At 42.0% G+C, this 70,951-nt stretch overlaps 3 protein-coding genes across 10 annotated transcripts; 1 reads left to right on the top strand and 2 right to left on the bottom strand.

Annotated features, from left to right (window-relative positions):
• Positions 1 to 15,879: 15,879 nt before the first annotated feature.
• CRYGS (crystallin gamma S) lies at positions 15,880 to 23,038 on the bottom strand. Its single transcript, XM_015064331.3, has 3 exons — positions 21,811 to 23,038; positions 16,797 to 17,039; positions 15,880 to 16,369 (listed from the first exon to the last, which is right to left on the bottom strand). The coding sequence occupies exons 1-3, from the start codon at positions 21,940 to 21,942 to the stop codon at positions 16,097 to 16,099; spliced, it is 648 nt and encodes a 215-aa protein (XP_014919817.3). The 5' UTR covers positions 21,943 to 23,038; the 3' UTR covers positions 15,880 to 16,096.
• A 138-nt stretch (positions 23,039 to 23,176) lies between these two features.
• TBCCD1 (TBCC domain containing 1) lies at positions 23,177 to 44,301 on the bottom strand. Of its 8 annotated transcripts, none has more exons than XM_053221090.1 (9): positions 43,969 to 44,301; positions 42,329 to 42,466; positions 38,911 to 39,289; positions 35,190 to 35,345; positions 30,911 to 31,277; positions 28,871 to 29,057; positions 28,216 to 28,713; positions 26,993 to 27,143; positions 23,177 to 24,583 (listed from the first exon to the last, which is right to left on the bottom strand). In XM_053221090.1, the coding sequence occupies exons 2-8, from the start codon at positions 42,394 to 42,396 to the stop codon at positions 27,014 to 27,016; spliced, it is 1,785 nt and encodes a 594-aa protein (XP_053077065.1). In that variant the 5' UTR covers positions 42,397 to 42,466; positions 43,969 to 44,301; the 3' UTR covers positions 23,177 to 24,583; positions 26,993 to 27,013. The 8 variants fall into 8 exon arrangements, with proteins under 8 accessions (XP_053077065.1, XP_026917036.1, XP_014919818.1 ...); XM_027061235.2 differs by lacking the exon at positions 42,329 to 42,466 and adding an exon at positions 39,793 to 39,950; XM_015064332.3 differs by lacking the exon at positions 43,969 to 44,301 and adding an exon at positions 39,793 to 39,950 and having other exon boundaries at positions 42,207 to 42,463.
• A 249-nt stretch (positions 44,302 to 44,550) lies between these two features.
• Positions 44,551 to 67,154, top strand: DNAJB11 (DnaJ heat shock protein family (Hsp40) member B11). The gene is made up of 10 exons (XM_015064333.3): positions 44,551 to 44,848; positions 47,510 to 47,666; positions 52,104 to 52,201; positions 53,893 to 54,025; positions 57,508 to 57,650; positions 58,433 to 58,515; positions 59,408 to 59,465; positions 65,462 to 65,573; positions 65,819 to 65,978; positions 66,689 to 67,154. Exons 1-10 carry the CDS (start codon positions 44,781 to 44,783, stop codon positions 66,751 to 66,753), a joined length of 1,077 nt encoding a protein of 358 aa, XP_014919819.1. The 5' UTR covers positions 44,551 to 44,780; the 3' UTR covers positions 66,754 to 67,154.
• Positions 67,155 to 70,951: the final 3,797 nt, after the last annotated feature.

Here is a 70,951-nt window from a genome sequence, read left to right as displayed (position 1 = left end):
ACCTTACCTCTCTAGGACTCTGCCTATGCCTCTCCCCGCTGAAGTCTTCTCCTCCCACAGCACTTTTGCACACAGTTCTGCACACGACCCATGTGTGGTGTGGCACCAAGGAGCCATTTGCCCATTTCCTCTTTCTACCCCTTTGAGGCAGGGACTGGGTCCCTTTCCAGGCCACAAACCAGGTGTCCTTGATTCAGCAAGGTGTCTCCAGAAGCCCAGAACAGTGCATGACATGTGGTAAGTACTTAATAACGTTGGATAATGAAAGAATAAATTGTTAAGGCAGCAAATGCAAGCAAGTATGTAAAGCTTTCTGAAATAGCTCTGAAGATTTTCGTTCTGACTTAAGAGATACCTGAGAGATAACAGATCCTCTTTCTTGTTTAAGCCAGTTTGAGTTGGGCTTCTGATACTGAGAGTATAAAGAACCCCGATGAATTCCACATTAAACCACCTGCAGGAGTCTGGACTTGGTTACCAAATCTATCCCAAAAGACAGCTTTGGAAAGCTAGCCCTTGCTTCTCCCCTCTGTCTGGTCAGGATTCATTTGTGTACTCTACCTTCCTCTGGCCGAGGCTGTGTCTGGGGCCCAGGTGATTCAAACAAAACAGCCTCTGGGCTAGGTTTAAATGTAGCCTCTATTAACCTCCTAGGTGCGGTATTAAGAGAAAAAAGCAAGGCACGGAGAAGTGTGAATAATAAATAGTGATTGACACAGCAGAGCAGAGGTAGACAAGCTTGAGAATATACGAAAGGTAAAAACGGAAGTACCATTTGAATGATAGCTCTTTGAGGGCAGGAATTTTCTTTGTTATCACGGCTCTATTCCTAAAGCCTAGAATAGGCAGGCACTCAATAAGTATTTTTTTTTAAGTTATTTATTTATTTTGAGCGAGACAGCACGAGTTGGGGAGGGGCAGAGAGAGAGAGGGAGACCGAGAATTGCAAGCAGGCTCCCCACTGTCAGTGCAGAGCCTGACAAGAGGCTCAAACCCATGAAACTATGAGATCACGACCTGAGCTAAAACCAAGTGCTGGAAGCTTAACTGACTGAGTCACCTAGGCGCCCCTCAATAAGTATTTATTAAGTGAGTAAGTGAACAGAAGGAAAAGAATATCCCTGAAGATACACGGGAGTGTGACATCGCTGGCTGCCTGCTGGTGGGGCCGGGGAGGGCATCAAGGTTGGAGAGGGACAAAGAGACCGAAACCCACTCCACTGTGTGCAGGTTTTGCACAGGTGTACTACCTTTCTTATTTTTTTATTTTTTTGAATGTTTATTTTTGAGAGAGGGCAAGACAGAGCACGAGTGGGGGAGGGGCAGAGAGAGAGGGGAGAGACAGAATCCGAAGGGCGCCAGGCTCCGAGCCATCAGCACAGAGCCCGATGCGGGGCTCGAACTCACGAACCATGAGATCACGACCTAAGCCGAAGTTGGACACTCGGCCGACTGAGCCACAGTACAGGTTTACCTGTACCACCTTTAAAAAGAAACGAGAAAGGCATAAGAATAGGAAAGCAGGACACCTTGGGTCTAAAAACAGGTGGAAAAAATGTAAGATCTGGTCAAGAGTCTCCCACTGATACGGTACTCCGTTGTAGTGGAGGAGAAAAGGGTGAAGAGGGGGATTAGCAGTCCCTGCTCCCCCTTTGCATGGCATCCCTGTGGGGCCAGTCCTTCCTGGTGGTAAACATGGCCAAGTGTGAGTGTTTCCTCACATAAGCAAATAAGGCTCCCATAAATAGCACAGCCCACTTGCATTGAACACTGAAGCCACAGGCTGTCATTCTGCCAGCCAGCCCGTGACATTTTGTCAACCTCATGGGAAGTCATTTCTGCCTGTTCTCCACTAAGCTATTTTCAGTGACACCCTGGGAAATGGTAGGCACCCTTAGAAACCCTATGTGTTTGATCTGAACCAATTCCTCTTACAACAAACATTCTTCCAGTTCTGGCAATATTTCCAAATGTCCAGTTTCAGCGTTCCCTTCAAAAGGTGGCCAGCGGGGCGCCTGGGTGGCTCAGTCGGTTGAGCGTCCAACTTCAGCTCAGGTCATGATCTCGTGGTTCGTGGGTTCGAGCCCCGCGTCGGGCTGTGGGCTGACAGCTCGGAGCCTGGAGCCCGCTTCGGATTCTGTGTTTCCCTCTCTCTCCGACCCTCCCCCGTTCGTGCTCTGTCTCTCTCTGTCTCAAAAACAAATAAACGTTAAAAAAAAAATTAAAAAAAAAAAAGGTGGCCAGCATAGGAAAGACAGAGAATTTAGTGTTTAGTATTTTGACAGAGAATCAGAATTTTACATAAAAAAATGGTTAGAGAGGGAGGGAACCAAAACATGAGACTCCTAAAAACTGAGAACAAACTGAGGGTTTATGGGGGGTGGGAGGGGTGGGTGGGTGATGGGTATTGAGGGTCCCTGTTGGGATGAGCACTGGGTGTTGTATGGAAACCAATTTGACAATAAATTTCATAATAAAAAAAAATCTCATGTAAGTTCCATAATAACTTTATTTTTTAATGTTTATTTTTGAGAGAGAGACTGCATGCAAGTGGGATATGGGCAGAGAGAGGGAGACAGGATCCAAAGCGGCCCTGTGGGGCTCAAACCCATGAACCTGCAGGTCATGACCTGAGCTGAAGTCCGACGCTCAACCGACTGAGCCATCCAGGCGCCCCTCCATAATAACTTTAGGCAGGAGATGGGATCACCCTGATAGGGAAATAAAGGCAAGAGGAATGTAGCTTGAATTAAATCTCCTTACAGCTTGCAGCCCCCTGATAGACGCCTGAAACATGCCGGGTGTGACCTTCCTCAAGCAACTCATGGCTGCCTTACTTCCTTCCTATTTTTGTCATATTTTGTCTTTTGTCATATTGGGTCTTTAATAGACCAAAAGTAACCTTAACAATAGCCCCTCAAGGTCCTGAAGGCCTTGCTTCTGAATTCCTTAGAAACTTTATCTCTATCCCTCTCCCTCCACAAACCTAAAAATATGTAATCAGTCACTCTTCACAACCCCAGCGCGGCTCTTTCTGCCCATGGGTCCTGTCCCTGTGCTTTAATAAAATCGCCTTTTTGCACCAAAGCCATCTCAAGAATTCTTTCTTAGCCATTTGCTCAAAAGCTCCATCAATCCCATTTTGTAGAGATCTAGGGGCTTAGATAAGCAGGTGGCAGCAAGGACTCCCCCCAAGCTTATCTCTAAAACACATGCTCTTTCCACCCTACTGTGCTGCCTTCCCTGAAGCTTGCAAAGCAACTCACATGAACTCCCCGCTTCCGTCCTCACCACCCTGAAATCTAGGAATCCTTTTTCATTCCCATTCACAGTAGACTGAATGTTTATGTTCCCTCCCCGCCCCCTCCTCCCCCCAAATTCATATGTTGAAGCCTAATCTTCAGTGTGATGGCATTGTGGTGGGGGGGACTTTGGGAATTGACTGGGTCCTGAGGGTGGAGCCCTCCTGGGTAGGATTAGAGACTTCCTCTCCTCTGTTCCCTGCAGCAAACGAGAGGTGGGTTCTCACCAGAAACCTGGATCTTGAACTTCCAACCCTCAGAACAGAAATAAATGCTGTTCAAGTCACCCAGCCTGTAATCATTTGTTAGAGCTGCCTGCGTGGCTAAGACACAATTTTAGGGAGAGGAAACTGAGGCTCGAAGATGGGCACACAGAGGCAGCATGGTATGAGAGAGCGAGCACCAGTCTGGGAGCAGAAAGACCCGGCTCCTATCCTGGCTTGGCCCCGATGACCTTTGTGGCCTTGGGCAAGTCACGTATCCTTTCTGGCCAATAGTTTTCCCATCTGAGATGGGGCGGTGGACTACTAGATCGTCCCACGTCCCCAGGAGCTCAAATAGTCTGTGATCCTAGGAAACTTCTAGGTGTTCCTGGTAATGAGATTAGAACTTCAGTTGCAAAGGGCGGCGAACAGAAACTTGGGTACACAGCTAGCTCTGGCGAGATATTTGCATTCGTTCCTGTGTTGAAGTTCACGTGTTTAAGTTCCTACAGTTACAATGTCTTAATCATAATAACACTGCTTCTAGAGTGCCATTAACGTTCCCATCGGAAATGGAAATGCCAAGTTGCTAATAACACCCTGGGGACATTGCACCTCCTGCTGCCATCGCCTTAGATGACTTTTTTAAAATACTATTTAAGTTTATTAACCTATCAGCATTTTTGTTTAGAAACAGAGAAGTCTATGCCAGTGTTTCTACAGGAGGAAAACAAACCGGCATCCACCAGAAATAAGCCCACACGTGTCCCAACTCCACGAGCTGATGGAAACATTTGAGGAGACCCGCTCGGCCTGGCTGCCCTTGGGGACCTCCCTTGGGTGGCGAGGACTTTGCCGGAGTGGTGGTGGGTTAGTGCCCAGTCAAAGCAGCAGCAGGAACAGTGGAGGGTGGAGGTCCAGGGTCCCAGGCTGTGGCGGCACAGAACTGGAGAGGGGAGTCTGGATGTCTTGCGTGTGAAGGAAGCGAGTGAAGCTGAAAGAGACCAGGCAGGCCAGGTTTGAATCTGGGCTCTGTCGCTTGTGGCCCTGTGACTGTGGGCCAGTTACCTCGCCTCTCTCAGCTTCATTTTCCTCACCCATAACTTCCCAGTATGTCTGGCTGAGGATTGTTTCGAGGATGGGATGAGCTTGCGGTGTGGAGAAAATGGCACTGGATGGGTAAGCAGTTTCACTGCTCCCGTTTAGCAAATGAGCAAATCGAGGCACAGAAAGATGAAGTCCATTGCCAGAATTTGAACCTGTGTCCTCTAGCCCCAGAGCCTGCATTGGTCATCCAGCCCAGAAGCCTGCCTGTCTTTAAATAAATAAATAATAAATAAATTTAAATCTCATTAGTAGCTACATAGTTACAGTGACATGTCCTCTCCTGGGGCTGCTGACTGTGACCCCAGATTTTCACAGAGTATCTTTCCTTGCTTTGGTAAGGTTGTCCCCACACAGTGAAGACGGGCCCGTCCAGGTCAGTAACTGACAGTGCTGACCCCAGAAACCACACCCTTGAGCCATCATGGCCAATGGCAGTCACGTTATTTGGAAGCCAAGTCAGAATCAGAAGTTTATCTGGGGCACCCGGGTGACTCAGTCGGTTAAGCGTCTGACTTCTGCTCAGCTCACGATCTCACGGTTTGTGGGTTTGAGCCCCGCGTGGGGCTCTGTGCTGACAGCTCAGAGCCTGGAACCTACTTCGGATTCTGTATCTCCCTCTCTCTCTGTTCCTCCCCACTTCTCTGTGCAAGCTCTGTCTCTCTCTCTCAAAAATAAACTTTTTAAAAAATGTTTATTTATCTGAAAAACCTGGACTCAGTCTGCCGGCTGAGGAATCCACCCACCTACCTGCTTCTTTCACCTTGAGATGGTGACATCTGAACATACTGTCCACGCTTCCTGTTCTGGGGACAGCGTTTGGGCATATTTACCTTCTCACCCAACATTTGTCCCTGGGACTTGACTCTTCTTGGATTCCGTGGTTGAGCAATCCACTCCTGTTTATTAACTCATTTCTTAACATAAGAGCCTTTTTGCGTTCGATCAAGGTACAGCAAAACTTAGGATGGGAGACTGAGGTGACTTTGAAGATCTTTGCTGTGATTCTTAAGTTATACTCCAACTTAGATCTTCAAGAGAACTCTTTCTCACATGTCCTAGCCCACCAATACTGGCAACAGACTCAAAGCCCCCACACATAGTTGGTGCGTGATAAATGCCCATATAACCACAGACACCTACCCTAGGGACATATGGACAAGATACAGTCCTTGACCTTGAGGATTCAGTCTAGAGAGGAAGGCAAACGTGGGTAGGTAACTATGACCCAGGATGCTAGGGCTGAGGGGCAAGAGGGTGGAGGGTTACAGGAACATGGAAGAGTGCCATGTCCCTATACTGAAGGGGGAGATGCCAGAGAAGACTCCCCTGAGGGGACATCACGCCTGTAAAGGATGAGAAGACTCCTAGGCAAAGAGACAGGGAGTGTTATTCCCAGCAGGCCACAGTATGACACCTTTGAAAAAATACCAGCAATTCACCAGGAATGTAATATATTAAGCAGGGGGAGGGGTATATAGGAGGAGGGATCTGGGGGAGAAGAGATAAGGCTTTGTGCCAATTGAAAAGAAGGTACCCCTTTTTCCAGCTGCACCGGAGCCCCTCCCATCGGCTGGATGACTGCACACACCGCACAACGTGCACTGAGGCCGTTGGCACATTATACTCTTATCACCAGGGACATGTGTCATGGTCCTAGAGAACACCCGGAACCTGAAAGATTAATTAGAAGGGTTTAAATCGAGGAGGTGACACAATCACAAGTGTGGTTTTAGAGAGAATACACTGGGAGCAGAGGTGCTGACTGATGGGTGAGAGGTGGAAGAGAAGGCTGAGGGTCCCAGGGAAGGATCCCTCAAGGACTCAGGCAGAAGCACGAGCAGGCAGGTGGAAGGAAGGCTTTGAGCAATGTCTGGAGGGTAGATTGGCTACCAAATCCAAGCGGATATGTGAGAAGAGAGGGTGAGGACAGGATGGGAGCTTGGTTCTCGGGCTTAGGGGACATAAATGGGAGAATCAGAGAGAAGAAATTGTATCCATCCAAGAAATGGAAGAGAAGAGGACCCAGCCCAAGGTGTCAGGGAACCCTGGTATTTCTGAGACAGAAAGTGTGCTGGGAGCAGGGTGGAAGCTGAGTACACGCTGGCCCTCTGGTCCTTCTAGTCCCCACTCAGTCTCAGGTGGAGGTTTCTGTAGAGACCAGGGCGTTGAGTGGAGGGGGTGGGGGGTAGGGTGCTGAGGGGACTAAGACAGAAACAGCTGCCATGGGGGTGGGTGGGTGAGGTTGTAGACTGGGGACACTGAGAAGGACTGCCAAGCACAGATTGTTTTCTCCTGGCCTGACAGCTGCTGTCAGTCAGGGAACCAGATGGAATAATGAGGTAAGATTCTCCCAGCACAGAAGCTACCCTCTGGGAGTAAAGCAGGTGCTTTTAGATACAGAGCCACTAGAGGGCCACTGGTTGCAATGCAGTCATTTGCTTATAGGAGTGCAGGAAGAAGCTCCCAGTGCCCACCCCAGTTACAACCAGCAGTCTGCCTTCGACAACCTTTGTAGGCCTGGAGGAAGGTACAAAAACGGAGGCATATACGCCAGATATCTAAACACTTAGAAACTATAAATTAAACTATTCCCGTAGCCGGCCTGCATTCCCAGCCAGCGCCTTGAAACCTCTTCCCAAGCATCACCCCTGCGTCCCAGAGGCTAAAGGAGGTGAGCCCTCCCCTGGGTCAGCCCACCAGTGGTGAGCCTCAGACCTGCTGGCTCAGGCCACGGCTGGATACCAGCTGGACTAGACCCTCTGAACTCCGGAGAGGCACTGACACAATCAAGGTCCCCAGGAAGCCTAGGCAGGCATGCGCCCCTCCCTGAGTGTCCTTTTGCCACTCAGGATTTCTAGGCAGTTCTAAGCACCTCTCCAAACTGCATCACCTGAACAGGGAGAGGGGAAAGAACATAGTTATCCTGTGGAAATTTCTCTGGCTAGATACCCACCTTGCATAATTTGAAGCAATTATAAACAAAGCAGGCCTTCTGGAAACAGCCCAGTCGCTTTCCACTGGTAAATGGTAAAACAAAGTGTGCTATATCCAGACAATAGAATACTACTCAGTCATGAGACTAAACCATGAATATATGCAACAAGGTGTAAGAAGCCATTCCTAAAGCATCAAAAGCATTACGTTCGGTGAGAGAAGCAGGCTGCGTGATTCCACACGGATGACCTTCTGGAAAATGCAGGCTACAGGGAGAGAAGGCAGATCAATGGTTGCCAGAGTGGGACAGTGCGAGGGGGTTACCTACGAAGGGACAGAAGGGAATTTGGGTGATGAAAATGTTCTCTGTGCTGATTGTCTTGGTGGTTACATAACTGGATACATTTGTCAAAACTCCTCAAACCACATGCTTAAAAAACCGGGAGTTTTATACTTTGTAAATTATACCTGAAAGCTAACCCCCCGAATAAGTAAGTAAGTAAATCATTCAGACCATCTTTCCCTGGTTTCCCAGGGCAGAGGCTATGATTTTCTCCCTCTTCCCTGGTCTGCAGGGTCCATTTCAACCCAGGTGATCCTCTCCTGTAATTACCCTTCACTCAACTGGTTACCAAACCAGAGGCAGACGGAGACAGATTTTGGCAGAAAGCATTTTTGTATTTTTGAGTCTGTGAGATGTAGGATTCTCCTAAGTGCAGGCCCAAGGCAAGGAAAGGATCATCCTTCCAGGACCAAGAACAGTATGAGAATGTCACAGTCTGAGAGTGTCTCCTTTGATGAGTCTGGGCATGCCTCAACTTCTACTACCCAATAAATCCTCTCCCACTTAACACACAACTCTTTCTTTTTTAAGTTTGTTTGTTTGGTTGTTTAGTAATCTCTACACCCAACGTGGGGCTTGAACTCATGACCCCAAGATCAAGAGTCACATGCTCATCCCACTGAGCCAGCCAGGCACCCCCACACAACTCTTTAATAGTAAACCTTCTATGAATGTTGAGTTTTTGTTGAAATTTTAAACATGTGTTTTTAGAGTACCTATGGAACTCTATGGACTACCATAGGTAGTCATTTTTTAATAAATACTTTTAAATAAATATTTCCCCCCAATTTACTCATTCTGCAAATCTGAAATTTTTCATGGATTGTATTTGCTTATAAGGGAGTATACTTGAAGGATATGCCATCACACCTCCATTTTGTTTGGCAGATTTGCCGTGAGTGTATTTTCACTATGGCGGGGTCTAACTGAAAACCAGAAAAACGGAGGGCAGAAGGGTAAAAGATAGTATAGAAAACATATAAACACAATGCCTTTCCGTTCATTTTTCCAATGTGGACTCACAGATGCCCCCAGTCTGGTATTTCACTAAATTGCATGAAATCATAGGAGCCACTTCCTTGGAAAGTATTCCTTGTACTTGTGATAAAAATGAGAGAAATGGCTTTTTAAAAATTGTCATGCCACGGGGATGACTCTTGGCATGAGCGTCTGTTACACTAAAGGGCCATTCTTGGCTGTGGAAGGTCTAGGAAGCCTGTAATCCCCATTGAAGTCACGTGGCCTTTCAGTGACTATTTACTCCTATGCAAAATGGAAAAACAATAATCTTCCTTGTCTCACCTAAGCATGGTGAGGATCAAATGAAGTATGTCGACGAGCTTTGTAAACTCTGAAACAGGATGTGCCAATGTGAGCTGCTACTGAGTGGCTGAGTCCCAGGCAGCCTGGTGTGACGATGTGACTCACAATGGCAAGGACCCCTGGCCTTTGGAGGAGGTCCCCAAAGCTCACTTCTGGTTGGGATATTTTTACTTCTGGTTTATAATCAACCTACATACAGGCAGCCTCCTTTCCCCTCCTCCTGCTTGCAGGAACAGTCTAGAGATTCCTCCTTTGGCCCTGAGTACCCGACCCTGGATGACCGGCCTAGTCAGAATCACCCAGGTTACCGTGGGCTCAGGGACACCACCAGCGTGTTCTGAGAAACTGTGGGGGTCAGCACTACAGCCAGGCCCACCATTGTCTGGCCCCACGGTTCAGCGAACAGGCTAATGTGGCCTGTTCAGGGAGGTGGGGCGTGAACAATGGGAACAAATCTCTGCCTGCTACGCTCCCAAGAGGCAAAGCACTGGCAGGATTTCCCCCAGAGCTAATCAATTCCAGAACCACTCAACCAGGGTGCTGAGCCCCTACGGTCGCTGACTCACAAAGGGCCACACTGGTGCGGGGGAAATGAGAAACCATTTCACCAAAGGGAAAGGAAATGAGATCGGTTAGCAGAGATAAGAGAAGACCAGGGGGGGACAGCACAAGGCCTGGCAGAAATGAAGGGCGGGAGATGAACTTCCCTTTTCTGTGCTCGTAGCTGCTGCCCTCAGAGGCACGGAGCATTCTGCTTGCCCCTGACTCCTACCGCTGTCACTGCCCACTCTCTCACCTCTCCTCTACCTGCTGGCCCAACAGGACCTCAGACTAACCCACAGGCACCTAAGTCACTGATCACTAAAGCAGGGAGGGGCTGGAGATACCACCAGCCCACTGGTTCCCCACCTTTGTACCACCAACTCTTCTTAAGAAGAAGAATCCCTCCTTCTACAGGGATTCCATCTCTGGGAGATTTTTAAATAGCTGCCTTTGTTAAGTACCTGCTCCTGTAGGTTGTTCACAGGGCTAAGAATTCGAATTACCTCATCCAATGCCAACAAAACCACTGGAAAGTAGGTCTAATCATATCTCTATTTTACATATGAAAAGGCTCAGACTAAGAGAGGTGTGCTTGCCTGAAATACTACAACCGGAAAATCGGAGAATCAGAATTGAAACTAGGTCTGTGTGGCTTCAAGGCCCCACATGCTGCCGGCACTTAAGAAGAAATAGCTCATGCTCCCAGGAATTGTACTCCTAGGTATATATGTATATACTCAAGAAAAAGGAACATATGTGTCCACATTCAAACTTGTACATAAATGTTTATAGCAATATTATTTGTAATAGTCAAAAAGTAAAAACAACTCAAATGTCCATCAACTGACTAACGGGTAAACAAAATGAAATACCCATACAACGGACGATTATTTGGCCATAAGGAATGCTACTCCACGGATGATCCTTGAAAACATTTTGCTAAATGAAAGAAGCCAGTCACAAAAGACCATATAATATGTGATTTCATTTATGTGAAATGCCTAGAATAAGTGTGTATATATATATGTGTGTGTGTATGTATATATATATATATATATACATACACACAAATCCTGATATATAAGTAATATATAGATATAAGTGACTTATATAAGTGAATTATTACATAATAAGTAAATACATGGATACAGAAGGTAGATTAGTGATTGGTGGAAAATGGGGAGATGAGGTCATCCCTAAAGGTATGGGGTTTCTTTCTGAGGTGATGAAAATGTTCTATAGTTGACTGTGGTGATGGTTGCACGTATCTGTGAATGTACTAAAACCCATAGGGCCGTACATTTAAACAGGTGAATCGTATGGCATGGGTATTCTATCTCCATAAAGTCATTTAAGGGAAAATAGCCCAGCATGCCATGCCTGGCAAGGTACTGTGGTTCGGTCTCATGAAGACTGAGCAGCAGAGGCCACACAGTGCCATGGAAAGAGCCAGAGCTCTGGAACCAGTGACCTTGGACCACTTGTTTAGGCTCGCTGAGCCCTGGTTCCCAGTCTGTAAACTGGGGTGAGTGAGCCCCCCCTTACCAAGTTGTTGCCTATAGGAAAGCCCCCAGCCCCTCCAGTTCTTAGAGTCCCTGGTTTTGAAGTGTGAGGCCTGAGTGAGGAGGTAGAGGTGGGTGGTGTCTATCTGTGGACAGAGAGGTTTGCCTTGCATTGAAGCCACACCCACAAGGGATGCGTCTCTCCTGTGTGGACCACAGGCTGGTCAGCCAGAGGGCTGGAAGGAGAGCTTGAGGATTCACTGTCCCCTGTCACCTGAGAGACCCCAAATAAGGGAGACTAGGTGAAAGTTAGAAAAGAGGGGGATTTGCGTGAATTCTAGGGACAACCCTGCTGCCCTTGGAAACCGGTGGGAACTAGAACCAGGAGAGAGGCCCATGAGGGAGCGAAGGGGAGGCCAGCCTCCTCTGGAAATGTAGCTCTTTTTCAAGGTGGTAGAATGGGTTGGATAATTCTGATATATGTCTTCCCAACTGTGAAGCATCTGCCAAAAATACAGAGATGCTTTTCGGAAAACAACTGGGGGATGGAAAGAGGCATACAAAAGCTAAACAAACAAAAAAAGCAAAACCCAAACAGTTTGATAACAGAGGTACTTAAATGCTAGGAAAATGGTACTAACATGTCAACCATAGTGGTAAAGTACAAGTTCTGTATTTATGAGTTTGCCCACTCCCTAAAATTGACTTGTGATTCCAAAATCACTACTTACGGTGCATTTGAGGTCATTCAAGGACATGAGCCGAGCAGCAAAAAATTTGAGTCGCCCAATGCTCATGTTCCCAGCTGAGGTCAAAAGAATGCTCTGCCTTCTGACTTCAGCTCTTATACTGTAAACAAGTGTTTGGTCTGGTTCGGTTGCACTCTATTTGTGCTGTGTTTTGGGCATCGTTTTGCTTTTGATTAGTGATTTGGTTACATAAAACGACCCCAAATGTAGTGCTGAAGTGCTGTTTAGTGTTCCCAAGCAAGCTTTCCTAAGAAAGTTGTAATATGCCTTACAGAGAAAACATGTTAATCACTATTCAGGCCTGGCCTGGCAGTGAGTTCAATGTCAATGAGTCAACAATATACGTTAAATAAGGTGTGTTTAAACTGAAACACACATTTTAAAAAGTTATGTATTCATCAGCTGACAAAAATGTTGTGACCAGAAGTTCACACGCACCTAACCCTGTATTTCCTCCAGGAACGATAGTTCAAGTATCTGCTATCCAGTGTTCAAGGCTTTATAGACCACAACTATTGCAAACATGAGAAATGGCCATGCATGCTCTGTGTTTTTAATGCATTATCTTGTTTTAATGCTCGCACAGCAGGTATTACCTTTGTGCTACGGAAAAGAAAGTTGAGGGGGGCCTGGGTAAGCTCAGTTGGTTAAGCGTCTGACTGTTGACTTCAGCTCAGGTCATGATCTCGTGGTTGTGAGATCTCATGGAGCCTGCTTAGGATTCTCTCTCGCTCGTTCGCGCTCTCTCTCCCCCCTCCTCATCCCCCTCCTCCTCCTCCCTCTTCTCCTCCCCCCTACATGTGTTCTCTCTCCCTCCCTCAAAATAAAGGAAGTTGAGGTTATATATTGGATAATGTGACTTAGAGCTCACGTGTGGAAGTGGTAGGATTTGAATCCATTTCTCTCTAACTCTTCAGGGAGGAAGGGAACTCTCTAGCACTTGAGCTGGAAGTTCTTAGAAAAGTGTGGCCCGGCCCATATTGGGGCCAGTGGGAGGGCACAAGGAGAGCTGAGTGTGATCAAGAACAGGGCATATGTGAGGAAGGGGGGTGAGAGAACTGCACACGGTCCTCCAGATGTGGTCCAGTCAGGTTACGGCTGGACAGCAGGGAAAAGATGATCTGCAACCGGTGCAGAAGAGAAGCACCAGAATGAAGAGTCCGGGGCCCAGCCACACCAAGAGACAAGCAATGGAAGGAACAGGAGCTATCCTGCCTAGAAATGAGAGTGTGGAGACAGACAGGAGAGATCTTTAAATACCTAAAGGGCTATCTTGGGAATGGAGAACTAGACGGAAAGCAGAACTGGGATCACAGGTTCAGAGTTATAGGAAGCAGATTGACTCTATGTAAGCAACGTTTTCTGGTATTCGGAGCTTTCCAACAAGCCAAGATCGGGTACTGGTGGTCCATAGGCTAAATCGGGCTGCAGACACATTTTCTCGGTTCACAGTGTCTTCTGAAAAATTGTACTTAAATGCCCTGCCATGGGACACATGTCTGCAATTACCAGAACCTGAGCCCTGTGCTCTTTGTCCCACGTCACTCAGGTGTAACTTGCCCTTCAAGTATCGGGTTGACTGATCTAGCAAAGACAAATACAGGATGCACAGTTAAATTTGAATTTTAGACCAATGACAGATACTTTTTTAGTATAACTACGTCCCATGCAATACTTGGGATATATTTATGCTGTATTTATAGTTCGTTGTACCCCAATACTTGCGATTTGCTAACACCATCCCATGTTCAATCTGGAAGCCTTACCCTGGAGTCCTTAAATAGGAGCCCCTGATGCTGCATTTTGAGGAAGTGGGTTCTATCTTTGGGAGATATTCAAAGACTTAGAGGAATGCTAGGGATGGAAACAGCCCTAAAATGGTCTAAATATGCCCTTGCCCTATTTTCTTGAGATCCCCTGTTTCACAGAGACAAAACAATAAAAGCTAGAGGGAGATAATAATTCTAAATAACAACCTGGGTGCTACTCTGGGTGTGCTTGAGAGGTGGGACTCTGGCTTGTGCTGTAACAGCAGAATGTTCTAGCAGAACTGGGATGGATTGATAGATAAAGACATAAAGTGTTTTTGACCTCAAATATCAACGGCTAGTCAAATTCTTAAGTGCAAGCCGATTGATGTGTGTGCAGCTGGGGAGAATGGTGGCAATCCCTTTCTGGATCAGGGCATGAGCCAAGAGGCGTCTAACATTCCCAAACGATAATTCTGTTTTCTCTGTCAAAAGCCATCTTCTATTTCTCTGAGACTGGGGTAAGTCATCCTGACACTTGTTTTCCTATCCTGCTGCCAGAACTGCTTTTCTGGTTGTTTTGAACAGACCGTGACCGACTCACCAGGGACTGGAACATGGCAGTGGTTGACATGAAAGCAGAAGCTGGCCCTCATGCACTGTTACCACAGCCTCAGTTTCCTCCGCAGAAAAGGAGGGGCAAGATCTCGGAGGTCATTTCCAGAAACTGGGCCGCTGAAAGTAAGAGTCGGTAGTCTTTGGTCATCAGCTAGCCTTTCTGCATCCTCCTCCTGATCTCTAAAGAATCAGGATGTTTATGTTCAGTGGGACTTGAGCAAGCATTTGGTCCAACTCCCTCATTTTGAAGATAGAGCAAGTTCGCTTCATGGTGGGTGACCGGGTCCAGAGCTCTTTTTGCCTCATTGGGTGGCCTCCCCTTCACCCTCTATGGTTCATCTTGTCTCCCTCCCTTACTGAAACTTCTCAAAGTCCCTCACTTGAAACTGAGAAAGTGACCAAAGCCACGGGAGGTTAACAAAACGAATAAAAATCTTTGGGGGAACACTATGCGGTACCCACTAGTGTATAGACTGAAGTGCACACAAAGGCAGCATCGTCAGCACGTCTAACTTGGCCTTTTCTGGGAAGGCTCCCAGGAGACATGGGCCCCTACCCTCCCTTTTAAAGTTAGGCACGTCCAGAGCCTCCCCAGGTTCACTCAGATGCTCATGAAGTATCCCTAGTGACACTGGATTTCCTTAAACACTCTCTTCCTCAAGATTAAACAGATACAATCTCAGGGGTTACTCTAAGTGAGTAAAACTCAATAAAACTCCATTTCAACTATTGTAGTTGGGACAAATCATATTTCTTTTTACAGAAAGACTGAACTTGAAGTTGAGAAGTAGCTGATCCAGGAACCCCTGAATCTGAAGCAAGAGCCTTCAGGTGACTCATGACTCCACCATTTTCTAGTGATAGCTGTTTTCATTGTCGGTTCTCTCTTTTTTGTTTTTTCTTAATATTTATTTTTGAGAGAGAGAGAGGGACAGAGGATTCTAAGTGGGCTCCATGCTGATAGCAGTGAGCCCATTGTGGGGCTTGAACCCATGAACTGTAAGATCATGACCTGAGAAAGTCAGATGCTCAGCTGACTGAGCCACCTAGCACCCCTCAATGTCCATTCTTGATAGGTATTCTGTCTCCTCCATGAGACCTTCAGGGGACCCTGCCCTTTCCACCTTAGATTCCTCAAGGTCTTGTACTTCCATTATGCATACAGACCCCAGGCCAGCATGTGTTGAATGAATGAGTTGGAAATGAAGGGAAAGACTAGGAGCCATGGAAACATCAATATCCTGGACCAAACTCTGATTTAGTCACCAGCTGGTGAACTTGGGCAAGCTTCTAGTTTCTCTAAGCCTCTCCATTCTTATTTGTAAAATGCAAATAAACCACCTCTCCTACAGGGCTGTTGTAAAAGAGAAAATGGAATAATGAAGGCACCCAAAAAGTAGTAGCTGTGATTACTGTACCTGTTGAATCAACATAAAACTTAAGCAAGGAGAACCACCACGTGGCAGTCTGATTTTCTAACTTCTAATGCAGTCCCATTTTGTCTGGCACAACGTCCCAGATTGGCAATCTGAAGGATGAGTTGCTTTGTGTCGCTGCCCTCTGTGGTGGGCACTATTTTGCCGGTCCCTGAGAGTGTCTAAGAAGAGGCATTACAATCAACAGTGGAATGCATGCCAATTGTTTTTATTAAGGATGCCTATTTGGATGACAAGGCCAGCCAGCAGGTGGCCCCCAGGAATCAGCTTGTGGCCCCATCCCTGTCATTACTCCACGATGCGGCGGAAAGACTGCACAGCTGGGGAAGCTGCGCCCCAATCGATGGGCTTCCGGTACTCCTTCTTGTCCAGGAGGTACTGCCTGCCACGATAGTTGGGTAGCTCATAGAAAATCCAGGCACCCTCTAGCACCTTACTGGAGTGGACCTCCCGCATGTGAAACTGTTCCATAATGGAAGGGCAATCTTCAGTGGTTTCATACATCTGACCATTAAAATCTCCTTTCTCGAAGATCTGAATCTTATACTGGCCTGCACCAGACTGAAAAAAAACGACACAGGAGGAAATAACAACAGTTATGGAAATCACTGACGGCTCAAGAACTCAGAGAACAGTTTGGTTCAGAACCCCCAATCGTGGAAGTTAGATGATCTGATCTCCTCTCCTTTTTTGGGGACTATGAAAACAGCTGACGTTCAGTAAGAAAAACTTAAGGCCTTAACGTGCTCAGGAGGCAGAGAGAGTGCTCTGGAAATAATTAGTGGATTCAGTCTTGTGATAGACTGACCTAAGGTTTTATGTGAGCCTCAGCAGCCAACAAGAGAAAACACCCCATTAAGGGGTAGGAAAACTGTAAGAAAATGTAAAAAAAAAAAAAAAAGGCGGGGGGGGGGGTAGGGGAAAGAGAGATGGAGAGAGCCAGAGCAGGCCAGCAAGCGAGAGAGAGTGCAAGGGGGCCCAGGCTCACCAGATGAACAGCCCGGCAGGAGCTGAGGCGGTCGTTGAGGCCCATCCAGTGTTGGTATTCAGGGTACTCGCCCCGGGGTAAGATATACATGTACCCAGCGAAGTTGGGCCTCTCGTACACAGCCCAGGTGCCTCCTTCCACTCTGATGGAGTTGCAGCGACTCAGGTACATGTGGAAATCTGCGCAGTCGCAGTCACAGTCATAGTGGCGGCCTTGGAAATTTTTGTCTTCATAGAAAGTAATCTGAAGGATGGAGCGAACAAAGAGAAGAACTGAGGAGCTGGGGGCTTTACTTGTAACATAAATAAATAAATAAATAAATAAATAAAAATCAAGAACACATTGCCCACTGTAGAAATCCCTTTGTCTTCAATTTTGAGGGGTAAAAGTATAGTTCTATCTCACCTTACAACATTTACCTTCTGGCAGACAATTGTAGTTGTCAACTGTAGGAATGAGAACTTTCTGAAGGCTTAAAATGAAGCAAAACAAGAGTGCTCCAAGAGAAGCCAGTAGTTTCAGACCCAAGTTCACTGCTTCCTCCTTTTTGTCCCCATAACTCACTGTACTTACCATATTAGAAGCTAAATTGCCCACTTATACATCTCTCTCCCATCAGACTCCTACCAGACTTCTTCCAGGGGCAAAGACCAAACCTTATTTAAGCTATGGACCCCTGGACCCAGCGCTTGACAAACCTTCAATAAATGTTTGAGGAAGACGAGTGAGTTCCAAATGCAGAAATTCATTAGGTGCCATGGAAGATAAAGAGAGAAAAATAAAACATAGACCTTAGCTTTAGAGCGTTTACTTTACATGAATATAGAGCATATACCTGACAATATTTTGTGTTCCGCACTATTATTTTTTTGCCAACAGGGTAGTTCCAAAGTAACACGATGGGAAGTCACAAACGTGGTTTGCTTCAAAGTCTTACCAAGTCTCTACCACAATCTTTGGGGTAAGGCTGAGACCTTGGATGGCCTGGCGGCACGCAGCCCTGAAAAACCGGAAATGATAAACCTGGCCTCTAGAGCTGCATCTCTCCAGTCGGCCTTATGACTTCAGGCAAGCTAGCTCTCTGGGCTCCAGCTTCACACTTGTCAGAGCTGAGGACCAGACTAGATGGAAAGCCCTGGCTGTGCAGTAAAACTTTTCTGTTTGCAACAGGAGAGAAGAGTCCCCGGCCACTCCTGGGGCTTCATGAAGCAGGTTCTGAAAACCACTAGACCAAATGGACTACAGAGTTTGTCCCCTCTTGTTCTATAATTCCATACTCCAAGATGAATGCAAGTTCAGAAGGTAAAGTGAAAGAAATCACAGGTGTCATGGAGTCAAGCACTTAATTTCCTAGAGTTACGCTGCCACCTCGTGGCTAATTTGCTTTATCGGCTTCAAAGGAGAAAATGTCAACCATTTCATATGAAAGGAGTGGAGAGCCAGGTAGCCTTGAGAGGATTTTTGAGGTGAAGATTGAAAGATAAGTAGAGGGTTTCCAGGAGCAAAGAAGAAAGGATGGCCTGTTCAAAGGAATAAAGGAATATGGCCCATTATAGGGACAAGTGGTTCATCAAGCTCGGTGCATATGGACTATGTGGTGAAGTATTAATAGGAAATAAAGCCAGAAGACACAGACGGCATGCTGGAATCTCTTTGGTGATTATGTGCGAGATGTAAGGTAGTGGTTCGTGCGTGGAAACCGGTGGTTGCTGCGGGTGTGTGAGAGGTGGGGCAGGCCGGCCAAAAGGCAACTGCTGTATAAAGGACATTGAGGAAACAGTCAAAAGAAACATAGAATTTTGGTGACTTATCAGGTGTAATGAATGAAGGAGAGGCAGACACCAAGAATGATTCGTAAAAGGGCATAAAACCTCATTGTTTTCTACCCCAGGTGAGCCTTCTAGATGTAGCCTACTGATGCGTACTTCCTTCCACCCTAATCCACGCTACTCTCTCTACTCTTCCACTCTCCATTCCTGTATTTCCTGTTCCCTGCAAGCTTCCTGAGCCCTTCCCACCCCTAAATCATCTGCTTCATCTCCTTTCTTCCCCTTCCAAATTTCTCTTTTAGCTCCATTTCCCATTTTAGCATAGCACAGAGCTGGAGACACACGGTACCCCAGTTTATAGATGAAAACAAAACTGCAGCACTAGCTACTAGCTCAGTGACCTTGGATAGGCCATTGAACATCGCTCTAAAGCTCAGACTCTTCATTTGTAAAACTGGATCACAGTATCCTCTGCAGAGGGTTGTCCTGAGTTCCATGGGAAAATGCCTATAAAGCACTTAGTGTAATCTGGCTCATAATCGCCAATAAACTTTTGCTACTGTTGGTACAGATGAAGAAGTTAAATGCCTTGCCTAAGGCCAATAGCTAGGTACAAGTTAGGTGCAGGCAAGGGAGTGGTTGGCAGTGCAAAGCTCCCGGTTAGTAACGTGTGATTCATTTTATCTTATCTCCCTTTGCGGTCTCCTGCCTGCACAGCTAGTTCTGTGCAACGCACAGCACTTACTCTTTTAGTAAGGGAACAAGACTGATCCTGAGGCTGAGATGCTTTTCCCAAAGCCTGTGGAAAAATCTTTATGAAAATCAAGGTAACTTCTCTAAAAAGTAAAATAGATTCTATATTCCTTAATTCAGCCTTGATTCAATTTACCTTTGGTTTTTTGGTCAACTGTTTACCATAAAAGAGCCTTTGCAAGGGCTATGCTGTAGGAAATAAAGTTAATATCACTTTTTCTTAGTTCAATGTTTCCCACACTTAGTGTCCACTGCACATTTTCCTGGCTAACATCTATATTGAAAGGTGGAAAATACACGATGTTCTAGAAGGCAACCTTGCTGTCTACCCTCTAGCAGACTAGCCAACCAGCCCAAGGCTGAAACAAAGTACAGTGTTGCCATGGAGCCTTTACTGAGCTCCAGAACCAAACTCTCCTTTCAGCGGGGGACCTTCCAAATCTCAGAGCCCAGAGAATGTTGTACCTCTACTCAATTTCCATTTGTAGAAGGACCATGACATCTACTATATAGTCAGCTGAGATTCTTGGGCAAAAAAATTTATAGAAAGGCTAAGAAATAGTGCAGGAGATTTCCCTTGAAATCATTACAAAATTCCTCTCCTTCCCGCTTAGTTCTTGAAAAGTAGCCTATTAATCCAATACAACAGAAAGAAAAATGCCATGTATTCCAAAGGTAACAAAACCAAACTTAGTACCATGCATTGTTTTTGCCAATCCCATAACTCTGATTAAACTTCTAGTAAGATGGAGGGAAAGGAAAATGCAAAGACAAAGGGTAAGAGATAACTTGCTCTTTTGGCCTAGCAAGCAAGTTAGTTAACCACGCGAACAGCCTAGCTACAAGAAATAAAAGAGAGCACACTATTACTACTCTGGAAATCTTTGAAAATGGGGGATATATTCATCTAAGGGGGTCCAGTTATAATAGTCTTACATCAAGGCACTCAGATTTCTCTAAGGACTTCAAATTCTTTTCAATGGGATTTGCATGGCATACTTCCAAGAACCTCAGAGCACTAAAGACAGGGTCTCATTTTTTCTCCCCAACTCTTTTAGGTAACAAGTATGATTATTCTATTTTCCAAGTGGAAAAAAATCAGGCACTAACCAATTATGGAACGAGTTAACAGGTGCCTCCTGACATGACGTGATGGGAAATATTTGCTGTTGCCTATCTATGTAACTTTCTGGCCAAAGATGGTTAGTCTGAATCTAAACACGAGGAAACAATCAGGTAAATCCAGATCTCAGGACTTTGTACTAGACACCTGGTCTGGACTTAGAAAAATGTCAGTGTCTCAAACACCAACAAAAAGTAGGGTGACTGTTTCATACAAAAGAGGCTAAAGGAAAAAGTTTAAAGAAACATGGCAACCAAATGCAATGCACGGTCCTTGATTAGATCCTGTATCAGGGGAAAAGCCAGCCATGAAGCACATTTGGGGAAGCGACTGGGGGAAATGTGAATATAGTCTGAATATTTGGTATTTATGACAAGTTTGGGAGACAAGATGGTATTATGTTTATATAGGAGAATACCCTTGTTTTTGGAGAAACGTGGCTAAGTACTTAGGGCAAAAGAATTAAGCCTGCTATTTATTGTCAAATGGTTTAGTACAAAGAGACAGAGAGACCAAATATAGCAAAATGCTAACAACCGGAGAATATAAGGGATATAGAAGTATTCATTCAACATTTCTTTCTTATTCTTTCAAGATTCATTGGGTTTGAAACTTTTCAAAGTAACAAGTTGAGGGGGGGTGCTGTGGAAATCAGGCACCGATGGCTTTGCCTTAGATTCACTGGTGAGCAGAAGAGCTAAAATAATAGAATGAAGGTAGATACCCTCATTTCTAAAGCCCTGCCTAAAAGATCGATTTCTGGTCCAACAACTGTGAATCAAACATTTTAGAGACAACTTTCCTATTGTCTCTAAATAAGCACTTTATTTCAGGAAAGGGATAAAAATAACTGCTTGAATGAAAGGGATATATAGGATTTAATTCACTTGATTAGTCTTTTAGGATATCACTGATGGAGCCTAAATTTCACAGAGCGGACTTTTAACCGAACACTAAAAGTTTTCTACTCCGTGTACTCCTCTTATCAGTATGTCCTATTCCTGTGGAAATTCATAGAATAGGAGTTGCTGGAAGGCAGAAATCATGATGATATGAACACATTATATACCTGTACAATTCTGAACATGGTAACACACAGATAAACCCTTAATAAACTGTTGGGTAATTTTGCTACAGTAGAAAATATAATAAGCATTTCTTAACCTTCTCTCCTATTCGCAACCTTTAAAACACTATCATACTTACCTTCAGGCATAGAAGCAAAAGTTTTTCTCCACATTTCTTTCGATGTATCATTAGGTACATTAGGTATCCATTAGGTACATTGGAAAAGAGGAAACATTCCAAAAGAAAGGAAACACTGGAAAAGAAAGTGGTAGGCTAAAAATCAGCATGACCGTTGACTTACCTTGGTTCCAGATTTAGACATTTTGGTGCATAGATTGGTTTCCCCAGTGCTGAAATCCGGAATAGCTACAGAGTTAGAGGCACAGAGACATTTATACTGGGCTGGTTTCAAATCAAACATTTGCTTAGTCATGAGAATAGGATCCAAAAATTGAGTCAGTCATTTAGAGGCTATTGATGGTTTCTAGAAAAACAATTGGGATTATGAAATAAAGGAAAGCTTCAGTACCCCTTCTAATGCTTACCAAGCCTTGCTGCATTATAGACTTTGCTGAGTCAAGGCACCAAAACCCAGCCAAAGTTTTCAAAATTAAAAACAAAAAAGTCCCTCTTACCTGGGCAATTTGGAGATTTCAAGGTGGCTGCTTGCTAGAAAATCAATGTCTTTTTTTTTTTTTTCCTCCAACAAAGCTTGCAGGAGAAAAGTCAAAAGGCCACCCTCTAATTCTGAATAGAAGTAACACGTTCCAAAGCAACGAAATTTGATGACTACTAAAGGCAATGCACGATCTTGTGTTTGAGACTGTTACTACAATGGACATTTTTGGGATGATTAGCAAAAATTTTAATACAGACTATATATTGTGCCACTGTAAAATTTCCTGATTTCATTCAAGAATCTGTACTACGACAACACGGGAGAATGTCTCTTTTTAGGACATACACGCTAATGTCTTCAGGAGTAAAGGTTTGAGATGTCTGCAACCTACTCTCAAATTGTTGAGCAAAAATACTACTGCTCTCTAGAGTGGCAAAGTGAATGTAGTAACACATTATCAAGTGGCAAATCTGGACAAGGGGTATGTGGGGAATCAGACTCGTGCAATTGTTCTTTAAGTTTGAAAATTTTTCGAGGCACGCACACAAGCTCTACTCCATAAGAAAGGGCTCTACGGTATACAGCCTGAGAGACAGAAAGCTACTGTGGAAATTATGATTCTGCAAAGGTTTAGCTAAGCCCAACCTGCCACCTGCTAGGTGGAATTTTTCTGTCATGATATCATTTGGAGACCTGTTTAGAGATCATTTCTTGGCGACTATTACACCTCTGACTTTTAGAATGAGATTACCTTTTATGTAAATTCAAAGAAACAACAAATCAATTCTTCTCCATTTTCATTTTCCTGGTCAAGTATATTCTTCTCAAAAGCCCATCTTCCTCCTGTTTCTACTAATAAAGCTCACCAACAAATGGGATGCCCCAAGACATTATGGTCAATTCCAAAAATAGCAAATGTACCTTGACATGAAGATTATTGAGAAACAAATTATCAAGTTATGTGCTCAGCTTTCTGAATTTGATAAACTGGAAAGAAAGTATCTAATACCATGAATTTCATTAACCAATAATTTCCAAAACACGCGTCCAAAACTCCAGTGTTTCTTTATTGAATTCTCTCTTGAATTCCATCTTAAAAACTATGAACCTCAATTAGAATTAACACACATTCTGAGGGTTAATTTCCACTTTAGAAAGAAAAGATCAAGCCCTTTTTTAATACAATTACTAGTTTAATGACCAGTGAGCATACGAAACAATGTTTATCAGCAGATTCACGTAATAATTTAATAATTATTTAATAATTTAATAATTATTTTCCTTTATCTTAAAGAATATAGCTTTCCCAATCAAATGTAAACTTTATTTTGATATCATATCAAAGAATGACATTGGGAATTGCAAGGGAGCAGAATGCATGACCCCAAAATGTGCTACTTTAGCATGTAGATTATTTGGAGCTGAAGGCAAACAAGACCCTGCAGGTTCAAGAAAACTTTTCCTCTCCCTTAACTATCTAAAATAATTGAGACAGGGAGCCTGGCCCAGAATGGGAGCTACTACCAGAGAGAACTTTTAGTCTAAATGACTCATCTGTAGGAAAAGACAAACATCTAACCGCCACACATCTGCTCTTTTTATCCTGAGAAGTCCCCCCCCCTCAGGCCCACATCCCACCCAGTCCTTAGCTCAGGGTGGCATAGTAGCCATAACCGCCTGACTTATTCCTGGGGCTCCTGTCCTTAGGAAGCTCCCATAGATATGTAATTAAAATTGTTTTCCTCCTGTTAATATGTCTGATGTCAATTTAATTAGTCAACTAGCCAAAAGAACCTAGGATGGAGGAAAAACTCTTTCCTCCCCCATAAAACCTTTTCTGAAATTGAAAGTAAAGCTCTTTTTCTCAAAAGGAGAAAATTACTTTTTAGAGTTTGCTTATTGAAACTTGGAAGCACAAAATGAAAAATAGGGGTTTTACACAATTTCATTGCTTCATACTTTTAAGGACTAAAATATCTTTGTATAAAACTATCTCTGCTATACTTATACACCAACAAACTATACTTTCATTCCAATTATTTTTTAAAAGGAGTAGCAATTTCCTTTCAAATAGTTACACAGAACTATAAAACTCTTATTTAACTCTAGAAAGGATGAGACCCTTTCGTCATACAAATTAAAATGTGAAGTTTACTTGCAAATCTACACTCCATCACTTTAATATTAACGTAAATACGATGAAACTGCCTTCATCAACTCCTTCATTTTGGCAACACAAAGATGAGCTTCCTGATGTTCTATGAACAATGTTTATATGATGGAAGTTCATCTAAAATTCAACATAAGCAATAACATATGAGTGTGGAATGGAAATCAAGGAATGGTCTTAAATAGGAAGGAAAAAGCCCCAATATCTCTTAAGCAACAAGAGCATCTTCCCAGTTTAGTTTCAAGACATGTACCATCGTCCATTCATCCTCCTGTTTCCAGAGCCCTGAAGATAACAAAAGAAAAATATTAATCACTTAATTTTCTCTTGCCTTTGTGCACATAAGAAAAAACTTGCATTTATAAAATCATATAAATCAAGGTCAGATGACCGTTTAGAGTGATAAGATACATAAGGTTTAAGGTTAATTATATTCTTCTGAGGGTCATATTAGTTCCTAATAGAAAAGACAATCATATACAAACATGAAAAAGTGGCTGTCTATAGGGATTAGTCTAAACTAAGATTTACCTTCTTCTTTCCAAAGGAAATGGGAATTTTATCAGATTTCTAATTCTTAATCTCAGCATTTATTAAATACTATAAAATTCTTTTTTTATAAAAAGTAATACTTCAAAATGCAAACAACATATAGACAATGAAGAGTAAGTTTTTGCAGTTTTGGAAAACAGTTCAGCAGTTCCTAAAAAGGTTAACCTATGACCTTGCAATTCTACTCCTAGGTATGTACCAGAGAACCGAAAACACACACGCACAAAAACACTTGTGCACAAAAGGAACATAGCACCATTCACAATAAACTTGAAAACAACTGAGAAGGGAAATGCCTCAAATCTCAGATCGAATGATGAACAGATAGACCTCACTGTGTTTATCTAGACACTGGAATATTATCCAGCCACAAAAAGGAATGACCTACTGACACATCCTACAACACAGATGACCCTAAGATCATGATGTTAAGTGAGAGATGCCAGGCACAGAGGTCACACGTTGTAGGATTCCATTTACAGGATATGTCCAGAGTTGACAAATCAAGAGACAAAAAGTAGCTTACTGGTTGCCAGGGACTGGAGAAGAGAGAAGATACTGGAGGTGGAGGAATAAGGAGTGCCTGTTAACGTGTACGGGGTCTATATTCACGGTGATGAAAATGTTCTGGATGAAAGTTGCACAAACTTGTTGACTGTATTAATAAAAGCCACTGAATCCTTTACTTTAAAAAGGTGAATTTCACGGTATGTGAATTCTATATGAAAAAAAAATTAAGAATGTTTTCTTTCACCCTAGACGTCTAGCCTTGTTCCTCAAAGACAACACTTTCAGTAATTTCTTTAAACCCTTTCAGAAGTTTTTAAGGCGTGTAATTAGCACATAACCATGTGTGATAATCCCTTTCTTTTTTGAAAACACACAAGGCAATATTTTACTCCTCCTCTTCTGCCTTCACCGCTCCAACCCCCCAGTTTAGAGATGATTCAGTATCAGCACCCACAGATATACCTTATTCTTTTTCTTTTTTTCCTTAAGTAAGTGCCATGCCCAGCTTGGAGCTCAATGTGGGACTTGAACTCATGACCCTGAGATCAAGACCTGAGCTGAGATCAAGAGTCGGACACTTAACTGACTGAGCCACCCAGGTGCCCTATACCTCATTCTTTTTAAAGATGCATTCTAGAACATGGATGAACCAATTCATTAGGCACCGGCCCTCTACTGGAAAGCATCTGGGTTGTTTTCCAGTCTGCAGCTATTTCAAACAATGCTGTAATGAACTTATTTTTAAAAAAGATCTTTACACAAATGAATGTATCTGTAAGATAAATTCTAATCAGTGAAATTGTTAAATTGGCAAATTCTAAGAAGTGAACTTGCCAAGTCAGAGATTGTGCACATTTAGAATTTTTATTTTGTCAGGCTATCCCCCCAAAAGTTTGCACAAATGTCCACGTTTTCCAGTGGTAAATGAAATGTCTTTCTAGTGTTGTATACCACCTTTGGATCCTTGTCAATCCAATAGAGGAAAAAACGCCTCTTAAATTACTTATAAGTAAAAGTGAGTATCTTTGTGTTTGTATTTTTCTGTGCACTATTTATTGACATCTTCCGTCTGTTTTTCTGTTATTAGTCTTTAAAAATACTTCAAAATAGAGAAAAGCAAACTAATCTCTATTTTAAAAAGAGTATTTTATATTTGGATTACATTAAGTTCTGGTAAGTTTGTCTGTATCTACACTCCTTCAGTATTCAAATCTTCATTTGGATTAATTCTGGTAATTTATTAATGTTCATAGGTGCCACTAACAAAAATTCGCTGACTTAATTGATCTGTGTGTAGGGTGATGGGAAAGATGAAAGATGTGTTAGAAAGGTGAAAGAAAACAAAAGCTATGAATGGGGAAAGTAGTATCTTTGGAAGTACAACCTGTATTGGGCAAGAAGCAAAAAGAGTAAAACTTGTCCATTATATTTGCCCAGTATTCCATAGGCTCCACTTGGAATATTTTGGTTGGTCTTCTCACTGTAAAATGCAGTAAATATGGGTATGTCAAGTCTGTATATGCTGGTGGGAGTGATGGGGGAAAAGTGGCAGTGGCCAGGAACCTAATATTCTGTACAGTTTTTTTGGCATGCTTCTAAGATTTTCCCAAGATAATTTGTTCTAATGCCCACCAGTGTTTCCACGTAGGAGTCTTATCCTGCTGCTTGTTTGGAGCCTGCGGCAGGGGGCACCAGACTGTCCAGCTGTTGGCGATGTCCTGTATTAATCAGCCACTCATAAAACTTGTTCTCCACGAGTACCTGGAACTGCTTCCTCTGATCCCTAAAAGTGCCGTCACGAGCAAAAATAATGTAAGAACGCTGGTTCACGTTCATTTTCCTCCAGGTGATTGTAAAACGCTTTAATGGGATAGACATTAAATTGTGTCTAGTTATCCAAATAACTGCTCTATTGAGTTCTGTACATTGGAGCACTACCACCACCAAAAAAAAAAAAAAAAATATATATATATATATATATATATATATATATATATATATTGGTCAGATACAATACAGTATATATAAAAGTATTCTGCACACTCCTCAGCTTCTATCCAAAAATGGTGCTCATTCTTCCAGATCCAACACAAATTCTTACTTCTTCCACACATCTTCCCTGACTACTCATGCCATGTTTTTTGAAACTCTGTTAACCATACAGTGTGTCCCTGGCTTCCAGAGTTCAAAGACTAGTACCTTGAAATAAAATTTTGTGGTGAACATAATAAACCATAATCATCTACTATCACAGCATGTAATTTAAAAATAAGATATTTTAGCACCCCAAGTTTAGGATGGTTATAATTCCAGAATAAAAGACAATATTTTAAATGGATGAAATTTAGCTTTGTTTTAAAACACTATACTTATTTTTCACATTTTACGGCAGATTAGGGAAAACTTTGACCAAAACTAGCATCAGTCCTTGGAGCAGCATTAGGAATCCACCCCTAGAGAGTCAGTCTGTGGTGGATGCCAGGAAATCTGATTTCTAGCAAGCCCCTTGGATGACCTTAACACACAGCCAAGGTTGAGAACCACCGAAAGAGTGTAGAGAAGTAAATTAAAAACTAGGCCGATTCATTCAAGTATTGGATTATGTGGCATAGTCTATACATGACCTTTCATTTATAGAGTCCTTTATCTGTCAACAAACTTAAGCTTCTGAAAAGAAGCGAGTCTAATTCTTGGGCCTCTAAGTGCTCCCATCTCCCAACCAAACAGCCTGGAATAGGGACCTTAAAAGACACACTCTATCTTTCTGATTACTTTACCATGGCTGTAAACATGTACAGATTAATTTTCCCGCGGAATTTTATATAAAGCAAATTCTTCCTCTAGAAAACACTTACTTTGTCAAACGAGCCTCCTTCACAGTTTTCTGCCAGATTTGTATCTTCTGCTCTCTTTGACGCAGTGCTTTCTGATATGCATACGGAAGCCCCCCAGGTATCTCTGTCGTATCCCCTTCCATTTCAAAGGGGATAATAAATACATAGAATTCACAAGGTGGTAAGAGTCGGAAGACACTTGTGTCACTGCTCTCTCTGCACACAATCATTGGATTATCCCAATAGTTAGGCACTGTAGCAAGGCCGGTCCTGGCCATGTGATCCTCCAGCATTGGATAATGGGTGTGAAAAGGGGCCAAAGTTACTGTCTGGTTTCCAGAGAGAATAAGTGGGCGTGTAGGCGTCAGAATGTGAAAGACGCAACCTGCCGTGGAAGAGATGGACAAACGGTGGCAGGCAGCAATGACTTTAATGTTGTCACAGCTGTGGAGGTGAAGAGCAGTCTGTACGGGGCCCAAGACAAATGTGCTATTCCTGCACTTCTCAATGGTCACAGATCTGTAATGTGAAAAAAATCAGGTGAACTCCCCAGTGAGAATAAGTGAATATTGTGCTACAAAACTATTCTCTGATAGCAAAATCAGAGGACTAAGACGATCAGTCCTAGTCCAAAGAAAACGTCAGAATATCAGAACACTGTGGAGACTGTGCTTACCGTAAGGGAGACAGCAGATATATAAAAGATTCGTTGCAACGATGAATCTTTACGTGTGCCCCCACCAGAGTATCTGAGCTCTTGGCCAAGGTCTGCTTGTAAACCTGGCTCATCACCACCATGCGGTGCATCCTAGGGGCCACATGAGTATTACAAGCAATCTTAGCTCTTTTGGTCGTCCCTTCAACTATGTAAGAAAAATATAAATAAGTGAGATAGTTTCAAATCAAAGAAAACAACCATATGAGGTTACATATGTCTACGTGTGTATACGGGTCTAAAATTAGATACATACAAGGTTTGGGAAAATGTTAGATCTGGGCTTTGGGTAGGGAGGTGTTTGCTATACTGTTCTCTGTGTTTCTCAGTATGTTTGAGATATTTCATAATTTTTTGTCATAAAATTTTTTTGAAACCTATAATCCATTCAAGATTGCCTACAGATCTAAGGTTTGTTTCATGTGTAACCATTCAAGTAATACACCTAAGTTCACATGGCCAGAAAGTGACAGAACTGGCCCGACTCAAATATCTTCTCCAAGTTGACTCAATTTATCATCCCAGTCCTGAAATAATCTCTTTAAATTGCCATAATACTAATTTCAATCCCCTCCTCAGCTACTTACCACAGTATTCCATGAATTCTATTTGGATTCAGGTCTTTAATCCCTAGATCATTAGTGACTGAGAGCATATTTTCCTTTCACACACAGTGCCTCACACACACGGACACTTAAAACATCTGTGCAGGGGTTACCCTCCTAACACAGTCTCGCCATCGTGTGACTGGCTTCTCAGACTGTGCTTCCCTGCAAGCCATCAGGATACCCTTGTAGATAAATGAATACTGGCCAAATAGGAAGAGGTCACAGAAGTATGTGATTCTTCTTTTTTAAAAACAAAACAAAAAAACAACTTACTGCTTCCTTTTATTAAATAAGTAACATGGTTATTGTAGAAAAATTTTAAATAGTGGCAAAAGAAGATAAAAATTATTTGTGATCCTGTTACCCACCACCATTAACATTTCGGTATAATCCTAAGAGATTAGATATCCTCTTTTTCCTACTAGTGACTACTGTTAACATCTAAACAACTGCTTGAGCCTATATTCTTTTATCAACATCAAACATTTATGTAGTATGTCCTATATATTTATGGCACCCTTAGACATCTGGAAGTCTTTGACCTCCTCTAGAGCAATAGCTTGGTTAGACACGGAATTCTTGGGTCACAATCTTTTCACTCAAGATTCTGTATATGTTGCTCAATCGTTTTGTTTTTTGGCATTATAAAAATTTGATACAAAACTCATTTTTTTAACTACATGGAGCCTATTTTTTCCTTTATCTCTGAAATTCAGAGATTGTGGGAGTATATTCTAGTTTTGGGTTTTTTTTTCATTAATTTTGCCTGAAATTTGCCTCAGTATAGGCACCTACTTCTTTTTAAACTTCCACCCGAGCCCCCTTCTCTTAAAACTTCTACCTGGGCCCGAAGTCATACGGCACCCGAACATATCCTGGACTGTCAGGAATAGGCATTTGATGTGACCAAGGCCAGGATTTTCTTTACTGTAACTTGAGTTTTCCAATTTAGAAAAATCTAATCTGTTTGTGTCTGTGTGCCTAGATAGGACCCCATCTCTACACCAACTGTCTGACGCTGTAACCGTGGAAAGGCCAAACGCTGCTGTGGTGCATGGAAAACAGGAAAGCCTTAAGCAAAGGAGCATGTGAGAGGGCAAGGGAGAAAGAGTCTGAATAAAGAAGAGCAGAGAAAGAGAGGACTGACCCAAGTTGGAATTGCTGTTAACTGTAACCACAACGATTCAGAATCACAAATCAACTCTCTGACTCTTGCTGCCTTGACAGGAAAAAGTCATAGACAAAAGAGAAATGTTCCCTTTTCTTCTCTCTTACAGTAGCAATATTTTTCAGGTCTTCTATAAAAGATGTAGGACTATTAATACACCAGAAAACACACAATTCCTTCACTTGTCATCCAATTTTTAATATAGATGAAAATACTGAAAAATACCTTGGTGAGCCCAAGCCAATTTCTTTCCAGACTTGAGGCAGGCAGATGTACCAAATGGATTCCCAGTCAAACAGGTTCTCAGCCAGGCTTCCAGCTTGTAGAAAGAAAAGGTCTTAGAGAGCCTTGAGAAGCCACTTTCTGCATGTAGTGGTTGCCACAGTGCAAGTTCATGAAGTGGATATATCTTCCTGGCTCCACTCACTGTACCTTCAATCAGAAAGCTGAGGGCCACAACAGCTTCTCGAGAGACGAGACTACTATGGGTCGAATGAAATGATGCAGTGAGTTGTTCTGGATCTAAAAGCAGCTCAAGGAGGTCTGACAGGTGATCATAGACAAATGCTTGGTGACTGTAATCATTCCAGTTCTAAAAAATATCAAAATAAAGCACACTTAACAAAGAGATTCTACAAGACCTGAAAGTGTTGTATTTTAATTGTTTTTTATTTATATTTTGCCTCATCTCCTAAAAAGCATTTAAGGTAGCAATGTACACCTCATAAAGATTTTTTAAATATATGTGATAGGTATAAACAGATTCTCTGCCTTCTTTGGCTAATTCAAAAGTAATACTAACAGCTAATCCTTAGTGTGTGCCAACCAGTAAGTGTTATACAAACCTTAACATATTTAATCCTAGCAACAATCTTGCAAAAGATGCCATTACCATGCTCACTTTACAAATAAGGAAATGGAGATAGAGAAAGGTTAAGAATCTTACCCAGGGTCACAGAGCTGGTAAATACTCTAGGTTTCAGATCTAACATTCGATGAAGCACTGGGTTTCCTTTTTTTAATTTATTTTTATTTGTCATTTTGTCTATTTGAGAGAGACAGGAGGGGAAGCGGCAGAGGGAAAGAGGGAAAATCTTAGGCAGAATCTTAACCTTAAGAATCTTAATCTGATTCAGGACTCAATCCCAGGACCTGAGATAATGACCTGAGCTGAAACCAAAAGTTGGATGCTCAACCAACCGAGCCACCCAGGGGTCCCATGTTGGGTTTCTCTACTTACCTTCTCATATTACAGGAGGAACTTCAAATTCCACTGGATGAAACAATGCAACTGATCTTACAGTAGCTAGATTTAAGACAAGTTATAACTTTTGGAATAAGCTTGGAGTTGGCAGATGTCTCAGTGACTTGGCTCATTCATTTGACAGATATTTTGTGAATATCTCTTATGTGGTATGAGCAGTGTTAACTGATGAATTATGCAAATTGGCTACGACATAGTCTTGTCCTCAAGGAACTCAGAGTCTATGTAGTGGAAAAACAATATAAGCGAGCAACTATTACACAGTGAGATAAGACCTAGGGCAGAGATCTGTGAAGACATGCTAGGAGCATGAGAGGAACAAGGAACTCCCCTTGGAGAAAAACAATCATTGTGGAGTGCTGTTTGAACAGATTCTTAATTAACGCAAACATATTTTAAAAAAAGGCTTAGGCCTAGGGAACACCATATGCAAAGACCCATAGGAATAAAATTACCTGCTGTGTTCAGAAAACTGGAAGTTCTGGGTGGGATTTAGGAAGCATGCTGGGAAGTGTCAGGTAAAGTTAAAATAGTAGGCAGGGACCAATCAGGAAAGGCCTGTAGGAAACCCTAATAAAACATCTGGGCTTTATTTTGTGTGCCAGGGACTTTAGGGCTATTTTCTAAATAGCTGTACCCTTTTTTCTTTTTAATAAATTCTCATTTGGATACCAAAGAACATGTTAGGGGCACTTGGATGGCTCAACTGGTTAGGCATCTGACTCTTGGTTTTGGCTCAGGTCACGACCTCATGGTTTGTGAGTTCAGGCCCTGCATCAAGCTCTGTGCTGACAACACGGAGCCTGCTTGGGATTCTCTCTCTCCCTCTCTCTCTGCCCCTCCCCTACTCGTGCCCATGCGTGTGCTCTCTTTCTCTCAAAATAAGTAAATAAATACTTAAAAAATTAAAAAAAAAACATGTCAAAGCAGAGCTGTCACTCTTCATCTCTCATTGCATCCTCCTCACCCATCATAGGCCCTGAGGTGGCCCCATGGAGCACAAGATGAAAACGGCAGTGACAATGATAATTCATTGATGGCAGCTTTGGCAGGAGACAGATACAATCCTTCTGCATTTAGAAAGTCCAGTGTAGTGGGTGGGGTGCAGATTAAAAGCAGAGTGACCAGGTAGGATCTAATTATGGAAGTCAAGGTCCCCCCACCTCCAAAATGTCATTATGGTCTATATAAGAGGAAGAGACAGAGTTTTATTATCTATCTATCTATCTATCTATATATATATATTTAAAGATTTTATTTCTTAAGTAATCTCTATACCCAACGTGGGGCTCGAACTCACAATCCTAACATCAAGAGTTGTATGCTCTACTGACTGAGCTAGCCAGGTCTTCTGAAAAGGGATAGACTTTTCAATTAGAGTTATTTTGGAGGCAGAATCGGTAAGACTTGACAAATAACTAGGTACAGGTGCTGAGAGAGTGAGCATCGGAAGCTGGTGGTAACTTGAACTGGCATAGAGAATATACGTTAATTTAAGTAAAGGGAGATTTTACTGTAGGCACACGTGGTCATCTCCCAAACTGAAGTGTAGGTAGGCCTCATAAGAACTGGAACTGGAAGGCTACCTTAAACCTGGTTCTTTCTCAGAGGCTGATGTCTCTACATGTCTGTTCCATTCTACTCTTTTTCTCTGATTACCTCAGTTTCTAATCCCTCATAACTCCAGGTGGCTATTCTGGTACCAATATCACTTGAGCCACCAGCTCAAGCACCCCTCACAGACTGGTAACTTCTTCAGTTCCTGGGGCTACTGATGGGGCCAGGTCATCATTTCCAATCAGACCAATTTCACATACATACCTATGAATGGGTTACTCTAGTCAAGGGTCCATCCCTGGTCTAATCAGTTGGGAAAGGTCATGCTATAGCACAAACTAAGTCACCATTTACTGTTGCTTACTATGAAACAAGTCTCATGCTATTATATTAGTGAATTCTCACAGCCATCCAGAAATGTGCAATATCATCCCCACTTATCGAAGAGAAGCCAAGGCCTAGAAAAGTTAACTAATTTGCCTAAAATCATGTGATACCAACTGGCAGAGCCAATTTGAATACAGACTACAGATGGTTCAAAACACTGTCTCTATACGGTACCCACTCAACAGGAAATACATGTGGAAAGAGCAGACAATTATTGGCCTTTCTAATACATCTGGACTTGGGCATTCTGAAATTAAGGTATAGATAGGGCATCTGCGTGAAGAGGGGAATCTAAAATGCAGACAAACTCAGGAGTCATTGAGATATATAAAGTCATGGGAAGAGAAGAATTATGTTTAAAGAATATGTCTAGTGTGAGGGGGAAAAAAAAAAAGAATATGTCTAGTGAGAAGACAAAATGGCCCCAGGCAGAATCCGGGGGGAAAAGCAGCCTGTCGGGGCCGGGGGGGAAGCTCATGAAGAAGAGTGAGAAGGAAGAATTAAAAGCAGAACCAGGAGGGAATAGCATCATGGAATATAAGGGCGGCCAGATTTACTCGAAAAAGATTATAAAAGTACCAAATATCAGAGAGCTTTTTGTTGTTGTTGTTTGCCTCAGAACAATTTGTGTGTGTGTGTGTGTGTGTGTGTGTGTGTGTGCGCCTCAGAACATTTTTAAGGAACCTGCGCATGGCAGTAATACTGAGGTCTATGTTTTCCTTAAAGTTCTTCAGAATACTTTTACATAAACGGGTAAAACCATTTCAGTTTTCCTTACTAAGACAGAAGAAATAACACAATTTCTAAAACTCACAACATGAGGCAGTTAAATTTAACTTCTAGGTCATCACATCATATAATATTACATAAGCATGCTAAGCTTAAGCATACTGAAGCACATCATTTAAACATATGAGAAGATATTTTTACAGAAGTTTTGTCAGTAGATCTCAACAGACTTTGCAAACTCTACATCTTTTCATTTATCCTACCTTAGTCAAATAAGTAGATTCAAATTCATTGACGTTTGCAAAACTGAGAATTCTAATGAGAGTACAGTGAATAGTTTGCCCAAAAATCATGCAATTTTTGTGTCACCAAAGGAGCAGAAATTACCTATTTCGACTAAGACCGAAAATATTTGTTTTATAATAAGGAAAAGAAATGAAAAAAGCAAAACAAAACAAGCATGCCAGCAAATGACTGGCTTATATAAGTAATCCTAACACAATTTTTAATGAAGACAAATCATCTTCCTCACAAATTCCCTTTCAGAGACCAAAATTTAAACAGTACCTTATTATGGCAACTGGATTTTTCAGCCAAGTCAGGAGACTGAGATCTATTTCTGGGACTAGGCCACTCTTCTCCAATCAAAGATGTCCTCAGGGAAACCTTGTTTAACTGCTGTATATATAAGAAGAGCAGAAACTGTAGGGTGTCCACTGAAAGCTGTCCAAGAAGAAAAGAGATGATGAACACATGTCTTTAAACCACACCAGTCCAGGGACACCTGGATGGCTCATTTGGTTAAGTGTCTCTCTTTTTTTTTTAATGTTTATTCATTTTTGAGAGAGAGAGAGAGCGCACATGTGCGCATGAGCAGAGGGAGGGGCAGAGAGAGAGGGAGACACAGAATCTGAAGCAGGCTTCAGGCTCTGAACTGTCAGCACAGAGCCTAATGTGGGACTCGAACCCATAAACCAGGAGATCATGACCTGAGTCGAAGTCGGACGCTTAACTGACTGGGCCACCCAGGTGCCCCTAAGTGTCTGACTCTTGATTTTGGCTCAGGTCATGATCTCATGGTTCGTGAGATTGAGCCCCACGTGGGGCTCTGCACTGACAGATTCTCTCTCTCCCCACCCCCCTCTTCCTCCCCCCCTCACAACCCCCCTCAAAATAAATGAATAAACTTAAAAAAAGAAAATCACATCAGTCCCTATTCTACAACTAAGTAGACATACTAAAATAAATTCACAACAGTTTGCTGATCTTAAGAACAAAAATGTAGAAACTTGCTAGCATTTGATATGTAGGTCTCTGATACCCAGGAGTTCCTAAAATCAATTAAACTGAAGTCACCTACCTTCTTGGAAAGCTATGTAGCATCTTTGGCTGTAGACATTTTCACCCAAAATTGATGAAGTGGATAAGATGAAGTACATACTTTTAAAAAGTATATTATTTCAAAAGTTTAAAATTACAATTAAAAAAAAGGAAACACTTTAGTCATTTGAATAAATAAATTAATGGAAGAAAGAAGAAGGAAATTTCACCAAAATTTGGAGGTTGGTCTAACCTAAGACTCACAGACTTATCAACAAAGTTTAGGGTATCAATGCAACACTTGAAATTGTATGTAATTTTTTGGTGTATGTACATTTTATAGGGGGGTAGGACTCAGGTTTTCATCAAGTTCTTCAAAGAGTGTGTGACTTAAAATATCACTGGTCTGATAGAGGTTTATAAATCATTTCGTATTTGAAAAAGGGTCTGGTTTGAGGCTCAGGACTTGAAGTTCATGATTATCCTCAGATATCCATTCCCATGCACATACAGGAGGCACACAAAAATAACACATCTGGTACTATAGCTATAGTATAGCTGAAAATCACTCTACCTAAGAACTTAAAAATACAGAATCTCAGGATCACCTAGACCTACTCAGTCAACTGTCAATGGAACCCCATGAATCTACCTATTAAACGTTTACTTTCTTAATCAAATTTTTTGAGATAACTGTAGATTTGAGATTACATGCAGTTGTAAGGATAGAGAGACCCCGTGTACACTGTATTCAGTTCCCCATCTTGCAAAGCTGTAATACAGTAGCACTACCAGGGGACTGACGTTGGTGCAGCCAAGTTACAGAACATTTTCATCAACACAAGGATCTTGCATGTTGCCCTTTTATAGCCACACTCACTCCCTACTTCCCCCTCCCACACCCACCCCTTCCTTAATCCCTGACAATCACTTATCTGTTCTCTATTTTTGTCATTTCAAGAATGTTATATAAATATAATATGTAACCTTTTGGGACTGGCGTTTTTATGCTCAGCAAAATTCCTTGATTTTCTACATACTTCCATTGACTAATTATATGTTATCATTATTCCTTCATATACCTTCCTATTCAAGAGACTATAAGATCCTTGTCTTTTTCGTTTTTCTATTCCTAGTAATTACCATAGCACATAGCACATAACAAGCACTCAAAACATGTGCAGCTTCTTGAAAGTTTCATTCATCTCTGTATCCAGCATCCACTACTGTACCTCGCACATAGTAGACACTCGATAAATGTTTAATTAACGAATAACTATACTGTTCTTAATCTCTTGGTTGCTTGCAACACTTTCTTTCAGTTTCCAAAACCCTGTTTAGATATTACCACATGTGGCAGAGAGTGACTAGTACTAACTAAATATACCTTTGCTTTTCTTCCTGGGCACACGACTACATAGTATTTCCCAGCCTCTCTTGAAGTTAGACATGGTATAACCGAGTTATAGTCAATGGAATGTGGGTGGATTGACATACACTATTGACTCTCCCAAAAGAAATGGCAGTAAAAGACTCCGAGACCCTAGTGGACATGGCTGGGAAAAATTGTATCATGCCTGCAATTTTTCATTTCCACATCCTCCGGGAGGCTTTTGGGTCCGATACATGGCCATCGGAGTTCTTTACCTCCTGTGAGGTAGTTTATCTCCCCAACTTCCTGATTTTAGACATGGACATAAGACGAAGCTTTAGCCAATGGAATGAAAGTCATTGCAGTCTATGTCACATCAGAGCCAAAGTTTTAAGAGGCACTGTGAGCTTTCTCCTGCTCTGCTGCTCTTCCCTTCTGTCCTAAGAATAGGCATGACCAACACAGAACATGTTTCTTCAGCCTGGGTCTCCAAATGAGGAGACACATAGAGCCAAGCTGTCACCTGGAAGAGAGGCCTAGCTAAAGTGCAAGCTGCACATAGAATGAGCAAGAAACAAACCTTTGTTACCATAAGCCACTGGAATTTCATTTTTGTTTGTTTTTAACTGCAGCAAAGCTAATACAATTGTGGTTCCAAAAGACAGATGACTAGATCCCTGAGTTATTGCTTGGACAACAGCAGCCTAGAGATCTGTCCAACCGGATGCCCTGTGGTATACTGCTGCTTGAAGGAGAAATAAACTGTTAACTGTGCCAAGCCACAGAAATGCCAGGATTGCTTATTACTGTAACGAGCCTACTCTGATTAATATACTTTCTCTGCGAAGTCTTTCCTGATCACCGGAACTAATCACTCTCTTCCCTATTCTATTTCTGCCCTTTACGTTACACTTTTACTAGTGTACATTCTACACTATCAAATAGCACTTTTTCACACACCAACCTCCCCTACTACACTATGAGCTCCATGAGGGCAGAGATGCTATTCCAATCATCTCTGAATCCCAGCACATAGCAGATGCTTACTTAAAAACAGTCGGGTGCCCTGACTGTAATGTATCAATGGTTCATAAGCACTGACTCACCTTAAAATATTTTTAACTTTCTTTGAGAGAGATAGGGCATGCGCGTGTTCAAGTCAGGGAGGGGCCGAGAGAGAGGGAGGGAGAGAGAATCCCAAGCAGGCTCCACATTGTCAGCGTGAGCCCAGTGCAGGGTCCGATCTCACAAACCATGAGATCATGACCTGAGTGGGAATCAAGAGGCGGATGCTTAACTGACTGAGCCACTCAGGTGCCCCTCACCTTAAAATATTTTTAAAGTCAATGAAAGTATTTGCTTCTTTCATTTGCTGTGTTCTTGTAATGTTTTGGAAGTAGGTGAATAGGGATTGCTAAATAAGAGCTAATTCACTAAATACCACCCAACTGGAACTGTTTAAAAAAAAAAAAAGGCACTTTGGGATCACAATGATCATTCACCTAAAACCACACACTGCACAGCTAGTACAAAACTTACAAATAGTTTCTTTCTCAAAACAATGAAACACACATACACATACATATACATCTATACCTGATTTCTTTGCTTTTCGACTTCATCCTCAGACATGCAGTTGGACAGAAGCTCGGACCATTCCAGGCGCTCTTCTGGTGTCTTCGCTGCAAGACTATCAAATATTTCAAAGTAAAGCCACGCCAGATCCTTGGCCAACTGCAGCTTCCCACATGCAATGTGCCTCCACGTAGACCAGTACAGGCGTGGGTAAGCCCCCTCTGTGGCCCGGGTTCGCACATAGGTGGATATCTTCCTGAGATAGTGAACACTGAACTTGGATGGAGGGGGGACTTGCAAGGCACCCACTATAAAGGGTTCTGCTTTCACCCAGAGGAGAACTCCGGACTGATCCATATTATCTCTAAGGACATCTGTGTGAAAAGACTTCTTGGCATACCTACGAAACAAAAGTTTTTTCACAAACCGATTTGAACAAAACTCATTTATGCATTTTCTTTTGATTTTTTGTTTTGTTTCACTTACACAGCTTCTTTAAGGTGACCCCTCCCTTAACTATTTTAAGATGTACTAGGTCAGTTTAAAAAGCAGATCTAGTTCATCAACCAAGAGCAGAATTCTTGGTCAGATCTCACTCCAACCCATTTGAACAAGAAAAATTTTGTGATGAAACAGAATTATCTTCCTTGAATTGTTTGAAGTGGTTGTTTTAGGAAGAGTGTAAATGCATGAAGTATGAGTTCCTGCTCAGGAAAGGAAGAAATGCGTCATCTCTTCACAGGACATCTTTGCCTGCCCTGAGGGGGAATGGTAGTCAAAATAAGGGGGATAAAACTTCCAAGTCAAATCACTTACACATAGAGGATAGTAGGTTAAAATTTTGGATGTTAACTGACATATAGTTCAATACGAAGCACTAACATGAGGCAGATGAATACTCACACGAGCATAGGCTGCAAAAATAGATCATCTTTATTCTCTGTAACAGTGAACCCATTCTGGCATATTCTTTGTGCTTAGCTCAGGTGCATTGCTTTTAGATTTTGCTTGTTGGTTCTTGGTTTTAACAACAATATACAATTTTTATGGGATAGTTCTAGCTAAAAACAGAAGGGGAAGAAATCATCCACTGTCCCACCATCAAAGGGAAACTAGTTAACATACTCTTGTGTTTCCTTTCTATCTCTTTTTCTACACAGACGGGAGGTTAGTTTTTGAATTTTCAAATGTGCGGTAATACCATATATACAATTCTGTTATTTTAAAAGTTCATAGCACTCTAAATAAATGTACCCGCATGTATTCACCTGTTCTCCTATTTTCAGACATTACGTAGGTTTAAAAGTTTTCACAAAAACAAGGCACGCAAAATACTGATCATTGTTGAAGCGGGGTGATGAGCACATGGGGGTTTATTTACCTATTCTACTTTTGTGTATGTTAAAATTTTCCACTATAAAAAAAAAAGCTTAAATGTAGGTGAAGGGTGAAAGGGATTAAGAGGTACAAAATTCCAGTTAAAATAAGTAAGTCACGAGGATAAAAAGTACAGCATGTACTGTACTAACTTTGGTGACAGATGACACCCACACTTGTGGTATTTTTGTAATGTACATAGTTGTCAAATCACTACCTTGTACAACTGAAACTAATACAATGTGTATCAACTATACGTCAATTAAAATAATGAAGAGTTTAAATGTTATAATTAATGCTATATTACTATCTTTCTGTGTATTTTCTGCACTATGATTATTTCTGGGAAATTTTTCAGATGTGCATTTGTGAAATGAAGTAAATGACATTTCTAAAGCTCCTGATACATATTCCCATTGCTTTCCAAGATGACTGTATCAAACTGTATCATCACTTGACCAAGGGGTACCACTTGACCATTGAGCAATCCTCAGAATTAAAAATATCACTTTAAAAAACCTTCCTTATACCACTGGTGGAAAATGTTTTATTGCTATAATTGTATTTTGCCTTTCATTCCAAAAAAGGCATGTGTCTTTGGGGAATTATCTGCTCCAAAAATAACTGACATCAGTCGAATGCTTAACACCTACGAGGTAGCACGCTAAATATTTTTCATTTTCACCTCCTTTCGTTCTCTCAACCACCTGGAGATAATATGATTGTCCCCATTCTCAGATGAGAACACTGAGGCTTAGAGATGTCAAGGGACTTACACTCTTAAGATGGCACTGTTCTGGATCAGAATTCAAGTATGTCTGACTTGAGAACCGTGTTATTCACAAATGTACTTTAGGAACTCAGTTTGGGAAGAATCTCCGAAAACGGGACTGGATCCAGGAGAGGATTACCAGAATGAGTGGCCTTAGATGTGAGGCCACAAAGGGCCAGGTAAAGGAATGTGGGAGCATGAACCCGAAAGAAGGGTGTGAGAGGCTAAACGACAGCTGGCTTCATACAAGGGAATGGCTTAGCGTTGTTCTGAGTAAAAGAGATCGGAGTTAACGTGAGAAAGATCTCACTTCGCCCCAAAACGGAAAGCGACTGCTCTGTGAGATACTGAACTCCTGTTCCTGACGTGTGCGACCAAACGCCAGGGTACGAACTCTCCATTTAACTGCGAGACTCCAGACGGCTAAATTCGTAAACAAACAAGGGCTCTGTGGCTCTCAAGAGCAGCCCCGGGGAGGGCTGGGGTTGGGTTTTTCAGGCGGGGACAGCGGCCTGAGACCACAGAGGTCCTCTGGGGGCTTCGCCGACACCTCCGATGTTGTCCGGGTTCGGGGCCGCACCAGCTCCCCGGCCGGACTCTGGGAACCGGGATGGCCCAGCCGACAGGCCCCGTGGCGGGCCCGAAACCGGGCCATCTCCAGGGCAGCCTCCCCACCCTCCCTCCCTGGCGCCGGCCCGCGCGCAGTTACCTGCGAAGGCACGGCCGCTCCGCCGCACCCTCCGCGTGCCGCCGCGCCCCGCTCACCCGGCCCAGCCCCTCGCCCGCCGCCTCCTCCAATGCGCAGGCGCCAGGCCTCGCACCACAGAGAACCGGAGGCCCACGCAGCTAGAGCGGCCGCCAGGTTCTCCCGCGGACTGAGAAAAACTCGGCTAAGGCCGAGAGTACCCGGTGCTGGGACCTGGAGCCAGGCCTGGCCGCTTTCTGGTGCCGCGCCTCCCCACGCAGGGAAGTAGCAAGTTTTTTATTGCTCCACCCAACCAAGGTCAGCCAGTAGCTGCTGGTAAGGTCAGCACGCTTTGATCAGTAATATAACAATGATAGTTTACGTTTGTAGTGTTTACTAGGGGCCGGCAATGTGTAAAGCACGTTTATGTGCTATTATCTCAGTCTTCCCAAGAGCCCTTCAAGTTAAGTACACTTGACTTACTGAGAAGTAAACTAGAGGTAAAAGAGGTCTAAGTAATAGACCCCTAAGGTCACACAGCAAGAGAGCTCCCAAGATAGAAACCCAGGCCCTCTGAAGCAACCCCCCAGGATTAGCTCCTTAACTTTGTTAGCTGTCCTGCCACATTAGGGCCTTCACGAAGCTTTTTTGGATTCCACCCTACAGAAGACATCACTCCTTCCTCGAAGCCTCCACGTAATGATTTTTAGCCATTTCCTGGTTTCTTAGTTCGTTTATGGCCTCTATAGGTGTGGGAGATACAAAAGTAAATAAGGCGATAAAATGCAATTTAGTTTCTCTTTGATGTGGCAGGCGTTTTCCTGAAAGCAGTAACCTTATCTTCCTCTTCCCTCTATGAGTCAGGAGACAGGGTCTTTGGATTCAAACAGATCTGGGTGAGAATTCAAGCTGCACCACTACCTTGAACAGATTCTGTCACCTCTTATGCCTTTGTTCCAACAGCAATGATTATTGAGCACAACTGTGTGTCTGGCACAGTGCTAGGCACTAGGACCACAGCAGTGAACAAAATAGATAAGATCCTTTTTTGGAGTGTATATTTTAATAGGAAGAATAGATAATATGTATGAAGGAAAAAATTGGACAATTTCAGATATTAATAAGTGCTATGAATTTGGAGGGGGAGGTAGGGGGGTCAATGCTGAATTTGAGCTGAGGACTGAAGAATAAGCCATCATATGAAAATCGCAGTCGAAGCAACTTTTACTCTGTGGCAGGCTTCATTCTAAGGTGCTGTTCTATTCAGGTGTGAACAAAACAGTCCAGGTTCATGCTGTCTTGAAACTGGCATCCAGTTGTGTGAGTGTGGGGGATAGGGATGGAAAAAAACAGGATGGTGTTAAGAGTAAGGGACTCAGTAGAGGCTGTTTTTGATTGGTTGGTCAAGGAAGTCTTCTCTGAAGTAGTGACATTCCAACAGATTTGAGTGGAAAAAGGAGTCACCCATGTTAAGAACTAAGGGAAGAGTACTTCAGGCAGAGAGAAAAGCTAGAACAAAGGCCTTAGGGAGGAATAAGTTTGGTGTATTTAAAAAAGAAAAAAACCAGTTTTGCTGGAACATGGTAAGGAGTATACTAGGTGCAGGTACAGATCATCTTAAGCTTTAAAAATTCTTTTTCCAGCTTTCTTGTGACATATACAGAGTTTTACAAGCTATCATAAAGAGTTGGGGTTTTATTTTAAATGCAGTGAAAAGCCATTCGGGGCTTTTGAGCAGGGTAACGACAGGATCTGATATGTTTGTAAAATATCATGGGGATGGGGGTCAGGAGTGAACACGAGATACTAAAATATTACGAGTGGAGGCAGGAAAACCACTTAGGAGGCCTTGCCAAGTGAGAGATGATGTGACTTGGCCCTGAGAGGTAGTGGAGATGTACAGGAGCGGAAAAGATTCAGGATACAGTTCAAAGGCGAAGATTTGGATAGGGGACACAAGGGGAGGAATCAAGGTAGACACCTATAATTTTGTCGTGAACAAGTAGGTGGTGGTGCAATTAATCAGATGAACAAAAGCAGGTGGGGAGAATCAAAGAGTTCTCATAAGTGTGATGAGAGTTATTCGTTGCGTGTTTACTGTGCAAGACGCTGTGCTAGACGGTTTACAGCTTTTCTCCCTTTAAAGTTTCACAACATTGCCAGTAAAAATGTTTTGCCTCAGGTTTGTAAATAAAGCTTAGGCTAGACTGGGGGGGGGGGGGTATGGGAGGGGGGATGTTCTCACCGCTAAGAAGTGGTGGAAGCCGAAGCCGAAGCTGAAGCTAAGTATGTCTGCCTCCATAGCCTCTTCTCCGAGAAACCCAGGCAATTTTCTTCCGGGGTTGTTCGAAGAGGGTAAATAAGTTCTCCTAAGCAATTCGTCTGCCCTACGTTTGGCGTAGAGTAATTGTCTCCGCCCATTCCTCCAAAGTCCCTCTGCTCCCGCATGCAGCTCAAAGCGGTACATGAATGAAATTCCGAGACTTGTAACCGAGGTAAACCCTCCCTCCCACAATTGGTCAGTGCTGCAGGAGGAACTTCGTGATTGGTGGAGAGTCCGAGGAGGCGGGCGGGGGGAATTCCTATACCTCGGGTGCCCTCGCTTGGCATCGTTTCGCCCCGACCTCCTTTTTACGTCGATTTCTACGACTCGCCGCTACCGGGCCTGAGCGGATTCCTGCGGCGGCGCGATCCTCTGACGTTTTCTCCTCTAATAGGCCCGGAGCTGCGGCTGCAATTCGGAAGCCTAACTGGCCGCCCGCGCCTCCTCGGAGGTGAAGTGTACTGCGCTGATTGGCTGCGAGGCGCCGGCCGCGTGTGATGTCCCGAGCAGCGATTGGCTCTCGCCTGCTAGGGGCTTCTCTCCCGGGGACTCGGGACTCCCGGGAAGTGGACTGGCAGGGGAGGGGGCGAGCTAGCTGTAGCTCCGGACCGAGGAGACCCCGGTGTGAGGCGGCCTCTCAGCGCCGGGTGGGCTGGTGAGCCGACTCGGCGGCGGAGGAGTCTGTAAGGAACGCGTGGGCTAGGGACCGGCACAGAGGCCGGCACAGAGAAACCATGGCCCCGCAGAACCTGGGCACCTTCTGCCTGTTGCTGCTGTACCTCCTCGGGGCCGTGATCGCCGGGTGAGGAACAGGCACCCGCGGGCACGGGGCCCGTGAGTCGGTCAGTCTTGGCTGGGGTAGAGGGAGCGTTGCCAGACTGAGGGAGTGGAGAGGGGCGTTGCTGAGGTGAGGCGGTGGGGGCAGAAGAATGGCTGGTGTGGGCCAGGCCAGCGGGCTGGAGAGGAGAGCAGTGGGTGGCTCGAGTGAGAGGAGCTTAGGTCCAGAGGCCCTTAGAGCTAGAGTTGCCCAGAGGAGTGGGATTTGGATGCAGTGCCAGACACACTGTGGGGGTGGGGGTACTGCTGAGCTGGATGGAAAAGGGGACCATACCGTGTTGAGCCTGCATCGAGCCATCGGAGGGGCTGACATTAAAGTGGGTGGGTTATTTTGCGAGTCTGAGTGAAAATGTGAGAACAGGTAGGAAAGCCATGCTGGGACTAGAGGAAATTGGATTGAGGGAGCAAGGCAGACGCTTTGGAGAGTTCTTGAACTTCCCAGCTTCTTGAGATAATTGAACCTAAGCTGTCATCATGCCTCACTGTCTCTCTCCATGGTACATTCTTGAGAAGCTGAATAATCTTATGAGCGGGAAGAGCATTTCACCAACAGGTAGTGAGCTGGGATTCAAGGCCACCCACCTCACTTACGAATTATGTGACTCTGAAGGAACCACCTAAATTCTTATTTGTAACATGAGGGTAATAAGGTTCCTCCTGTAGGAAGGGAATAGGAGCACCTGAACTCTTAAGCATCCTTCCATCCTTTTAGATCCATGATCTTACAAGCCTGGTGACCACGGGATATGATCTGCCAGGCTCATATTTTAGAATGTGGGGAAATAGTAAAGTCTTAGCTTCTAACAATTCATAAGTTTCTCTAAATGGAGGAGGTGCTACTTAACAAAGCTTTAAAATTGAAAGTGCTTGTTATTTCTTAAAAGTTTTTTCCCCCGTGCACATCTGCTTAAACTTTGTTGTCTTCTTTATCTTGTGAAACATTTCAAATTTCTTAAAAATTAACTTCTAGGTAATGCTTGTTTTTCTTAGTATGTTTTTGTTAGTACTTAATTAAAGCAACACATACCCTAAGATATTTAAACAAATGTCAATATGACTACTGTTAATTCCTTAGCTTTAAACATCAGCCTTTTATAAAGAAGTCTTTTGGGAACTGTAATATTGATGCTAAACTATGCCAGTCATCTTTTCCCTGATTTTTTCTGAGCTGTTACTTAGCCATTTTATATTATTATTATAGTTATACTATTATATTGTTATTACATTACATTATTATTTTTGTATTATTCTAAGTGAGACTCATTCTTTAAACAGCTCTTTTGTTATTAATTTTAATGAACCTTTTGATTTAGTCCTTGTCATCAAGAGATGTCAGATGTTTGCAGATTTTTGGGAGGAAGCTAACGCATCTAACTTTCATGGAATCCCTTGGGAGTGACCATTTTACAAACTTCTACATGAAATGATTAAATGACTTTCCTAAAGTGGGACTAAGAGCTTATGGAATAATTTTCTCAGTGTGGTGGCTTATATCACCTGGCACCTCAATGCATTTTATCCCCACTACGTTTTAAAGTCACCATCGCTGCTACATTAGCGTGTCCATTGTGCACAACTTTCCCATCCCCTTTGTTGAGAAATGCATTTTCAGAATAACTTTCGGTGGCTCAGGTGACTCTGCCAAAAGGAGTAGGTGTTTGTGAGCATGTTTATTCATTTCATTCAATATATATATATATATATATATATATATATATATGTCTTCTATGGGCTACAGTCCCTGCTCTGAAAGTTTATTATACTCTGTTGTATCCATTGGCCCTTCTTGCAAAGATTCCTTTTGTAATTAATTTGGTTCAAGCATAGTCCCGTGCAAGGTGGTCAGTGGTCAGCCCTTATCTCCCACATACATATCATGCCATGTGTGTATTTGTAGCTTCTGAGACTTACAGGCTCCTGTATGTGGGCTTCAGCAGCTGTCTATAATTAAGACTTGACCATGACAAACTAGTATAACTACTAACAATGACTGCAAGATTGATATTTCCGCTTTTAGCAAAAAAACACACAACTCATACATCCAAATAGATGTTATTCTTTCTTCAGGACTCTTACTGGATTTTGGCTTAACCTCCATGTTAGCCTCTGAACTTAATTTCAGTCACTTCATGTTTAACATTTCAAACAAAGCTACTACTAGAACATTTATGCGATGTAATCTTGTAAAGAAAATCGCCCTTTGAGGTTGTCACTTGACCTTAGGAAACAGCCAGGAAACTTCTGTCTGTTACTAATAGAGGGAATGAAAAAGGAGAGTTAATTTGATTATACGGTTATTGGTTGAAAGTAACACATATGACCATAAATAATAGTTTTCTTGCCTGAAGATAGTTTTAAGAGAAGTATACCACAGATGTTTTGAATAATTTCAGCAAAGTTCAAAAAGTACATAGGCTGTCATTGTGATTGCTTCAATGTATAAGAACTCGTTACAAATTCCGAGGTTTCTCTTTGTAGTCATTCTTTTTTGTGCATCAAGTGTATATCTTCATTTTCCTACCTCTTCGCTCATTCACAGACCTAATGTAAAGGAAAAAATTTCACTTTGAAAAATGTAATGTATACTTCTTTAATGAAGTACCCTTTCCCTCTCCCTACTCCCCAGGCGAGATTTCTATAAGATCTTGGGGGTGCCTCGAAGTGCATCTATAAAAGACATTAAAAAGGCCTACAGGAAACTGGCCCTACAGCTTCACCCTGACCGGAACCCCGATGATCCTCGAGCTCAGGAGAAATTCCAGGATCTAGGTGCTGCTTATGAGGTGAGTCAGTAAAAAGGATGAAATAGGAATGAAACCTACAGTTACAGAAAAGACAGTGTAACACAGAGTAGCACTCCTTTCTTTCAGGTCACTTCTTTTTCAAAATAGACAATGGGTAAACGTAAAATCAGTGTTTGCTGTTATATTGTACATTAGCGTTAGCATACTGCCCTTTTCTGACTTTTCCCCAACAGTATTTGTTTTATTAAGGGGGGTCATGTTGAAAAAGATGAAAGAATGATTGATAGATTCAGGAGTAGACTGATCCTCAGTCGATCAGTTTGAGAGCTAGAGCCAGAAATAGAATCAAAATCTGAATGAAGATTGCAAATCCACATGCCCACGTGGACCAGACACACAGCGTGCAGGGCGGTTATAAGATAAAACATGACAGTGGCTACTCTGCCTCCATATTGGGATTCCCTATTAAAGGAACGATGAGGACTCTGACAAACTAAAGCCCTCTTGCCCCCTTTCAAGGGAAGCTGTTTTTCAACCCCAGCCAGTTTTTGCCATGTACAAATGGAAACATGGTGTTGCCATTTAAAAAAAAAACATGGTGTTTTTATTTTGAATTAAATGAGAAGTCATTTAATTTTTCAGGAGAAGTGCTAATCCAGATTTGTATGTACTTCTTTTGACTGGAACATTTTTGTAACTAATTTGATTTAAAGATTTCTTTTTTGTGCCGATCAAACAAAACACAGCTACAGTTTGCAATTTGCAAACTAATCTGGAGAGGAAGACACTTTCAATATCATCTCGTTTAATCTACACTAGGTCACCATAAAATATAGAGCTGGACATATTCTTATTTCCATTTTCTTTTTTTCATTTTTAATAACACTGAGGAATATTTGTTGAATGCTTAATAAATTATATACTATTTGAAAAACTTATACACAGACTCTTTCAACACTGTGGTGAAAAAATCTTATAAATAAGTTCTGATAATCTTTTGTCTATTTAAATTAGGAATTAGCTGTTTTTCTTTTTCTTTTTTTTTTTTTTTTTTTAATGTTTTTATTTATTTTTGAGACAGAGACCGAGCATGAGCAGGGGAGGGGCAGAGAGAGAGGGAGACACAGAATCCAAAGCAGGCTCCAGGTTCTGAGCTGTCAGCACAGAGCCTGACATGCTCTGGGGCTCAAACTCACGGACTGTCAGATCATGACCTGAGCTGAAGTCGGAGGCTTAACTGACTGAGCCACCTAGGTGCCCCAGGAGTTAGCTGTTTTTCATGTGCTGCAATTCACCTTTCCTCTAGAAATAGATTAAGAGATCAGGGTAGGGAGGGGTTCCAGGTTTAATGAGGTATAGTTGACAAAACTGTAAGATGTTTAAAGTGTATGTCATGATGATTTGATATATGTATATATTGTGAAAGGATTCTGCCCATGTAACTAACACGTCTGGCACCTCACTTGTCTCTTTTTATGGTGAGAACATTGAAATTCTGCTGTCTTGGCAGATTTCAGTTATACATTCCAGTGTCGTCATGCTAGTCACCATTGCTATTTTCTAGAAGGACACAGAAAAAAATAAACTCTGGAAGTTATGGAGCTAAAACTTTTGAATTCAAGTTAAATCCCTGGATAGTGAGAAGGCTGGAAACAAATCTGAAAAATACTTTAGTAGTCAGAAAAACCCAAAAGGAAGAGATCCCAAGGCCTAAGTTAAAGAATCCACTGACCTGAAACAGTGACTTATACCTAGGGGAAACATAGGCCTAATGGGGTCCCCCTTTTCCTGTTGATACCTTCAGGGATCCTGTAGGACCAAAATTCCTAACCTGGAACCCACAAATAAACTTGAGAGCGTTGGTGGATCCTCTTAAATTAGGCAGAACATTTTGTTTCTTGCTGATAATATAGATTCCATATTTTGCACTGTATTTCCCATGAATATTCCCATTGTTTGCTAAGAACCCAATAGTCCAAAATATTTTTTAGGGAAGCTGCTGCTAAGAATTTACCATGTTCTTTCAAGTCTACCATATTCTTTAGCTATGACCTAGGCAGGCTGTACATAAATCATTCATGAGATTGAAGATTATTTAACTCTAAGAACCTTTCTAGTCACTAGGTCTAATTTTCTTTTTTCTTTATATCATTCATTTGATTGCCTTTGGTCGGTAGATAAATTAGTGTTCATGAATCAAAATCCCAGTTAAGTTGAAGAGTATTTTGTGAATAGAAATTTGTCTTCTCTACGGAACTGGGGTTACTGTTGGCATTTTAATTAGTTGAGACTCTAGGTTGGTTGGCCAGTCAACTAAGAACCTTTCTTTCTTTTGAAATTAAAATAGCTTCTAAGACCATGGAATAAAATTGCATTCCTTAGAAGACAACTGAGGAAGAAGTGAATTACAATAGATAACTTTAAGGGCAGTTTTTTGGGGAGGGTTATTACAGAGACCTCTGCTGTCCGTAAAGAGGCTGACTTTAAAATAGTTTTTGTTTGGGGTTTTGAAATGGTGTTTCTTTTAGACCCATGTGTGGTATTCATTTCTTTGCAAGACCAGACCACAGTAGACTTGAAAGTAAAAATATTGAAACTGCAGATCACATGATGATAAGAATTTTGAGGTTTTGTGTTGTTGTTGTTTTTAAGTGAATTCTGCCCATTTCTACTTCCCTGAAGTAGCTTTTTTTTTTTTTTTTTTCCTTTTGAGGATATTTACCAAATATTCCTTTCCATGTGGTCTATCATAATGCTTTTAGTCAAGTACTCTGGTCACTTTTGGACTAACCCATCTGTCTTTCCTTTTAAGAGTGCTTTCTCTTGGGGCACCTGGGTAGCTCAGTCAGCTTAGGTCATGATCTCACAGTTCATGAGTTTGAGCCCCACATCAGGCTGTGTGCTGATAGCTCAGAGCCTGGAGCCTGCTTCAGATTCTGTGTGTGTGTCTCTCTCTCTGCCCTTCCCGTGCTCACGCTCTCTCTCTCTCTTTCTCTCTCTCTCTCTCTCTCTCTCTCTCTCTCTCTCAAAAATAAACATTAAGGGGCGCCTGGGTGGCTCAGTCAGTTAAGCGGCCAACTTCGGCTCAGGTCATGATCTCACGGTCCGTGAGTTCGAGCCCTGCGTCGGGCTCTGTGCTGACAGCTCAGAGCCTGGAGCCTGTTTCAGATTCTGTGTCTCCCTCTCTCTGACCCTCCCCCGTTCATGCTCTGTCTCTGTCTCAAAAATAAATAAATGTTAAAAAAAAAAAAATTAAAAAATAAACATTAAAAAAAGAAAAAAGAATGTTCTCTCTTATATACGCAATCTCTTTTAACATTTAAGATAAATTTAGAAAGATAAAATATTTTAGTGGCTCCTTACACATCATTCAGCCCTGAGCCAGAAGTGTGTCCTATTTATATATGCTAGTCAGGTCTTCCCTTTCTTTTGCTGAGTCAGCAAGCCCCATCTACTTCCAACCTCTTTTCCTGGGCCAGTGCAAGTATGGGTTTGAAATAACCCTTCAATCTGCTGTCTAAACAGAAGTTTTAAAATGACAAGGTATAAAGTTATTTAACTGTCAAAATTATATGTGTGCAAATACTTCAGATTTCTCTAAATAGATGGGAAGCTTTTTCTATCTCTCTCTCTCTCTTTTTTTTGGGGGGGGGGCATGTTGAAAGCAAATTTGAAAGAGTATGGAAGCTTATTTAGTTTTTATATTCTTCAAATGGGTCCAATCTTTTCAAGCTGTGAAATTGACCTTGAGCAGTCTTCATAGAGCAGTGTTTTGTTTTGTTTTTTACTTTCTGTAATTCAAACTCAGAAGATTACAAACTTAAACATACACATGTCAGAGAGCATTCTTCGACAAATGGATTTCTAGATACCGCCCAAAATAGAAAAGGGAATGTGAAAATAGAGCAGGATAGACCCTTCTGAAGGGCCATTTGATTCCCTTGACTTGTCAGTCTCCTAATGTGTATAACATGGAGGGGTATATATGATATGGACATGTAGGTAGGACTGAGCAGATTTTCATGCTGTCCTGATTTACTGCTTCTATCACTAATGGCAATCTGTCATAGTCCCATCCTAATTTATGGTTCAGAGAGCTACTGCCTCATACAGGTTAACTGCACAAGCACAAGAATCACACTGAATGGGAAGTAACCCTGAGGAATTCATCTCCCCTCTTTCCTGTTGCTGCCCTCACCTTCATAGCCACATTGCTTATCTCATATGGTTTTTATGTGACTAGGCGAATTTTGATAAATTGAAGACATGAGTTGAGCAGAGTAGAAGTTCCAAAATGAACAGTGCATCAAAGAATTCAGTCTGCTAAAGAAAATATAAACATGCCTTAATACATAGTGGAAACTGCATTCCACAAAAAACTTAGACCCAGTATCAGAGTTTAAAAAAAACATGAATGTACCTTCATCACATCTTGCCAACCCCTGCTCTTTTCCTCCACTGGCTTTTGTCCCCCAGGTTCTGTCAGACAGTGAGAAAAGGAAACAATATGATACTTATGGTGAAGAGGGATTAAAAGATGGGCATCAGAGCTCCCATGGAGACATTTTTTCACAGTAAGTAATTTGCCCATCTGCAAAGTATTTGTGTCTGAGAATGAATCATTCGGTCATTGTTAAAGATGTATCCCTGTTGCCTGCTTCAGAAGCTTTTGATGAAGAGTACAGCTCAACTGATTCTTGACCACAAGGTCAATCATCCTCCTCCCTGTGGGAATATACTCTTCTGTTTTCATAAAGCTCTAGAAAATACAGGTTCCTGTCCAGCCAACTGAATCAGTCAAGTTACCCTTGACAATGTTGGGGGCACTGTATGTTGTCCCCTCGCTGTCTTAGAATCTGCAAACCATTAATGAACTGAAATTATTTCTTATGAGCAGATAGAGAGCGAGAGATTTCTATTCCCATACCCAGAACTGCCTCTTTTTCATTCTATCAACAAGAGAGACAACTACAATAATCGGCATTGGTGGAAGGAATTAGAGTAGAGGCTTTTTGTCTCCTGTCGCACGTGGCTTTCCAGGAGTGCTGAGTGGCTGGGATAATAAACACCTTTCCCTCCCACTCTTTGAACCCCTCTTTGTTGAGCATTTGAATTTTTGTGTGCCCTGATGATGCCATATAAGATCTTAATCTGGGGTTTCAAATCAAGGTATAAACAAAAAGATGTTTGAGTATGCTTTTCTATGGGGAGAGGGTTTATTGCTTTCTTTAGATTCTTAAAGGGTTTTGTGAACCCTTTCCCAAAGAAGGTAAGAATCACTGTTGCACACAATAGTCTCCCCCATCTAGTATTTGGGGGTGACAGTAGATTTTTGTGTGGGTAATGTGGTTAGGAAATCCTTCTCTTCCCCAGGATTGATTTGGTTGTTTTAGCCTACTAGGAAGTGTCCCGTTCCCTTGACAATTAGAAGTGATACCTAGGGATGCCAGAAAGAGAGAAAACGCCATCTGTACCACCGCCCCCCCTCCTCAATCCTCCCTCTCTGTTTTTGTTGAAGTTTCAGGGAATCTATTCACCAAGGTTGGTTGGTGGGTGGGAAGTAGTTATCTAGCTGGCATCACTGTGCCAACATCTGAGGCTTCTTAACATCAAAAATTAACATTAAGATTAGAACACCTGCACATTTGAAGGTCATTGTATTAATTCAAAGTGATGCTTTTGTTACTTATAAAAACTGATTTTGATCTTGTAGAGATCAGAACGTCCTTTTTCTTAAGGTCCAGAATTGTACTAAGTCTGATGCTTTTTTAGTTTATTTAATTATGTACCCAAGAGTTTTGTACAGAACAGTAGCTTCTTTAATTAAAGCTAGTTTCTAAAAATTACACAAAGTGAACATTACAAGTGTTCAAAATTACCATTTGAGTCAGTATTACATGACTTTATATGTACTATGCCCTTTCTCGATAAGTCCATTATATCTTGATATTCCTTGATATTAAAACAGATTAGTAGGTCATTGATTATGCCCAACTTTGAATTCATGGATGCACTGTATGCACCGCATCATATGTCTGGACAATATGTAGTAAAAAGTAAAATTTTTCTGTGGGATATGGCAATACAGTTGTGTATGATGTATGACAAAAAATTGTGTGTGATGTATGACTCCAGTGTATTAAAAATGTCAGTTTTTATACAATATTATGTTGGTAGGACACAATATTGTATCAATGCGAAGAAAAATAATTGCAAGACATGAACTCTGATTTCTTTTCCTGATGATTTTTACACTTATCCACAGCTTCTTTGGAGATTTTGGTTTCATGTTTGGAGGAACCCCTCGTCAGCAAGACAGAAATATTCCAAGAGGAAGTGATATTATTGTAGATTTGGAAGTTACTTTGGAAGAAGTATATGCGGGAAATTTTGTGGAAGTAAGTTCCAACAACACAGCTATTCATATTAATTCCCAGAATTGTTCTTTTGACTAAAAGCAGGAAATCTCTGGGTACCTGCTCTGTCTTTCAGGGGTGGGGAGAGTGACCAGATGCACAGAATTGAGTTCATCATAATCCCAGGTTCATAATCCCATTGTTTCACGAACTCCTCACCCAGCCCAAGAACTAAATACAGCAAGACCATGTCCGTCTACCTCCACGTACTTCCCTATTCCATCCCCCTGCCTCCCCTTCAGAGGGAGCTCCTGTCCTGTGTTCTGTCTTTATTGTTCCCTTGGCACTCCTGTTTGTTTGTTGTATTACATGTACATGAATACCTGAGTAAGATATTGTTGTATTTTTATTGCTTTTGACTTCGTGTATGGTAGGATGCTATTTTTATAGTCTTTGGGACTGGCTTTTTTCACTATAGTGTCATCAAGATTGCTGCCTGTTGTTGCTGTAACATGTAATTCTGCTGAGTAGAATTTTATTGTGACCACGTTGTATCAGTAGGCACATAGGTTATTTCCAGTTTTTTTTTTTCCACTTCCCAATAGTGCTTTTGTGAACATTCTTATACACACATCCAGGTACATGTGAGCAAGAATTTCTCTTGGGTGCATATATGTGAGCGTGGAATTGCTGGGTAATATGAACCAACGTTCATTTGTACAAGATAATTCCGTATTGTTTTCTCAATTGATTAGTACCAGCACTTCCGCCAGCCAATTATAAGAGATCCTGTAGATTGCCACCTCTCTAAAACCGTGAATTGTTAGGCTTCTCAATATTTGCCTGTCAAATGGGTAAAAATGCTACCTCATTACGCTCTTGATTTGCATGTTCTCAACTAATTAGGATAAACTCTTTCATATGTTTGGTCTTTGTTGGCCATATGTGATAAAAATATAGCCTATCAGTTTGTAACTGGTGTGTTCATTATATCGAAGATTTGTTTAAATGAACAGAGGTAATTGATTTTAATGTGGCCAAATTTATCAGTCTTTTATGGTGAGTTTTTGTGTCTTGTGTAAGAAATTCTTCTCTGCCCTAAAATCAGAAAACGATTCACATAATATTTTCTACTAAAACTTCGGGATCTTTTAATTTGAGGTTATCTTTTTTTAGTCTTGGAAAATTTATCTCCATGTTTTCGGATATATAATCCTCTTTGTTGGCATTTCTGCCTCTATCTCCTAATTTTCTTATAAATATAAATATATAAGTGTATATATATATATTATATGTACATATATAATAAATATATATATATATATATATTTAATTCTGCTTCTTTAGCCTCCCCTGCTTTCTTCTAGAAGAGTGCCTTATTTGGGACTTCCAGCTCATTACTTCAGTCTTTAGCTATATCCATCCTAATAGTATCCCATTGCTGTGTTTTTATTTCAACTCGTATTTTTATACATAATATCTCTACTGGATTCTTACATTATTTCTTATTCTATTTCACTTTGCTGATGCCTTCCCTTATCTCCTTAAATATTACCATGCTTATTTTAAATTCTTGGTCTGTCTTCCCTAATACATTTGCTTAAAATATATGTTTTATCCAGTTTGTTGTCTTTTCTGGGGGGTGGGAGGTGGAGGGCATGTAGTCAGACCCCTCAGGTGTCTAGATGGTTTTTTGACCTTTGAGCTCATACTCCCTCCACCATGGGGATCAGCAACTTTCTTGCCCTGGGAGGGCATCTTGGGGCGAGCCCTTGCCTAGTGGTTCTAACTGTGTTTTATTTGTTTTCTGGGAGGGCTTTTTTCGTTCTTGTTTGCTGTCTGGGGTCTGTCTGTTTTGGAGGAGAGGGGGTCACCCAAACTTGTCCCAAGGCCGTTCAGGAGCAAGGCGACAGCAGAAAAGTCAACTGCTTTTCCCTGACACCTTCTCAGTGCCCCCTCTAGCCACCGCTGCCCCAAGATGCAGCCACCACGCTGCACACATACCGGTTCAGTACAGCCTTCTGTCTCTGAAGCTTTCTCACAAATTGTGTGTTATGATTATTGTTGCCTGGAATCGACGTCTTACAGTATTTCCAGGATTTGGGAGGAGCCAGCTGGTAGCCCACGTATATGTACCAGCTCGACAAGAAGCATTTTCTTTAGTTGTGGCTTCTGCTCTGAAGAGTTGAAAAAAGAGGACTGGACAATTACAGAGGATGCAGCTGTCTCGTCATACTGTTGTTCAGTCTGAAGGGTGAGAGAAAGGGCAGTGAAAGTATTTGGGCCGTCTCTCCTTCAAAAGCAAGATGGGTTGTTGGGTTGGGAGAAAAGAGGTGAGCCTGATTAACCCCCATGTTTCCTGCAGACCTGTTGTCTGCAGACATCACCGATATATACTGTGTACATCACTCTTTGCAGTTAGTGTGTCCCGAAACAAAAATCTATGTTGGTGACCTTGCTGTTTAAACGACTCTGTGGAAAATTCTTTTTCCGGGAAAAATTACCTTGAGAGAGAGCATAGTAGTTAAAAGCACGGACTCTGGAGCTAGACTGCCTGGTTTCGAACACTAGCTCTGCCATGTGCTAGTTATGTGACTTTGGTTGTGTTCCTGAACCTTTCTGTGCTTTCATACCCTCCCCTGTACAACGGAGACAGTAACACTACCTGCCTCATGAGCTGGTTGTGAGGACTGGATGAGTTCATACATGTAAAAGCGTTGCTTGCCTTGTAGTATGTGCTATAAAGTGTCTGCTCTAATTGCTGTTACTGTTGTCATTTATTCTGCTGACCTGGGCTTTCATATATTTGTAGGCTTTAAGGGATTTTTCTCCCAAACATTTGTGTCATCCTGCTGCCTGAGCACATGCCTTGTGATTCGATGTTTGGCTAACTAAACAGGCAAACACAGGAATACGTTTCTTCACGTGTACTGCTTCCCACATACCTTGAGCGATCGGCGTGTTTGATTGCAAGCAACTACAAAGAGATGATTATTGTGTCCCTTACATATTCAGTGTCTGAATTGAGATAACAGTGGGAAACAGCCCTGGATTGAGTTGCCTGAAACAAGGAAGTGTTTTCATTGGGTTTATCATAGGTAATGGTATGGTGGCAGCTAATATCAGCTTTTGAAGGCTGTGGTTGTTCTTCAGGCTGTGGTTTTGCTTTGCACGGCTCCGATTTCTTCAAGGATAGCAATTCTGTGAACTCCTTTAACTCAGCGGTGTTTTCTTGTGGCTCGGAAATGCCCATATCATACACGTTATTTTCTGGCCCTCTTCTGACTCCCCTCTCTCTTCTCCAGCTTCAGAATTTGAATCACTTAAGCATCCGTTTGCTTCATTCCTGTGGGGGGTCTGATTTGTAAGTCCACAGAGACTTCTGTTGGCGTCGGGTCTCCCTGAGGGGTAGCTTGCCAGAGAAGAGGAAGTTCTGGCATGGGCGTGTGTGCAGCCCTGATCAGTTGAGGAAACCAGAGGCTTTTTTACAGAGAGAGAAGCTGACGTTGTTTATGTGTTTCTAGGTAGTTAGAAACAAACCTGTGGCAAGGCAGGCTCCTGGCAAACGAAAATGCAACTGCCGGCAGGAGATGCGGACTACCCAGCTGGGCCCGGGGCGCTTCCAAATGACCCAAGAGGTGGTCTGTGATGAATGCCCTAATGTCAAGTAAGTGGAGCGCTTTCTTTGTTCCACCAAGAGACACTCGAATCATGTCATTTGTCTGATAAAATGCTAAGGTCTAGATCTAGATTTTCCCCTATCTTTCCATACCCTTCTTTCACACGCTCTCAAGTTCTACCAGAGGATGGAACAAAGACATGTACATTTTTATATTTCCCAAAAGTATTTCTTCTAAATATTGCCTTCTGTGTTTCTGAACTAATAAGCAGCACCCTTTATTTCTGAATATCCTCCTCAAATGTTAATGTTTCATTTTTCCCACTCAGAATATTAGAGCAGTCCTATATGTCTAGCTAACATTTCAGATTAGAGAAAGACTCTTTGCTGATTATGTTAGGAACACAACTATTTAAACAGTATGATATATATATATATATATCCTGGGATCCTGGGATCCTGGGATCAGGAAAGATATCCGATAGGACAAACTTTGCTGCTGATTCTTGATAAACATGACCATGTGGTTCCAGGTGCCCTTTATGTAAGTGTGAGTAGTTTACTCTGTTATTGATCACATGGCTCAAAGTAATCAGTCTACTGCAGGTTTCTTCGGAGGCAAGTTACAAGATTATGTAAGGTAGAGTAGCTTTGCCCTAGCTTTTGGCAAATAGAAGATGTAAATGGATCTCAGATGGCTTTGTCAACTAGAGGTACAGAACAGTCTTCCAAGAAACGACTCTGATAGAACAGAAAAAAAATTAATTATGTGTATCTGGGGTTTGGTTTGTATTTTCATTTTTTTTCTTTCTAAATTCTCTTTGTCTCAGACTAGTGAATGAAGAACGAACGCTGGAGGTAGAAATAGAACCTGGGGTGAGAGATGGCATGGAGTATCCCTTTATTGGGGAAGGTGAGATGTTGATATTGATGTTTTACTGTCCTCACTTTCTATTCCCTGGGTGCTTGTAAATGCCTCCCACCCCCACCTCACACCCTATCCTAATGGCCACATAGTAAATGCACATATCATGTCCCACAGTCTTTTGTCCGGTTTAAACCTTTCAGGACCTTCGTGGTTGTCCACGTTAAGCCATAGCATTACAGTTTATCTTTTGAATATAATGGCCAAACGTTACCACTTAGTAACTTTTTATCTAGTAGCCTAAGTTATATCAAAATTTAAGGTGTCCAGGGGTGCTGGGTGGCTCAGTTGGTTGAGCGTCCCAACTCTTGATTTCAACTCAGATCGTGATCTTAACAGTTTGTGAGACTGAGCCCCCACATCGGGCTTTGCACTGACAGCTTGGAACCTGCTTGGGATTCTCTCTCTGCCTCCCCTGCTTGTGCTCTCTCTCCCCATATAAATAAATAAACTTAAAAAAAATCTGTTTAATAAATAAAGAAATAGAGTGTCCAGACCTTAATGGATTAATTTTAACTCAGCAATGAAAGATGTGTAGCTCTACTTGACATTGATAAGATACTCTCAGACCTCCCCTTGAGGTTAAATTTAAAACTCCAAAAAAAAAAAAAAAAGAAGCTTTAAGACTTCAGGTTCAAGAAATCAATGAGTCTTTCTTTGTTTAGGAAACAGGTCAAGTTGTTTATTGCTGTGCCTGAGACACAGGTGATCTTTACTAATAATCCGAAACTTGATATAACCAGTTAGAGATACTGCTTTCATGGGTAGATTTGGTAGGCAACACCCAAGGTAATGGATTTGAAAAATTCTCTCAACTGCGGATAGATTTGCAGTGTTCAACTTGTGTGACTTACAACATGCCGTCATCTCTTCTGATTAGGTGAGCCTCACGTGGATGGAGAGCCAGGAGACCTGCGGTTCCGAATCAAAGTTGTCAAGTACGTGATCTGATTTTGGAGTCCCTCTCTTTAGCCCCCGCTTTTCAGATGAGTTAGATTAGAGAATCTGGATAGCCACCAGGACATGGCTAGACTTTTTCCTCTGTTTCATGCACTTAAATGCCTTAATGATCATTTGTAACTCTACAACAATACTAAAAATTAGGGGTTGGGGCCTAGGATTGAGCCATTATATATTTACTCACGACCTACAAATCCAAAAGATGTTGGGAGGAAAGAACTGATAAAACAAGTAAGGAGTTGTAATAGAGAGGCAAATACAAGTGGTATTCAAGGAGACCAGACCTGAGATTTCGACTGAGGAAGCATGGCACCATACAAGACTGGAGGACTCTACATAGAAAGAACCTTCTATTACATGATATGCAGTTTTTCTTCAGCATGAAGTGCCGCTTATACAAGAATTTTGCCTGGGACTCAAGCTTTCTTGTTTATTATTTCTCTCTTGTTACCACTTTGTTTTTGTTTTTTGATGAAGGATTAATATCTTTATTTTTTTTTTATTTAAATTTTAGTTAACATACAGTGCAATATTGGTTTCAGGAGTAGAATACAGTGATTCATCACTTATATACAACACCCAGTGCTCATCCCAGCAAGTGCCCCCCTTAATGCCCATCACCCATGTAGCCCATCTCCCACCCAGCTCCCTCCATCGACCCTCAGTTTGTTCTCTATCATTAAGAATCTCTTGTGGTTTGTTTCCCTCTCTTCTCCTTTTTCCCTCCTTCCCATATGTTCATCTGTTTTGTTTCTTAAATTCCACACATGAGTGAAATCATATGGTATTTGTCTTTCTCTGATTAATTTACTTTGCTTAGCATACTACATTCTGGCTCCATCCACATCATTGCAAATGGCAAGATTTCATTCTTTTTGGTGGCTGAGTAATATTTGATTGTGTGTGTGTGTGCGTGTGTGTATTGGAAGGCAACTGAGCACACCTTCTGCCAGGACCTACTAAAGGAAAGAAAAACCTGTGGGAAAGTGTGTGACCTGTGAAGTGGTGTATTGTCACATAGTTTATTTGAACTTGAGACCATTGTAAGCATGACCCCAACCTACCACCCTATTTTTACATACCCAAGTTCTAATAACTCTCAAATCCAGGGTTTTATTCAAACTCTGTTGAGGCATTTTACTAACTTCATTCCCTTTTTGGTCTGTGAGACACTTTAGAATTTTCTAACGGAGTTTACTGTTATTTAAAAATTTCAAGTTCTTTTCCACAAATGCCACCAGCAGATTATAATTTTATCAACAACACTATCTCCTTTTAATGCCACCAGACTTAGATCTGCATCATTCATGGTATAAATTTTACTCTTACAATATAATTACCATCTCTCTCTTAAAATGAGATCAGGTTAGCAAATGATATAACAGCTTTGTTGTTGTTGTTCTTGTTGTTTTTTCAAGACAAAGGCAAGCTTCCCTAAGCTTGAATTTATAGTTATTAAAAAAGAAAATAAATTTTAAAAAAAAGACAAAAAAATAATATCGTGGGCAATAAAAAATTATTTTAAACAAAACAAAAATACACAGACACATACACACACACACACACCCCTTCTTTATTCATCAGTTGATGGACATTTGGGCTCTCTCCATAGTTTGGCTATTGTTGGTAGTGCTGCTTTAAACATTGGGAGCATGTACCCCTTCGAATCTGTGTTTTTGTATCCTTTGGTTAAATACCTAATAGTGCAATTGCTGAATCTTAGAGTAGTTCTATTTTTAGTTTGTTTTTTTTTTTAATATGAAATTTGTGGTCAAATTGGTTTCCATACAACACCCAGTGTTCATTCTAACAGGTGCCCTCCTCAATACCCATCACCCACCCTCCCCTTCCTCCCACCCCCCATCAACCCTCAGTTTGTTCTCAGTTTTTAAGAGTTTCTTATGGTTTGGCTTCCTCCCTCTCTAACTTTTTTTTTTTTTTCTTCTTCCCCTCCCCCATGGTTTCTCAGGATCCACATAAGAGTGAAAACAATGCTATTGCTGGGTCATAGGGTAGATCTATTTTTAATTTTTTGAGGAACCTCCACACTGTTTTCCAGAGCGGCTGCACCAGTTTGCATTCCCACCAACAGTGCAAGAGGGTTCCCATTTCTCCGCATCCTTTCCAGCATCATCTCCTGATTTGTTCATTTTAGCCACTCTGACTGGTGTGAGGTGGTATCTGAGTGTGGTTTTGATTTGTATTTCCCTGATGAGGAGTGACGTTGAGCATCTTTTCATGTGCCTGTTGGCCATCTGGATGTCTTCTTTTTTAACGTTTATTTATTTTTGAGACAGAGAGAGACAGAGCTTTAACGGGGGAGGGTCAGAGAGAGAGGGAGACACAGAATCTGAAACAGGCTCCAGGCTCTGAACTGTCAGCACAGAGCCCAACGCGGGGCTCAGACTCACAGACCGCAAGATCATGACCTGAGCCGAAGTCGGACGCTTAACCAACTGAGCCACCCAGGCACCCCTGGATGTCTTCTTTAGAGAAGTGTCTGTTCATGTTTTCTGCCCATTTCTTCACTGGATTATTTGTTTTTTGGGTGTGGAGTTTGGTGAGTTCTTTATAGATTCTGGATGCTAGCCCTTTGTCTGATATGTCATTTGCAGATATCTTATCCCATCCCATTGGTTGCCTTTTGGTTTTGTCGATTGTTTCCTTTGCAGTGCAGAAGCTTTTTATCTTCATGAGGTCCCAATAGTTCATTTTTGCTTTTAATTCCCTTGCCTTTGGAGATGTATCAAGTAAGAAATTGCTGCGGCTGAGGTCAGAGAGGTTTTTTCCTGCTTTCTCCTCTAAAGTTTTGATGGTTTCCTGTCTCACATTCAGGTCCTTTATCCATTTTGAGTTTATTTTTGTGAATGGTGTAAGAAAGTGGTCTAGTTTCATTCTTCTACATGTTGCTGTCCGGTTCTCCCAGCACCATTTGTTAAAGAGACTGTCTTTTTTCCATTGGATATTCTTTCCTGCTTTGTCAAAGATTAGTTGGCCATCCTTTTTGTGGGTCCAATTCTGGAGTCTCTATTCTATTCCATTGGTCTATGTGTCTGTTTTTGTGCCAATACCATGCTGTCTTGATGATTACAGCTTTGTAGTAGAGGCTAAAGTCTGGGATTGTGATGCCTCCTGCTTTGGTCGTCTTCTTCAATTTTACTTTAGCTATTTGGGGTCTTTTGTGGTTCCATACAAATTTTAGGATTGCTTGTTCTAGCTTCGAGAAGAATGCTGGTGCAATTTTGATTGGGATTGCATTGACTGTGTAGATAGCTTTGGGTAGTATTGACATTTTGACAATATTTATTCTTCCAATCCATGAGCACGGAATGTTTTTCCATTTCTTTATATCTTCTTCAATTTCCTTCATAAGCTTTCTATAGTTTTCAGCCTACAGATCTTTTACATCTTTGGTTAGGTTTATTCCTAGGTATTTTATGATTCTTGGTGCAAGTGTGAATAGGATCAGTTTCTTTATTTGTCTTTCTGTTGCTTCATTATTAGCGTATAAGAATGCAGCTGATTTCTGTACATTGATTTTGTATCCCGCGACTTTGCTGAATTCATGTATCAGTTCTAGCAGACTTTTGGTGGAGTCTGTCAGGTTTTCCATGTATAATATCATGTCATCTGCAAAGAGTGAAAGCTTGACTTCATCTTTGCCAATTTTGATGCCTTTGATTTCCTTTTGTTGGCTGATTGCTGATGCTAGAACTTCCAACACTATGTTAAACAACAGCGGTGAGCGTGGACATCCCTGTCGTGTTCCTGACCTCAGGGGGAAAGATCTCAGTATTTCCCCATTGAGGATGATATTAGCTGTGGGCTTTTCATAAATGGCTTTTATGATGTTTGAGTATGTTCCTTCTATCCCAACTTTCTTGAGGGTTTTTATTAAGAAAGATGCTGAATTTTATCAAATGCTTTTTCTGCATCGATTGACAGGATCATATGGTTCTTTTCTTTTATTAATGTGATGTATCACATTGATTGATTTGCGAATGTTGAACCAGCCCTGCAGCCCAGGAATGAATTCCACTTGATCATAGTGAATAATTCTTTTCATATGCTGTTGAATTCAATTTGCTAGTATCTTATTGAGAATTTTTACATCCATATTCATCAGGGATATTGGCCTGTAGTTCTTTTTTTTTTTTTTTTTTTTTTTTTTTGCTGGGTTTCTGTCTGGTTTGGGAATCAAAGTAATGCTGGCTTCATAGAATGAGTCTGGAAGTTTTCCTTCCCTTTCTATGTTTTGGAACAGCTTGAGAAGGATAGGTATTATCTCTGCTCTAAATGTCTGGTAGAATTCCCCAGGAAAGCTGTCTGGTCCTGGACTCTTATTTGTTGGGAGATTTTTGATAACTGATTTAATTTATTTGCTGGTTATGGGTCTGTTCAAGTTTTCTACTTCTTCCTGTTTGAGTTTTGGAAGTGTGTGGGTGCTTAGGAATTTGTCCATTTTTTCCAGGTTGTCCAGTTTGTTGGCATATAATTTTTTATAGTATTCCCTGATAATTGCTTGTATTTCTGAGGGATTGGTTGCAATAATTCCATTTTCATTCATGAATGTGGTAATTGCAGGGGATTTTAATACTCCACTTACAGCAATGGATAGATCATCTAGACAAAGAATCAATAAAGAAATAAGGGCCCTGAATGATACATTGGATCAGATGGACTTGACAGATATATTTAGAACTCTGCATCCCAAAGCAACAGAATATACTTTCTTCTCAAGTACACATGGAACATTTTCCAAGATAGATCACATACTAGGTCACAAAACAGCCCTTCCTAAGTATAAAAGAATTAAGATCATACCATGCACACTTTCAGACCACAATGCTATAAAACTTGAAATCAACCACAGGAAAAAATCTGGAAAACCTCCAAAAGCATGGAGGTTAAAGAACACCCTACTAAAGAATGAATGGGTCAACCAGGCAATTAGAGAAGAAATTAAAAAATATATGGAAACAAATGAAAATGAAAATACAACAATCCAAATGCTTTGGGATGCAGCAAAGGCAGTCCTGAGAGGAAAATACATTGCAATCCAGGCCTATCTCAAGAAACAAGAAAAATCCCAAATACAGAACCTAACAGCATACCTAAAGGAACTAGAAGCAGAACAGCAAAGACACCCCAAACCCAGCAGAAGAAGAGAAATAATAAAGATCAGAGCAGAAATAAACAATATAGAATCTAAAAAAATCTGTAGAGCAGATCAATGAAACCAAGAGTTGGTTTTTTGCAAAAATAAACAAAATTGATAAACCTCTAGCCAGGCTTATTTTTAGTTTCTTGAGGAGCCTCCATACTGTTTTCCAGAGCAGCTGCACCGGTTTTTATTCCCGCCAACAATAGAAGAGTTTCTCCGTATCTTCACCAACACCTGTTGTTTCTTGTATTGTTAATTTTAGCCATTCTGACAGGTGTGAGGTGGTATCTCATCGTGGTTTTGATTTGTATTTCCCTGATGATGAGTGATATTGAGCATCTTTTCATGTGTCTGTTAGCCATCTGGATGTCTCCTTTGGAAAAGTGTCTGTTCATGTCTTCTGCCCATTTAATTCACTGGGTTGTTTATGTCTTGAGTGTTGAGTCTGATAGGTTTTGATCTGATAGATCTTCATCAGATAAGTCATTTGCAAATACAGTAAAACCTTGTTCTGGAAACATACTTGTAATCCAGAGCACTTGTATATCAAAGCGAATTTTCTGTAGTCTAATTACTCGTAGTTTTACTTATGTGCTTTGCCTTCTGATGTTTCTAAGCTCCTTAAACATAGGGTATAATAAATTTTACACAACTTTATATTTTTCAGTTAATACTATCCACAGAGGAATGTCTAGTAAATGCCTGTTGTTTCAAAGAGTGGTATTCATCCTTTCCCAAGATTTTTCTAAAAACCCTTTGAATGTTTTCCAAAGATGGAAGTCTTTTATTTTTGCCTTGTTCTGTTTTTAGGCACCCAATATTTGAAAGGAGAGGAGATGATTTATATACAAACGTGACAATCTCACTAGTCGAGTCTCTGGTGGGCTTTGATATGGATATTACTCACTTGGATGGCCACAAGGTAAACAGACCATTTTCCTGCTTCCTCCATGTGGATGGTTTTGAGATTATGTGTTTGGTTTTTCTTTTTATGTGGAAAACCTATTTCTTTGGCTTTCAATGCCCTGATGATGGTTCCCTGTCCCTTTATCCTTGCTGCCGTGCTGAGCTGTGACATGAACTCTGGGCACCAGTGTTCACTAGAAGCCGTGTGTCGTACTTCAAAAGTACCCATCCTACTCCAGCCCATTCCCTTTTGCTTTCTAGGTACATATTTCCCGGGATAAGATCACCAGACCAGGAGCCAAGCTATGGAAGAAAGGAGAAGGGCTCCCCAACTTTGACAACAACAACATTAAGGGCTCTTTGATAATCACTTTCGATGTAGATTTTCCAAAAGAACAGTTAACAGAGGAAGCAAGAGAAGGTGAGCGGTCTAATGAGAGAGAGAGTACGTGCGTATATGTGGTATATGCATATGAGAACAGCGGTTAAAAAGGGGCAATAAAAACAAAACTCTCCAGTGACATCATGCATCAACCACTAACCCTACTGCAGACGGAACTAGGAATTGGACTTGACTTTCTGTAAAAGACATATTCAAAATTCTTCTGTCACTGTGTTAAAAAAAAAAGGTTGGGTGTGCTGGGCTTTAAAACTTGGGGTGTCTGGACCAAACTGTAGAGGGAAGGGTGAGGTATACATTAGAAGGCCTAGAGGCCTTAGGATGGTGTCTGCGATGGCTGATGAGGGAAGGGCCCAGTTGGTGTGTCCTAAATAATAAGAGGAAAGAGAACGGTGGAAGAGGTCAAAACTGAAAAGAAGACAAAGAGGAGGGAATGGAAGACAACTGAAGAGCTTTCTTTCCATTTTGATGGCCTCTTCTCACTTCTCATTTGGTAGGGCTTTGTGGGATTATGTGTGGTATGTGTGCTTAAGCACCAGAAAGTCATGAGGGGCTGTCTTGGACTTACATGTGCGTGTGGGGGGTGAAGGTATCCACATGCAATGAACTTGAACAATTCAGATCCGTTGTTGTCATGTGGCCTTTTGTGAGCCTCTGCGTGAAACATGCTCTTCGAACTCTACAGAAGTGACATTTTTGTTGATGGAATCATTTGTTCCTTCTTTCTTCAGGTATCAAACAGCTACTGAAACAAGGATCAGTGCAGAAGGTATACAATGGACTGCAAGGATATTAAGAGTGAATAAAATTGGACTTTGTTTAACATAAGTGAATCAGCGATATTTATTATCAACGGGTTTTTGTGTGTGTGTGTGTGTGTTTGTTCTTATTTTCAATATGCAAGTTTGGCTTAATTTTTTTCTCCTGATGATTGTCATGAAATGAGCAAGAGGGTTTAAGAATTTGTCCATTTGTATTCAGAAAAGAATGACCAGCAAAAGGTTTAATAATACCTCTCCCTTTGGGGATTAATGTCTGGTGCTGCTGGCTGAGTTTCAAGAATTAAAGCTGCAAGAGGACTCCAGGAGCAAAAGAAACACAATATAAAGGGTTGGAGTTCATTGTTAGCTGTTTCATTCAAAATGCCAACTGGAGAAGTCTGTTTTTAAATACATTTTGTTGCTATTTTTTTCTTGACTCCTGTTTCTTGTTGGTTTAGCTACACTGTTGTCCTTCCATCCCATCTGGTCACTTTCCCTTGATCTACCCTGTGTCCCCCTGGGCTCCTGCGGGCTAGTCGGCTTGACCTCCCATCAGCCAAGATGGACCCACAAACCTGCAAAAAGGGTGGTAATGATCCAGTCCCCATACCCAATTAAACGCACATAGTATCTTCTAGACAGGAGCTTGAAGAAACTGAGTAGAGACTGGGGTACAATTGTCCCTGAGAAAATACATTTCCTCTCATTTCATTCGGGAATAATCTGATATGGATACCTTACTGTTTAAAAGTACTTTTCACATACATAATCTCTGTTGACCTCATGATTAAAAAGCCTTCGGTTTGTGTTAGGAACCAGGATTACCATTGGCCCTAAAAAATGCGTGTGACCTGCAGATTACTTTTGCCTCCCCAGGTGGCCTCTGATTCAGTGGCACACGACTTGAGTCGACTTGGTTTTTGAATATCCTTCACTTTTCTGCAGCCCCGTCACACTAGTTTTCATATACTTGTGGACTGCACGGTTCCATAGAGTGGGACAATTTCTGTTGTGTGTGCGGAGCTGCCTTCCAGCCATCCGTGTCGTTCCAGAAGCACTCCCTCCTTTGTCTCTTCAGCAGCCAGTGATACTATTTGCTTTTGCATTGCATTTTGCCCCCGATTTACAAAAATGAGCGGAAAAGGGGAAAAAAATGAAAACTTCATCAGCTCAGTACAGCTAACAAGGTGAGAAGCAGCAGCACACTTTGACAGGTACTATTTGGACCTGAGCACAACTCATGTTCACTTATGCAGGAAAAGGACAAAGTTAAGAGGCTTATTTGAAATGCTAGAGATCTTAGAATTCAAATGAAACCACATAAATACATATAAAGTTTAGTGGACTTTTTGTACATTTGATGTTCATTATGTACTGGGTTGTACATTATGTTCATTATGTACTGGGTTGTCCTAGTTGAGCATTTTTTTAGGAATAAACCAACATTTTACATTTTTAAAAATAACTTTTATTTATATTTTATTATTATTAGTTATTTTAAAAAATGTTATTTTGAGACAGTGCAAGCAGAGGAGGGGCAGAGAGAGATGGGGAGAGAGAATCTCAAGCAGGCTCCGCATTGTCAGTGCAGAGCTCGACACAGGGCTCAAACTCAAGAACTGTGGGATGGTGACCTGAGCTGAAATCAAGAGTCGGACTCAACCAACTGAGCCACTCAGGCACCGCTCCCTTACACTTCTTAGCCCAAGAGAACTCCTGATCGTTATCTGCACTGGCTCATCCTCCTCTTTCTAAGATTTTTGCAAGAGTCAGTCACATGGTAAGAGCTAGAGTTACTAGTCTTGGCTAGAAAGACCCCATAGAGATTGTGTTCTTGCTACAAATAACGTTAACGGGGCCTTGTCACACCTGTTAATCCATGGTCCAGACAGCCACGATTTGAGAAGTTAAAAAAGAATATTCTTTTATCATTTGACTCTGAGCTTTAGTTCACTTTAAGTGCTTTGTCTGAAGCACCCTGTAATGTGGAATGATTTGTATCAAAGTTTCACAGATTTTCTTGTTACAAACCGTTGGAGCAGAATGGTGGAGGTAGAGATGTGGGGAGATCTTAAAACCAGGCTCCAAAGCCCGAGCTTTTAGCACTATGGTATAAATTTTTTCCCGGATGTTAATGTCCCAAAATGTCCCTGAGACAGCTGGTTCCCTACCAAGTAGATAAGCGTCTGTCCAGGACCGTTGCAGGGAGGGTTCTTAGGCTTGGGAGATTGTAGCAATCATGTGTGCTGCCTTGAAACCAGAAGATTCTATGTATTACAGAGTTTCCAACTGAAGAACACTGAAAACTGTCTTCTTAGTAAAAAATATTTATCGAGTGCTTACTATGGGCCAGGTTCTGTTAAAGTACTTTATACAGATGAGCTCATTAATATGAAAGAGAGACTGTGACCTTCAGTATCCAGATGAGGAAGCCGAGTTACATCTCACAGCTTAAAAGTGGGGGGGCCAGCATGCAGAGAACTTGATCAAAGGGGATGCAAACCCAAACTGTCGCAAAATACCACACTGAGTTTTTCATTTCTCTGGTGGCCTTTGAAGCACAAACTTTAGGGTCTGAAGTTTCAAGCAGAGACCTTATCACTGTGGCTCACTTTCAGGAGGAACTGGCTTAGCAGTAGCCATGGGCTATTAGCCAGGGGCATGTCGTCCCTGGGATTTGGGTGCAGCATCTGAATCCAGAGTGATCGTGGAATGTCAGACTATCCGGCCAAACTCTGGCCAATTCCTAGAGTGCACAGATAATCTTTTATTTAACTCTTGCTGTGGAAAGAGTTAAATTAATGACTTAGACTCAGGTCCAGGAAGAAGACACTTTGATACCCCCCCGCCCAGTTGCCCAGAAAGCAGTCTGTGAATCTAAGCAGTCTGCTCAAGTGCGATCGTGCTTCACCCCAAGTCTGCAGTTCTGAGTCCAAGTGTGGACTGCACAGTGAGACTTTGGATTCCCTGCCAATTAACAGCTCAGCTCTGTGACTCCAGACAAATAGCTTAACCTCTTTGAGCTTCAGTCTCCTCCCCTACCTCATATTACGACCATTAAACAACATGATGTATTTGAAACTTACCACAGTACCTGCTATGTAGCAAGCGCTCTTTAAATAGTAGTTATTGCTATGAGCTGAATGTGTCCTCCCCCCAAAAATTCATCAGTTTTAGACCTAATCCCTAGTATGATGGTATTCAGAGGTGGGGCCCTTGGGAGATAATTAGGTCATGAAGGTGGAGCTCTCAGGAATGGAATGAGTGCCCTTATAAGAAGACACGAGAGAGAGACGATCCCTCCACCACAAGAGGACACAACGAGAAGACAGCCATCTGCAAATCAGGAAGCACGCCCTCACCAGACACTGGATCTGCCAGCACCTTGATCTTGAACTTCCCAACCTTTAGAACTGTGAGCAATAAATGTTTGTTGTTTAAAGCGTCAGTCTATGGTGATTTGTCATAGCTGCCTAAGCTGACTAAAAGTTTTTATTGCCGTTCTGTAATATATGTGATTGAACAGTTTTTGAAGCAATTTGCATTTCTGGTAAAACGTATATATTTTTTAAGTTTATTTATCTTGAGAGAGAGAAACCCTGCACAAGCAGGGAAGGGGCAGAGAGAGAGAGAGAGAGAGAGAGAGAGAAAGAATCCCAAGAAAGCTCCCTGCTGCCGGCACAGAGTCCGACATGGGGCTTGGGCTCACGAACCGTGAGATCATGACCTGGGCCAAAATCAGAGTCAGATGCTTGACTGACTGAGCCACCCAGGTGCCCCAAACATCATATTTTTGGAACGCTAACAGGTTGTCTGTCCCCAGTGTCCAACAGGGTGAAACATTCATTGACCTGCACATGTGTGGATTTCTGGCCTTGTGACAACCCTCTCCCCCCATATACACTCACTTTGGGAAAAAACCAAACAGGGCAACTGCCGAAGGATTTCTGCAGAGACCAAATGGAAACTGTCACTACTTTCTCAGTTGGCTCCAGGCACAGAAAGTCCGGAATGTGCCAGGAGGACATGTACTAAATATGAAAAGGGGGGAAAGGGAAAAGCAAAGCAACCCCAGAAACCCCTTAGTCTCAGGCGAACCAGTATGGTCGGTCGCCCTAAGGTCCAGCATTGAAGGGGCATCTTGCACAGAAGCCCCTACGGCCCATGTCATTTATGTCACGGGCCAGTGCAGAAGGGGCTGGGAGGGCTAGAGCCAGGCTGCATCCTGAGAAT

The sequence above is a fragment of the Acinonyx jubatus genome, chromosome C2 (assembly GCF_027475565.1).
Source record: "Acinonyx jubatus isolate Ajub_Pintada_27869175 chromosome C2, VMU_Ajub_asm_v1.0, whole genome shotgun sequence".
NCBI classification, from domain to species: Eukaryota; Metazoa; Chordata; class Mammalia; order Carnivora; family Felidae; genus Acinonyx; species Acinonyx jubatus.
This window is presented reverse-complemented; position numbering and strand designations above follow the sequence as displayed.

Excerpts from the sequence above, each read along its gene's own strand:
- DNAJB11 (XM_015064333.3), top strand. The coding sequence starts at position 44,781 with ATGGCCCCGCAGAACCTGGGCACCTTCTGCCTGTTGCTGCTGTACCTC. Across the intron at positions 54,026-57,507 it reads ATGCGGGAAATTTTGTGGAA|GTAGTTAGAAACAAACCTGT; the intron begins GTAAGTTCCAAC and ends ATGTGTTTCTAG. Across the intron at positions 59,466-65,461 it reads TTCCGAATCAAAGTTGTCAA|GCACCCAATATTTGAAAGGA; the intron begins GTACGTGATCTG and ends TTCTGTTTTTAG.
- CRYGS (XM_015064331.3), bottom strand. The coding sequence starts at position 21,942 with ATGACTAAGCAAATGTTTGATTTGAAACCAGCCCAGTATAAATGTCTC. Across the intron at positions 17,040-21,810 it reads TGTCTAAATCTGGAACCAAG|ATTACTTTCTATGAAGACAA; the intron begins GTAAGTCAACGG and ends TCCATCCTTCAG. Across the intron at positions 16,370-16,796 it reads CCTGCCGGGCTGTTCATCTG|TCTGGTGCAGGCCAGTATAA; the intron begins GTGAGCCTGGGC and ends GTTTTTTTTCAG.
- TBCCD1 (XM_053221090.1), bottom strand. The coding sequence starts at position 42,396 with ATGTCTTCTGTAGGGTGGAATCCAAAAAAGCTTCGTGAAGGCCCTAAT. Across the intron at positions 39,290-42,328 it reads GTGGCAGGACAGCTAACAAA|GTATGCCAAGAAGTCTTTTC; the intron begins GTTAAGGAGCTA and ends TTTGTTTCGTAG. Across the intron at positions 27,144-28,215 it reads AAGGAGGCTCGTTTGACAAA|GGATCAGAGGAAGCAGTTCC; the intron begins GTAAGTGTTTTC and ends CGGCACTTTTAG.